Raw genomic sequence first — 72,089 nt, 5'->3', positions numbered from 1 at the left:
TAATTTTGTGGATTACATAAATTCAATATTAGATAAATTAAATGTAAATTGGAAGTCCAAGAGTCATCCGTGTAATGTGAAAAGTCATTTAGGAAGTCAAAAGGTCATATGGAAGTCAAGCAATCATGAGGGTAGTCCAAGAGTCACAAGGGAGGTGAATGACCACCCCATTTATTATATATACACCCTCATGGTACATGCAAAAGGAATTTTCACCTTGGCTCCTCCGACGACGCATTAGAGAGGAAGATAATTGTCTTGGAGGAGTGAGTGGCTGCTCTAATGCTCCATTATTGGGGCTAGTGGTACTCACTATCGTGATGTATCTTGGAACTTTTACTTAATTCATAAGCTCTTTGAGCCAACACGCTTTCATGCATATGTCGTTAATATTGTAAGACTATTCTTTGAATGTTTGCGATTGATGTTGTTTTCATTTGTACTAAGGAAATTTAACTATTTTGGTGAGTTTGGTAATTATATTATTGAAGGTGTTGTATTTTCTTTAACAATTGTTGCCTCCTTGTGAACTATTTCACTAGTTGATCAATAATTCATTTATATGTGTATTCTCGTTTTCCTTTTCTATATTAGTACTATTTGTTGGCATTATGATTCTGATATGGCTCTATGTTACAGATGTTGTACTTGATGGCAACACCCTCAAGTGGCAATGCTCTGATCAGGCTCTCAAAATGTTGAAAATTAAGAAGTACGCAGGAGAATAGTTCAGAAGATGCGTACACGCAGGTACACCGTGAAGGGACCGCACCCAGACACGCAGGTCACCCGTTTAGAAGGTGCGTACCCCCAGTTTCACTTACTTCAAGGCAGAGAAGCGCATTCACGTGGGGTTTCCTATGTTTGGCCCGTGGTATTTAGCCCGCCGCTCTTGATTCTATGGTTTTGGCCCGTGGTATTGTTATTATTATTGAGCCCAATGTTTTTGGGCCCCTTGTATTGGTTATCTATGGTATTGATCCATGATTTTAGGAGGAGCTTGCCTATATAAAGCAAAGGAGATCACTTGGCTAAGTATCTTTTGCAATTGAATATCTTAAGATCTGAAATATTGGGTTATTGTCTTAAAAGCTTGATCTATATGTAAGTGAAGTTGAAAGCGAATCTGTGAAGGGTGATCTCTTGAGCGCATGATCAGATCTGGGCATCTGAATAACTATGCCACACTGGTGGACTATCAATTCGGCCCTAATCAGAAGTACACAGGTGATTAACGGTATAGGTGCGTGGGTACGCAGAGCAGAAACAGGAGGGCTACGTGGGTACGCAGAGCAGAAGAAGGGGTACTGCGTGGGTACGCAGAGTAGAAGAAGGAGAACTGCGTGGGTACGCAGAGCAGAAGAAGGAGAACTGCGTGGGTACACAGCACGACAAAGGTTCAGGTGCGTACGCACAGCAAAAGTACGCGGCGCGATAGTATCTTTGGGTGCGTGGCTTTGGTAATAGTACGCGGCGCAATAGTGTCTCTGGGTGCGTACCTACAGTAACAGTACGCAGCGCGATTGAAGAAGCAGTGCGTGGGTACGCGGTGCAGCAGAAGGCTCTCTGCGGGTATACGTAGGGAAGCAGATGGTGAAGTGCGTAGCAACGCATGCCTCAGAAAGAAAAACTGCGTATCTGTCTTAAGATCTTCTGTTGACTGAATTTTTCTATTGATAAGGTGTTCTGGGTTAGTTCTGTTATTGTTGATCTGGTTACTGCAATTGACTGTGTAATTTACATGTACTTGATGATCATCTGATGCTTATGGATCCAGTTTGAAAATTTATGAAAAGTGGTCCTTGTAAGAAAAGAAGTAGGGGGTTGTAGCTGTTATAGACATTTTTGTGCCTTACACCATTGAGCATGAAATGTCCATAATCCAAGGGATCCAAAGTCCCTAAAAGAGTTGTTCCTGCCCCTAAAGGAACAAGGTCAACCAATGACAGCTTCTCCCAAAAGTTCTCCACCAAAAACCACTCAGAAACAGTCAATTCAGGATCAATTCAGAAGCTCTTCTAGCTGTCTGCGTTGCAATGCACCCCAGTACACTAGCTAGGTACGTTGCAACACACCTAAAAGCACTACCAGGGTGCGCTGAGCGAGAAATGCCAAATGGCAATGTCATTCCGCAAGGTGTACAGACACTGGAAGCTTCCAGAATCTTCCTCAATGACGCTTGCCTCAATGAATTCGACTAGTGATGAGTAAGAGGCTCTCAACCTCCAAGTGGAAGCAAGAACTGACAGAGAGAAGCCACAAGTCAAAACATAAGCTGACTCATCCTCTCTGCTTACATCTATATATGGATCTCTCACCCAGAGGTCCAGGAGGCTGGAATTTTGTACTTTGCAGAGAATTGCTGTTGGTTTGAGATTGAGATTAGTACATTGGGTGATTTATGCTTTGTTGGAGGAGAGGAAGGGATTCCTTTGCTGGGAGGTAGATGCTGGATCGAGACTCACTTGGTTGTATCTCCTCTTGGACTTTGTTATCATATCAATAAAGCTATTTGAGTTTCTCCTATATGCTTGTATCTCAATGATGTTTTGTTATATTTGCATATTTAGTTTATATCTGATCCTAAACTAGTTATGAATGTAAATCCATGTCTTTTGTGTAGTTTTCCTCTCTTGTGATCTTGCAGGGACTTGGTGAAGCTGGACCAGTGAAAGAGCGGGAAGCGGGAAGCGAACAAAAGAGAGAGAGATTGGATCGACAAACTAGCGGAAGACACCGATTAGTTACATCCTTCTTTCTCTATTTACATCTCATAAAGAAGAATACTCAGATAGTTTTCCTTGTTTGTTGCTAAGGCACTATCACACCTTAGAGTGGGATAGGGGCATTCTGAATTGGATACTTTTCCAAACAACAAATTGGCGACTCCGCTGGGGATCGAACCCAGAATCTCTGGGGATCGTATCTTGTTAGTTTATTTGTGTTTCTATTGTTGTTCTTCTCATAAACTCAGGAGTGCCGAATCGAACTGCATTTGCCATTTTCAAATGCAAAGTAGAGATCTGCTACTCTAGTCCATTCGCTGGGCCTGTTTATGATCTGAACAGCTGATCCACAAGTGCTCTAACAGCCCTTTGTGATAGATCTTAGTCCTCCTTTAAATCATCCTTCTAATTGTACCTAATTGTTAGTTTTTATCCGGCCAAAAACCGTAGATTAAACTGCAAACCGTGACCCAGAACCCAGAAACCATTCTCGTTTCTGCTTCAGCGCAGACTCTGTGAAGAGGTTCTGCATTTCAACGCAGGTCCCATGAAGGCTACCTACGCTGAGGTTCAGTTTCTCTGTGCTGGGGGTGCGCTGATCAGTCTTTGCCTTGTGCAGCTGTGGTTCCCTGCTTCCTTTTGCTCAGTTTTATCTCTGTTTTTTGTAGCCTGTTATCAGTCAGTGTACCTATCTGAAACCCCTTTTCTTTGCCTCAATTCCGCCTCAGTTGTATAAAGAAACTGTATTTGTTCTTTGTGTATTTGTTACATCATTTGCAGTTTCCCATTACAAAAGTAAACTAGTCATACTGTCGCCCTTAGATCTAGACCTGTCGTAAGTGTCGTTTTGGTCTTAGGAGTGAGTTTGTTTGCTGTTCACAGTTGATTACGCTTTTACTTTTGTCTTTTGGTTTGAATTTATGCATTTCTGGTGTCGAAACAAGTAAATCATAAAGTGTCGTAATCATCTTTTTGATTTCGAAAAGGAAACTTGTTTGTGTTTTTCACTTGAAATCGAATTCAAATTTGTACAACAGCTTTCTTTTTAGGCATCAATATTAAGAAAGTGAAAACAAATACATGCATATGTGCATTTGAATTTTGACAGTTTGTATGTTGATTTAGGAAAAGTGCATTTACAGTGTGCTCTATGCTCTTTGAGAAAAGATGGTGTCTTTCTTTTCCCCTTGTAGCTAAGATTTTCATTGTTGAAAAGATATAAAAGCTTGCTTATCATCTTTAGACTGCATTTAGGAATTGTATCATACATCTCGTGGTGATCCAAAAAGGCAAATTTCTAAGAAAGATCAACCTAAAATAAATTGAATGAACTTAACAACGCTTTATAACTTAACGCACAACATAGAGGTCTAGGATAGAGACGTGTTCCGGCGTCGTAAAACCTGGTCACTGGTCGCCTCACTGATGGTTGGGTGATTCCTCCTGAGAGACGATAAGTGCCAATACGGATTGTGCTCCCACGTAACGTCGAGTATATATTGGGAGACCCCTATAGGCATAAAACCTTTATCCATAGGAAGTTGTGTCGGCCGCCCTACTGATCGCAATGCACTGAACACAGCATTCGGGAAGATTGACCGCCTGTACCCTAAAAAGTATTCTGCGGTTTTGCGAAAAGTTTGGCACACCCTTTACCTAGAACTCCAGAGCAGTCCCTTTCGTTCCTTTTCAGACTCCTTAACGGAAAAGGTCCATCTGAGCACTTGTCACTTCAGGCTCATTAAAAATCGAAGGAGACTAGAGTCATCTTTTGCTTTTTCTCGACTCTTTAAAATTGAAAAAGCAAGTTGTGTCTAAAAGCGTCTAAAATTCATTTAATTCGGAAACACACTTTCCCCTTTTTGTATTTTGGTTGATCGAGTAATCCGCAATCGTGGAAGAAAGTCAATTGAAACCCCGTCATTCGCGGAGGCTTACGAGTCAATCGTCTTTGTCTCCGGAATCGAAAACAGTACGGACAAAACGAACTCGTTTAACCGGTTCGAAATCTCCTATCAAAGTTAGAACAAGTGTTCCAACAACATCTGAGATTCCGGTTACTCCAAACATTTCTAGAAACCCTGCCTCTACAGAAGAAGTTCAACAGCCACAGAGGGACAGTGATACTGATCCGAGTCTGAGAGCAAACACTTGTGTTACTGAACCAGTTCCATCTGTAACTGGTTTGGAGAGTCTTGCTCCTCAAACATCTGTCGCTGTCGATTCAACCCCTTCTTCGGCACCAGAAATATTTTACGAACCTGACGGTCTTCCCCTTCCACCTGGTTTGATTGCGATAGAGGAAATTGTAGAAGATCCGCAAGCAAGTACTCCAACACATTTTGGAGTTGGGGTCACTCTATTTCCTTCGACATCAGAAGTTAGTCTACCACCAGTGGAAGTTCCTGTAGAATTGCTAGGTAATCTTTTGGATAGACTCAAAATGTCTGAACAACCGTCAACATTTAGCACTGTGTCAACTGACACAGCGACAGCAGAACTCCCTGACGTCACTCCGACAATGTTTGCCGGCGTACCATCTGTCCCGACTAGCTCACAACCGCTAGAAGGAGTCCATCCAGGGACTATTTCGACAGTATGGTCCGTTCCTGTTTGTTCCTCTGGAATAATATCCGGCAACTCTTATGTTGAGACTCGACAAATTGATCCATTTGGAGGTCAATTTGGGCAATCCAGTCCCCAAGGGCAGACCATCCCCTTGAGTTCCGGGTTACCACCGTATGGGGGGCAGTATGCCCTTTCATTACCCCCTCCGGGAGGATACCCATACGGGAGTTCACAACAGTATTCAGGTTATACTGGAGTTACATCAAGTGGTTGGGTACCTATACTACCCCAACAACCAAGAGTTGTGTATTCTATGCAACAATGTGTACCTATGTCGAACATCCCGACAACACCAGCTATTGTAACAGTGTCACAAGTTCAAACGTTGCCTGTTGTATGTCAACCTCAGATTTCTCAGGTTGTAATGCAACAGCCCCTTGACCCTGTGACTCAACCACAATCGCCAACTGGTGGGGCAACACAGGTCCAAACGGGTACAATTACCCCACACCTTGGTCCAACGGTTAGTATAGCGCAACAGAACATGGCTTCACAACCATGGCTGGTGCAATACCAACAACCACAATTCCAACAAGTGTACCAAGGTTCTGAGCAACAGATCTTTGCGAACAGTGGGCAGCCGTACATTCAAAACGGTCAAAATCAACCACTTTACAGTGGTCATGTCCACCAACCGTATCAGTCGTACCAGCATCAATTACATTATGCTGGTATGCAAAGGCCAACTGCTCAGGCAATTCCATCGTACCCTGGGTATGCTTCACCTAACCTAAATCAACAGTTACCATTCGTGGCAACTTTAGAGTTACCCGATTTACACCGGTTAACAAACGATCCAATTTCTTACGCCCCTTGGTGGCCAGCGATTCCTCATAAACTTCCATCAGATATTCCTAAATTTAATGGAAATCCAGGTGAAGACCCGTCGAATCACGTGATGACATTTCATCTATGGTGTTCATCAAACACCCTAAACGATGATTCGATAAGACTTCGCCTTTTTCAGAGGACGTTAACGTGTCCAGCGGTAAAATGGTATATTGAATTGCCTAGAGCTTCGTTCGACAATTTCAGCACCTCAGCCACGACTTTCTTAACCCATTTTCAATTACCGATAAGGTATGAAACGGGAACGGAAATCTTAACCAACTTCAAACAGACAACAACCACTCACATATCTGATCATATACATGAGTGGCGACGTCGTCGTAGGATGGTAAAAACGTACGTTCCCGATCAGCTATTAGCTGAATGGTTTATCAAGTCGTTACTTCCTGCCATATCGAAAGATGTGGTGAAGGGGGGAGTCGTAACGGAAGAGCAAGTTATCGCTCGTGCGCAATATCTAGACTTGGTCTATACTCAGTCTGGCACGCTCTACGACAAAATACCTGACGCCCCTAGACCGAAATTCTCAATTCCTCCTCCTCCTAAATCAAACAATGACTCTCATGCCGGTGATGGCGTGATTGGCGCGACAAACGCGAAATCGACAAAGGCCAACTCCAAGAAGGCCCGTAAGATTTCAGATCAAAATGCAAAAGACGAAATTCTTGCTTCGGAAGTAAATGCCGTATCAGCAGATAAAGGCAAAGAAACCAAACAACCAGGAAGCAAGAAGAAACAAAGCAAAGGGAAGAAGAAGAAACAGAATGAGTCATCTCCTGAAAAAACTTCTTCAAACCCTCCTGGAAATAGGAAACTGAAATATCCATGTCAAATATGTGATGAGGATCATCGGATAGCAGAATGTCTGTACAGAGCTGAGCTTAAAAGATTATTTAAGAGTTCGAAAACCCCAGCTGTGTTAACTGATCCGTTTCCAAATCCAGGAACAAATCTGGTTGATAGTGGAAATGCTTCCCCGTCGCAGGTGCTAATGTTGTCGATTTCAAAACAGCAAAATGATGCTTTGATTTCGACAAGGAACAAAGATTACGGGAATCCGCAGCTGTCGAACGACAAAGGTAAAGATCAACCAAGTAGTTCGACAACAACTTCGACAGAAGTTGTACCACCCATCATTCCTGAATTAACAATAAAACCACCGAAGGGAGTAGTACACAAGTCGACATTTAATCCTCGCGCCAGAGCAGCGCAGCATTATAACATAGTGGAAGATTTGACCCAATCGCCATCCGCTATGTCGACTCTTGAAGTACTACAAAATTGTCCATCCCAAAGGCAGACTTTGTTATCGGCCATTGGTGGGGTTGACCCTAAGGATTCCAATCTTGTATCCTTCGATCACAAAGGATACGATCCTCAGTTACCAGCCCAACAAGCTTTCCTTATTCAAGTGAAAGCCCTCAACAAAACTGTTCATCGAACAATTATTGATGAGGGGGCATCTACATGTATTATGTCGATGAGTTGCTGGAAAACTTTAGGATCTCCAACCTTGTCGCGATCTTCGACAACATTAAAAGCATTCGACGGAAGGACATATACCCCATATGGTATCCTGAATAACTTGAAGGTTGAACTAGGGGGAAAAATGGTAGAAATAGATGTTGAAGTCATCGATGGGAATCTTGATTACAAAATCCTACTAGGAAGACCGTGGATATATGCCATGGCAGCTGTTGTGTCTACCTATTTTAGAAAAATTGCATTTCCCTTTCACGGGGGGATTACAATCGTCGACCAACAAAACTTCCTCCCCAATGGTTCACAAGTTACAGGAAGCGTTTCCATGATCCATGGAAGCCCCCATTCGCTTCAGAATATCGGAGTAGGTCTCCTAAAAGACCCTGCCTTAATGGGTACTTTTGCCCTACCGCCTCCGAGTAATCTGGCGGAAGTGGCCACAGTGGAATATGAAACCTTCTATATCTAATGGATTTGGACTCCGAGGACGGTTCTTATCTCGTGTCAACCTCGTTAAAAAATGAAACAAAGAGTCATGAGGATAGTTCTTTTACTGTGTCAACCTCATTAAAAAATGAAACAAATCCCCTTTTCAAATCTCAAAGGTAAACCTTCATTCCAACCACCGAGTTGAATGCAATGAAGCTTGGGGGGCATGCACCTCGATTTGCGTTATTATGTTGGGGGCATGCAAACTTATCATTGAGCAGTTTTAGCACATAGTTCATGCTCGTTAAAAAATAAACATAAGATCAAGCAAGTGTTTCGACCCGCGTTTAAGCTCGTTAAAAATTGAACTATCCTCTGGTAAATAGCCACCGTGAATGTAACGTTATCAGCCATTAAAGCCTTGGTCGTGTTTGCACCATCACCTCCACTTTTCCATTGGCCGATCATTCACCTCCATTTGATTGTTTACCTGTTTTGAGGAACAGCTGCGAAGAGTGATTTCACTAGCCATCCTTGTGACACTGCCGTGCTTGGAAAATTCCAACCCTTACCTGGAATCAGCTGCTACCCATCTTATCACTCGTTCCTCAAAAGACGAGTCTTCTTTAAGCTCTTTTCATCTGACTCGTAAAATATGAAAAGATTGCCGAGTTTTGGCCTTCCAGCTCGTTAAAGCGACCGGAAGTGCTATCCCTCCTCTAGATTTTAATCTTTTTGGACCTGAGGGATTATTGCACAAAAAGATCGAGCGCTTGTTTTGTTCGGCTCGTTAAAACTATCGAAAATTCATCCCTTCTGTATTGTTTTATACTTTTTCGGACTTAAGGGATTAGATGACGAAAAAGGAACTTTGGAGTTATCTTTACGTACCTTTTTAGACTCTCTAAAAATGAAAAGGAACGAGTTATCTTTGTCGTTAGACTCGTTAAAAAGATTAATAGCGACAAACTTCTCTTTAGACGAGAACGAGTTTCACTATCGCTAGGCTCGTTAAAACATAGCGATGGGTTTGCCCGAAGGGCAAATTATAGAACAAGCATATGTTATTCTCCTCAAGCTTGACAAAAATAAAGAGGTACTGGTGAGTAATGACTTCGGAAAAATTGGGAAGAAACTCAAAGAATTTTTATTGGTAGCAAGTCGCTCTTGAACATGACACTTCCACTCCGTGCCTGAGTCGGGTTGGGTTGTTTCATTCACTGGTCACATCACCATGGTCTCGCCATACCATCCATCTTTGGGGTAAATTCTACCAATCCATCACATAAGTGTCGCCGATATGTTCAAGAGAAGTCATCCGTGTCCCATCCACTACCACACATTATCCTTCATCCTTTCATGACCGCCACCCTGAACCATATATCATCAGATCGTTTTCACCTCCATCAAAATCGTTTGCTCCGTTCCATGTCACTGATGTGGGATACATTAAGGCCCTCCTTTGACGGATTGCTTCTTGTCGACATCAGCTCATTATCCAAGAAGTTGATCTAGGAACACCCCCTTCAGTACTTTGAAGCTTGCATGCCTCAATGGCAAGTTTCTCACTTCCGGCGACAGGTATACATCAATGACCTTCGACCGAAAGATTTTGCGTGGTGTTCGACGCCAAGTCCTTTATTCACACCACGTGAATTGTACTGCAGTACCTTGAGGGTCATTATCATTATCGGTGATTCCTCTCGCGCTTGTTAACAGTTTACATCATTGATTGGTAATCAAGCGATGTCTTTCCATGTTCGACTTCAGAACATTTCTCACATGGATCGACTTGTACTTAGAGTGAAGATCGGACGAGATTGAAGACCCCGGATCTAGTTTCATCCATCCGGGCTGCGATATATATTCAGGAAAAATAAAGACATTGACATGTACAACATTGCAGCAGATAATCATCCTACCAAAAGGATGATGATTTCATCAAAATCATCAGTCTACCATCAGACGATTTTCTATTCTATGTACAGAAAAATGAATTTATAAAGCTGAGCATGGGAATGCCCGCCTCAGCTAGATCATGAAAACAGTATGAAAAACAATGTGTTGTATTGTATCTTATTACAGGTCTCCTCCCAGCATTGGAAGAACTTCGGATCCTCCTAATAAAGCATTTCACCCGATAAACAGCCTCATACTTTAGGGGGCAACTGTTATAGACATTTTTGTGCCTTACAGCATTGAGCATGAAATGTCCATAATCCAAGGGATCCAAAGTCCCTAAAAGAGTTGTTCCTGCCCCTAAAGGAACAAGGTCAACCAATGACAGCTTCTCCCAGAAGTTCTCCACCAAAAACCACTCAGAAACAGTCAATTCAGGATCAATTCAGAAGCTCTTCTAGCTTCCTGCATTGCAATGCACCCCAGTACACTAGCTAGGTACGTTGCAACGCACCTAAAAGCACTACCAGGGTGCGCTGAGCGAGAAATGCCAAATGGCAATGTCATTCCGCAAGGTGTACAGACACTGGAAGCTTCCAGAATCTTCCTCAATGACACTTGCCTCAATGAATTCGACTAGTGATGAGTAAGAGGCTCTCAACCTCCAAGTGGAAGCAAGAACTGACAGAGAGAAGCCACAAGTCAAAACATAAGCTGACTCATCCTCTCTGCTTACATCTATATATGGATCTCTCACCCAGAGGTCCAGGAGGCTGGAATTTTGTACTTTGCAGAGAATTGTTGTTGGTTTGAGATTGAGATTAGTACATTGGGTGATTTATGCTTTGTTGGAGGAGAGGAAGGGATTCCTTTGCTGGGAGGTAGATGCTGGATCGGGACTCACTTGGTTGTGTCTCCTCTTGGACTTTGTTATCATATCAATAAAGTTATTTGAGTTTCTCCTATATGCTTGTATCTCAATGATGTTTTGTTATATTTGCATATTTAGTTTATATCTGATCCTAAACTAGTTATGAATGTAAATCCATGTCTTTTGTGTAGTTTTCCTCTCTTGTGATCTTGTAGGGACTTGGTGAAGCTAGACCAGTGAAAGAGCGGGAAGCGGGAAGCGAACAAAAGAGAGAGAGATTGGATCGACAAACTAGCGGAAGACACCGATTAGTTACATCCTTCTTTCTCTATTTACATCTCATAAAGAAGAATACTCAGATAGTTTTCCTTGTTTGTTGCTAAGGCACTATCACACCTTAGAGTGGGATAGGGGCATTCTGAATTGGATAATTTTCCCAACAACAGTAGCTGCCTTCCAGGAAAGACTGGAAACCGAGAGAGAGTTTTAGCTCTCTGCAGGTTGCAGCCTGTGTACTGGTAAAGGACTGCACCAGTACAAAATCATTGTAAAAGGAGTTTCTAATTTGAAAGAAGATAGAGACATATTGCAGCAGGTGGTTTTCACCCACATTGGGTTTCCACCTTACATCTGGTGTTCTTTGGTGTGACTATCTGTTTTTCTTGTTCATGCTCATTATTTTATGGTACTGATATGCAAAAATAATTCAAAGTATAAATAAGGAAGATTTGTTAAAAGAACTTGATAATACTGATTCACCCCCCCTCTCAGTATTATTTTCAACAATTGGTATCAGAGCAGGTCCTTCGGAGAAGCTTGATCGCTTGAAGGAAGATCATTCATCATGAGGAACTACGAGAGGGAAGCATCAATCAGGCCACCAATTTTTGATGGGACAAACTTCAATTATTGGAAGGTAAGAGTTACTGCCTATCTTCAATCTCTTGGTACAGAAGTTTGGGATATCATAGATACAGGCTACACTTTTCCTTCAGCTACTCCTACAGATGCAGCCGAAAAGAAGAAATATGAAACAAATGCTAAAGCAGTCAATACTTTGCTAGGATGCTTATCTCAAACAGAATTCGTAAAGGTTATGCAATATAAATCCGCAAAAGAAATATGGGACAAGATTGTCTTGAGTTACGAAGGAGATGAACAGGTAAAGCGTGCTAAACTTCAAACTCTCAGGATTCAGTATGAGAATCTCAGGATGTATAATGATGAAAGTGTGGCTAACTATTTTCTTCGGGTAGATGAGATTGTTAATTGCATGAAAAATTTGGGTGAAGAAATAAAAGAGGCTATTGTGGTTGAAAAAGTTCTTATATCATTGTCCCCCAAGTTTGAATCTAAAGTGTCTGCAATAGAAGAAAAGGAAAATCTACGAATTCTTACTATGTCTCAGCTTCACGGAATTCTAACTGCTTATGAAATGAGAAAGGGAGGTCCTTCAGACAGAAGAGAAGCTGCTTTCAAGGCTTCAGGCAAAGGAGATTATTATGAAGCAAGTCACGTGCCAGAAGAAGAAGAAGAAGAATCAAATTTTGTCAGAAATCTTCAAAGAGGTTCTGGAAGGTTCAGAGGTAAGTTACCTTTTAAATGCTTTGCTTGTGGAAGAGTAGGTCATTATGCTGCAAAATGTCCTTATAAGGATAAAGGAAAGGAACCTGCTAGATGGAACAAGAAACAGAGTGCAAATAAGAAAAGCTACTACACTCATGAAGATAGTGATGGTCTATCAAATAGTGATGAAGATGAACGAGGTAATGACTATAAATTGTTAATGGCATTTGAAGATGATGATTATATGGATGCTATAGATGTGGATAGCCTTTATGAAGAAATTACTAGACTCAAGAGATGTATAGAAGAAAAGAATATGATCATTGATACTCTACAATTTCAAATTGATGAAAAGGAAAAACATCTTGAAAAATTAGAAGGTGAAATTGTTGGTCTTAGAAAAGAGATTGAGAAAACAAAAGCTATTAATCTTAAGTTTGTCAAAGGATCTGAAACTTTGGATGAGATTATCAATGTACAGCGTTCTCCACTAAACAAGCCAGGTTTGGGCTATAATGAAGAAACTTCTCAAGCATCCACCTCAAAAAGTTATCTTGATGCAGCAAGAAGAAATGAGCAAAAGCACAATGGAGACCATCAGGTAAAGCAGGGACGAATTGCAAACAGAGGCTATCAGGGGCAATCCGTCTTAAGGGTGAACAAAAGCTACAACCAGCCACAGGTAAAATCTTCTCAATTTGGTTCAAGAATGGATGACAATAGAAATTACAATCATTTGGCCGGTAGATTTGATAACCGCAGAAGTTTCTTCAATGGACAATGCTTTTCTTGCCATAACTTTGGTCACAAAGCAGCTCAATGTGTTGCATATAAAACGATCATGACTAGAGAAGCTCAAAAACAAAGAAGTATGACCGGGATTACAAAAATGACCTATAACAACTTTTCGGTTCTTGAAAATGAAGTTGAATGTTCTATTTGCAATAACTTTGGTCATGAAGATTTTGAATGCAGGAGCAGGTTTCAGCAGACAAAGGAACAAGCCTCAAGCAACAAAACATGGAGAATAAAGGAACCACAACCAGAAAGATGTGGGATAGCATTTTATGTAGAGGGACAGGAAAATCTATGGTACATTGACAGTGGATGTTCGAAGCATATGACAGGTGATAAAGAAAAACTTGAATCATATTCTGCTCTAGGAAAAGGAAAGAAAGTTTCTTTTGGAAATGATACTCCTGCAACTATAAAAGGAAAAGGCACTGCTCAGTTAAAAGAAAAGGTCAAAGCTGGAAATGTTTTGTATGTTGATGGATTGAAACATAATCTTCTAAGTGTCAGCCAGATGTGTGATCAAAGAACCGAGGTGATATTCAGATCAAATGGATGTCTTGTTCGTGATCTTGATACAGGTAAAACAGTTATCAAAGGTAAAAGAACTCCAAATAATCTATACATATTTGAAGAAGGACAACAACAATGCTATCTGAGCAAGGATGATGAACACTGGTTATGGCATCAGAGGTTGGGGCATCTAAGCTTTTCACAAATAAGGAAAGCATGCAGATATCAGGCAGTTCGCGATCTTCCAGATATCAAAATTCCAGACAACACCATATGAAAATCATGTCAGTTTGGAAAGCAAACCAGAACTAACTTTCCAGAGAAGGAAGGATCAGCTAGCATGCCTCTTGAGCTAGTTCATATAGATACATGTGGTCCATTCAGGAAAAGGACACCTCGAGGAGAAGAATACTTGATATTATTCATTGACGACTTCTCCAGGTTTGGTTGGTTAGGACTTATGAAGCACAAAGATGAAGCATTCGAAAAATTCAAATCCTTCAAAGCCTTGGTTGAAAATGAATCAGGACACAAAATTAAGTGCCTCAGATCCGACAGAGGTGGGGAGTTTACCTCAAATGAATTTTCGATTTCTGTGAAGAACATGGGATAAGAAGAGAATTCTCTATAGCTAGAACTCCTCAGCAAAATGGAGTTGTGGAAAGAATGAACAGAACAGTCCAACAAATGGCTCGTGCTATGCTTGATGAATCGGGAACTCCCGCAACTTTCTGGGGTGAAGCTGCACATGCTGCGGTTGTTATTCTGAACAAAACAAATGTCCGGGTGAACAGCACTCAAACCCCTCATGAGCTCTGGTGTGGTGGGACTCCTTCGGTAAAGCACTTCAAAATCTTTGGGAGCAAATGTTATATTAAGAATACTGATGAGCAACTTGGCAAACTTGAACCTAGAGCAGATGAAGGCATTCTTCTTGGTTATTCTCCACATAGCAAAGCATACAAATGCTACGATAAAATACTTGGCAGAATTGTTGACAGCATTGATGTAGTGGTTGATGAGAAGGGATACATTCCTAGGCAAGTACATCATGAAGACATCGAAGAAGATGAAGGCTACCCTCAAAGACAGAATGATGAAGAAGAAGAACCTCAAGAAGAACTAGAGGAGCAGACAAGAATAGAGGAAAAGACTCCATCCAGATATGTTCAGAAGAATCATCCAGAATCTCAGATTATGGGGTAGAAAGAAGCAGGTGTACAAACAAGAAGAACAGTTGCAGAAGCTTCAAGCTATTTGGCATTACTCTCCTCTACTGAACCAGAAAATGTGAAAGAGGCATGCAAAGATGAATGTTGGGTGAAAGCAATGGATGAAGAACTTGAGCAGATCGAAAAGAACAACACTTGGGAGCTGGTCCCTAGACCAAAGGATAAGAATGTTATCGGAACAAAATGGGTCTTCAAAAATAAATTGAATGAAAATGGAGAAGTAATTAGAAATAAGGCCAGACTGGTTTGTGAAGGGTATGCGCAGCAAGAAGGAATAGACTTTGAAGAAACCTTTGCTCCTGTTGCAAGACTTGAGGCCATCCGAATGTTCCTTGCTCTCTCAAGCTTTCAAAACTTCAAAGTATTTCAAATGGACGTGAAATCAGCCTTTCTGAATGGAGACTTGGAAGAAGAAGTATACATTGAGCAGCGAGATGGGTTCATTCTTGGAAATGATCCAAATCTTGTATGCAGATTGAAAAAGGCTCTTTATGGTCTCAAACAAGCTCCAAGGGCTTGGTACTATCGTTTGGACAAATATCTTCATCAACAAGGTTTTTCAAAAGGATCAGCAGATAGCAATCTTTATATAAAAGTTGAAAATGACAAATTACTAATACTTTTTGTGTATGTAGATAACATTATCTTTGGCAGCAATGAAGAAGCTATGAGTCAAAGCTTTGCCTTGGTGGTGCAGAAAGAATTCAAAATGTCCTTGCTGGGAGAACTGACATATTTTCTTGGTTTGCAAATCCAACAAAAAGAAGGAGGGATCTTTTTGTCTCAAACCAAGTATCTCAAACAGATTTTGAAGAAATATGGCATGGAAGATGCAAAACCAGTATGTACACCCATGGTCACAGGATGTAGCCTCAGTGCAAATGATGAATCTGCAGCAGTGCATCAACCAACCTACAGATCTATGATTGGAAGCTTACTTTATCTGACAGGTACTCGACCGGACATCATCATGCAGTTGGAATAGTTGGAAGATTTCAGGCAAATCCGAAGGAGACTCATCTTCAGGTAGTGAAGAGAATTTTCAAATATCTTCAAGGGACTCAAAATTATGGCTTATGGTATCCTAGAGATACAGATCTCACACTTCATGCTTATACAGATGCAGATTGGGCTGGAAGTGTGGATGACAGGAAAAGCACAAGTGGTGGTGCGTTCTTTATGGGTTCCAGACTAGTATCCTGGTTCAGCAAGAAACAGAGTTCGATTGCCTTGTCTACAGCCGAAGCGGAATATGTTGCTGCTGCATCTTGTTGCACTCAACTCCTTTGGATGATGCAGACTTTGCAAGACTTTCAAATCACTTGTACACCACCTATCTCCATCCTATGTGATAACACAAGTGCAATCAGCATCTCAAAGAATCCTGTCATGCATTCAAAAACCAAGCACATACCAATCAAGTATCATTTTCTCCGGGAACAAGTGCTTGAACAGAAGGTCAAGTTGGAGCCTTCTAAGGAACAAGTTGCTGATATTCTCACCAAACCATTGCCCAGGGAGACTTTTGAATACCTCAGGCAAAAGCTGGGGGTTGTTGATGCATCATCTTATTGTTGAAACTCTTCTGATTGATGGTTGTACGCATGGTTCATCTGGGGTATATGCGTACATGTGCTGGGTTGCGGCACAGGTTCAGGGGGAGCATATAATGCATTGTTGGCATTATGAAGGATGTACAGAAGGAGATCATGGAAGCTGGTCTGAATATAGCTGCAATATGTCTCTATCTCTTTCATGGTCATTTATGGTGTCTGGTGGATTATGGTTCTTCTTTGCAGATCTGGTTCATATTCAGGGGGAGCATGTTCTTAGGGGGAGCATAACCCTTTGCCCTTGATGTCAAAGGGGGAGAATGAAGCTGAATATTTTGAGGTTGCCATCAAGTCCAAAGGGGGAGATTGTTGGCATTATGATTCTGATATGGCTCTATGTTACAGATGTTGTACTTGATGGCAACACCCTCAAGTGGCAATGCTCTGATCAGGCTCTCAAAATGTTGAAAATTAAGAAGTACGCAGGAGAATAGTTCAGAAGATGCATACACACAGGTACACCGTGAAGGGACCGTGCCTAGACATGCAGGTCACCCATTTAGAAGGTGCGTACCCCCAGTTTCACTTACTTCAAGGCAGAGAAGCGCATTCACGTGGGGTTTCCTATGTTTGGCCCGTGGTATTTAGCCCGCCGCTCTTGATTCTATGGTTTTGGCCCATGGTATTGTTATTATTATTGAGCCCCATGTTTTTGGGCCCCTTGTATTGGTTATCTATGGTATTGATCCATGATTTTAGGAGGAGCTTGCCTATATAAAGCAAAGGAGATCACTTGGCTAAGTATCTTTTGCAATTGAATATCTTAAGATCTGAAATATTGGGTTATTGTCTTAAAAGTTTGATCTATATGTAAGTGAAGTTGAAAGCGAATCTGTGAAGGGTGATCTCTCGAGCGCATGATCAGATTTGGGCATCTAACTAACTGTGCCACACTGGTGGACTGCCAATTCGGCCCTAATCAGAAGTACGCAGGTGATTAGCGGTACAGGTGCGTGGGTACGAAGAGAAGAAGAAGGAGAACTGCGTGGGTACGCAGCACGACAAAGGTTCAAGTGCGTACGCACAGCAAAAGTACGCGGCGCGATAGTATCTTTGGGTGCGTGGCTTTGGTAACAGTACGCAGCGCGATAGTGTCTCTGGGTGCGTACCTACAGTAACAGTACGCAGCGCATTTGAAGAAGCAGTGCGTGGGTACGCGGTGCAGCAGAAGGCTCTCTGCAGGTATACGCAGGGAAGCAGAAGGTGAAGTGCGTAGCGACGCAGGCCTCAGAAAGAAAAACTGCGTATCTGTCTTAAGATCTTCTGTTGACTGAATTTTTCTGTTGATAAGGTGTTCTGGGTTAGTTCTGTTATTGTTGATCTAGTTACTGTAGTTGACTGTGTAATTTACATGTACTTGATGATCATCTGATGCTTATGGATCCAGTTTGAAAATTTATGAAAAGTGGTCCTTGTAAGAAAAGAAGTAGGGGGTTGTAGCTCCCTTCCAGGAAAGACTGGAAAACGAGAGAGAGTTGTAGCTCTCTGTAGGTTGCAGCCTGTGTACTGGTAAAGGACTGCACGAGTACAAAATCATTGTAAAAGGAGTTTCTAATTTGAAAGAAGATAGAGACATATTGCAGCAGGTGGTTTTCACCCACATTGGGTTTCCACCTTACATCTGGTGTTCTTTGGTGTGACTATCTGTTTTTCTTGTTCATGCTCATTATTTTATGGTACTGATATGCAAAAATAATTCAAAGTATAAATAAGGAAGATTTGTTAAAAGAACTTGATAATACTGATTCACCCCCCCTCTCAGTATTATTTTCAACACTATTACTTGTCTTTAAAGGGCCCACTTTTCTTCTCCCTTTTTGTAGAAGGACCTTGATACTTTATGTAGTTGAACATTTCACAAGCCATACCCACTTACTAATATGAAAATACTTGTGTATTACTCTCTTGTGCTGAAATTTGTAGCCAAGGAAAATATACAAGGATACATGGCAACTAGAATGATACTTCGGATGGGGCTCCCTCTCCAAATGGTGTGAGGTCTAATTGGGACTTCTCGTCGTGGAGACCCCCTTGATTGACGTATTTCTAGCACCATCAACAAATGGTGCTAGAAGGAGGGCCAGATAACAAGCTGTGCTCGTTAAGCCTATTTGAAAACTCTTATTTGAAATGGGTCATCCTCAAATCGTACTCTCGGGGTGTTTTTATAACCTATCCCCTAGTAAAATTTCAATCCGTGATGAGCCTCTTCATTACTTGTCTCAATTCAAGTTTTCTAGTGAGGGTGATACATCCATTTCTGAAGCATGCATCTCTTTTACCTAAGTTTTGTGAATACTATGAATTTTTTTGTGATGATGTGGCTTGTATTCTCTTGTCCCTCACCCTTAAAGGTCAAGTTCGATGATGGTGTCACACCCTAACACCTGCTTCCATTCATTCTCTTATACACCTAATCGAGGAGCTTCATTTAGCATTTGACAAGTATGATTACTGTGATGTTTGCAAAATGATTTATTAACTAAGAATGAAGCCTAATGAATAAGTTGAGTATTTCGCTAATCAATTCCTTCACCTCTGTTATTAATTTCCTGAAGAAGGCATTGATTAGGATTTCTTTTAAAAAACAATTAAGCACTTAGTTCATATCTCTTTACATGGTGAACCGAAACCAGCTAATGTATCTACTTCCCCAACTCTTTTAAGTCATGAGAAGTCATGACACGCCCCTAATTTTGGAGGAACCTAGTATTCCTTTTTTTCCTTATCCTCCTCCCTTTTCAGTTTCGATGTGGGCGACCCCTTGCAATGATAATAAGTTGGGAAATATGTGAATCAAATTCTTAATCCATATTCTCTTCCTCCTTCCACTTTTCATGATTCAGATACCATTTGGAGGAAATATGAGAATGGTTCATGAAGCCTATGGTGAAGACTAATCTTTCCATTCCTATCATTCTCTATCACCTCTTTCCCATGATCCCTTACCCCATGATTTTCTTGATCAACCTATTCCAAATAAAAAAGGTGATTAGGTAAAGGGTAGCCACATTTCACAGGTAGAGGAGTAGGAAGGTGAGGAATACTTCAATCTTTCTTCTCTTTTTCAAAATCCTTCATGTGAAAATGGTGTTTCCTCATTATTGGTTGATAATGAATATGGTAATCTTGGTCCTCAATCAAATATAATCAATTATCCTAATCAATCTCAATCTTGGGAAACAATCATTATGATGATGATGAATCCATTGAAATATATGATGATGAATACCTAGGTCCACCATTTGATCTTTTATTATGTCAAGTAATTTTTTTTTCGAAAGATTTAGATTTAAAATTTGTTTCTGTGAAAGAATATTCAGTTATGAAAACTTCTTCCTCTTCACCTCCCTATCCCTTGTTCTCTGTTGTTTGTAATGCGCCAACTTGCGATGAAGATACTCCATGATCTTCAAGTTCTTCATCTGATGAGTTAACTTATCAATTGACATAAGGTAGTGAGCTTATCCATGAGGAGGAACAAAGCAATGAAATTATATATCATCCATTCCATTCCTTATCATCTCCTATTTTTCTTGGGGGAACACTTTGAATCAGTTGGCTCGTGACATTTCTCTGATTCATACATCTTCATATTTGTGATCAGAAGAATCTTACGACTTGAGTAATTGGTTTGTTGAAGTTGTAAAATATGATAAAGCCAGTGATGAAGATCAATCCCATCCCGATAATGGTGATCTTGTTCACTTAACTGATGGAAGTTGTATGTGTGCAATATGTGATCCAACTCAATTTAAAAAATGTTGTTATCTATATTTTCAAAGTTTCGTAACTTGTCAGGAAATCGAGGGACTTCAACTCTTATTGATGGTTACTGTAGGTTCTCACGATCCTCGTAAAATTCCTGAACCATGTTAGATCTAGATTTTCTCACATAATACTTTCATTCATATTGTTTCGCTAGATGAAAACTCATTCTTGATGGATTTCGGGATTTCTTGTTACAATTTTCCTTTTTCTCAAGATCGAGTTTATAATCATATTACTATGGTGGATTCATCCCCATGAAAATATCTTGTATTGAATACGGGTTTGGAGTGTATACCTTTTGTGAATGTGCAAAATTGCAAAGCTATTAGATTTGAATATTATCTTTAGTTGAAGAATTCATATTTGTTGAGTGTTATGATGGATAATCAGCTCCTAGTCTCTCTTGTGGATGTCTTGATGACACCAAAAATCCTCGAGTGTTAGCAAGTGCTTGAGTTATTTATTGAATCAAGTTCCTATTTTTCCTACATTACACCCTAACTAGTTTTGTATATTTTATATATTATCGTTCCTCTTCAATTCTTTCGATGATTATGATGCTTGTACAGTCTGTCATCAGTTATGGGAAGATGATTTAGCACATTCGACATGTGAGGAAGTTGGTTCTATTATTCAGAGCATTCGTGGAACTATTCAAATTTATTTATACTTGTTAATTACAAACTAGGAATCTGATGCTTTAATCAACCCATATGATCATGATTCTAGCTCTGATGATTGTCATTCAACTTACCATTTTCCCATTGGCACATCATATGACATTTGTTTTACATCCTTCGATATTTATGGTTTAACATATCACTATTCATGTTCTTGTAAAGTAGTTGAGGCACTTCAACCTTCGTTGATGATTATGTCAGCTCTTCACTGTCTTAGCATTTCTACTGAAAATGATCAGATCCATTTTTCCTCATAAGATTCTCATCTTGACCATGTGCTTCTAGTTCAAAATTCACCTCTTCAAGGATTGTGGGGTTTTCAATAGGATTGTTTTGAATTTCATGCTCCAATCTATGATTTCCTAGAAGCATCTTACTTAGAAAGCCCTTTTGTAAAATAACAAGTTTTAGTCTTTTCTCATGCTTGCTAAGAAATACAAGACATATGAATATGCATTCACAAGAAGTCTTCGAGGTTTGTTTGATTATGGATTTCTTCGAAAATGTAAGACTCTAAAATAGCTAGAGGTGGTTTTTGTGGCAAAAGTTTTTTTCGATAGGAAATACCTTCTATTTGTTGTGAAAATTATTCAAGCTCTTATCTTTTCCATTGCACATTGCTTTATATCAGTTTTAATTCATTTAATCTTTGTGATTGCAGGCCGGGAAAAACTATGGTGGCTTAAATGAAAGTTTCATTACACTTGACCCTGACATTGTAGAGGGTTAGGTTAGGAGAAAGTCTAGCTTCATTTTAGTTTCCCCCTCTTACACTCATCCTGCACTCATCTTCTGTAGTCTCTCTTGTGTTTTCTAACTTTTTCCTTGCATCCTCTTTTCAGTTAGCCCCCATTTGCTTTGTCTTTTTCATTTTAGTTTTTGGTTATGTCTTGTCTCTTTTTCATGTTTTGTTTAATAATACTTCAGATGAATGACATTCCTTTCGGCTTGAAAGACATTGTGGAAAAGTAGAAGAGCACTTTCTGACACTGTAACATTTGGCTAGCCATCAATCCTTCTTCCTCATCTTGGTTATCCTTTATTCGACGACATTATGACAGAAAGTATGATCCTTGTGTGAGGAAATCTTTGTGTGGAACCATGATATCCATTTTTATTCTAGAAACCTCATGCCTATGTTTAGTTCTTTGTGTTTCAGTGGCTTCCACGCTAGTCCAGTGAAGTAGAGAAGTACAAGGGGATAATCTAAATGAGAAAACCAATATCAGAGATCTTACATACACTTCTTTGAAGGAAAAATCCCTTCTGCTATCAATAGTTTGGGATCCCTATTCCACCCATGAAATTAATAAGTTCCAATGCATAGTCCTATATAAAATAACTAAATAAGGGTGAAAGAAGAGAAAGGCTTCCTCCAAAGGGATGTGAAGCAGGAAACTTTTTCGGGGTATTGTTCAAACTCTCTAGCAGCGGAGTGATGTTTGTGTACCTGAAGTTACTCCATTGAGGAACTATCCAAGCCTATTGGTAGTGGAGCAACACCAATGATGAAAAACTATAATATGAAAATCTAAAGCTCACACACTACATCACCCTTCTTCTGTCTTGAAACATTGTGATATTACTAGTCATATGTTTATGTTCAACAGAGAAGGAATGAAGGGGACTATGTTTACATACGAAGTAAGTGGGGAATCTAGAGTCATTGAAAGGATGAATCAATACTCCTTGAGAGCTAGACCCTGAACATAGAATTCCCCAAGTAGAGAAGTTGGAGTTCTACTAGTGTGTCGCCAAGTGTTGTCGCTACGAAAGACACCCTCCAAAGTTTTTCCTATACTTGACTTTTGGATCCTACTACAAATCTTGCAAATGGTCATTCCATAGTCACTTCTTGGTCATTTGATATTTTGTTAATTCTTTGAGCTCCCTTCTTTGATAGTAAGTGACGAAGTCAGTTTCTCACAAATGCTTAGTCTGTAATGAAATCATTATTGCATTCCTTCACGCAAGCTTGAATAGGCCTAGAACATTCATCAAGACATTTCGTGAGCAATGTTCGACCCATGTTAATAGTAAGGGCACACTGTCATTGAAGATCCCTCACTTTTGGCTGCCTTTGTACCTCTATTTCGGTGAGTTTTTCAAACTATCCATTTTGTGCACCTTCACTTTCATGAGTGTCATTTTCATGTTTTTTACTATTAGTGTTCTTTTATGTTATCTTCACTTTGGCATGTGTCACATTCACCGTTGTTCATATATCACAAGTTTCATTCACACTTTTTCTTTTCATATAGAAAGTGTTGTATTTTAGCATGTTAAGTTTCACACATTGTATAAATTCTAGCTCTCGTCTGTTTCAAGGAGTAATATTTGTGATAAGTATTTTTTCTCATCATGTAAACATGAATCCTAGTCATTTCCAAAGTTTCAAGCATTGTAGCACAAGCATTGTCACTATCGTCGCAAAGTGTATCTTTAGTGTCGCACTTGGAGTGCGTTGTTGCAATGTTGTCGCATTGAGGAAAGTATGTTGTTCATATGTTTTGGGTGTCCTGCGTTGTTTCATAAAGTAATATAAGTGTGTGACCATTGTCAAGTCTTTTTCTTGTTCAACTTCATCTCATTGTTCCCACACTTAGTCAAAACTGGGAAAGCTCCATGACCAAGCCACTCAGCCTCATCCATTCCTCCTAAACTGTGCACTGTGCAGTCTCAGTGCTCAACCAACAACCTTGTCTCTTGGCACTATGCAATGCACTATCTCTGCCTCACAAATTGCAAATTGTGCATTATTAGTGCTTAAGCCCAACGCATGAGCTCCAAAACTATGCAATTTTCCTATCTAGCCAGTCCTTTACTGTGCATTGTGCAGTCTCATACCTCAAGGCTCATCCTTGTGCTTGTGAACTACACGCGCACATGGCCTCCTCTCCTTCAAGAAATGCGTCGTTGGAAAACTCAGTGCTTGAATCTCTCATCGTGCCTCCTTGAGTCCCTCAACTATGCCTTTGACATGCCTAGCCGAGCTTGAACTATACATTGCACAGTATCAAGATCCAATACTAACCCTTGAGTGCCTGAGTTACGCGACTGTGCAATCCTAAGGCCTCTCTCTTAGTCTGTCACCTAGTTTCAACTCAGTAAATGAATCATTGTGAAGCATCTTCGACGAGGGGTTATGGGACTGTTGCCATCTTTCCATGAGTGGATTACAATCACATGTACTCTATCATGCTACGACATGATGATGATGTAGGATAAGGAGAAGAAGACCATGCTAGAAGACATATTTGTAGCTAAAAACACAAGTTGATCAATCAAGAGAAGACAAAGGGACATCGGTTTGAAACACCAACTAAAGATGAAGATAACATTGAAGACTCGTTATCCTAAATCCATGAGTAGGAGGGAGAAGAATATCACGTTCCATCTCTCAAGAAGACAGAAGGAAAGCACCAGCAAAGAGCATCTTGAAATGGCCATGTCAGCTTCAAGTCCATGTCATTACTGTCATGTCATGTCATGTCACGAGTCATCATATGCCACATAATTTTGTGGATTATGTAAATTAAATATTAGATAAATTTAATGTAAAGTGGAAGTCCAAGAGTCATCCATGTAATGTGAAAAGTCATTTACGAAGTCGAAAGGTCATAGGGATGTCAAACATTCATGAGGGTAGTCCAAGAGCCATGGGTGAGGTGAATGAGTAACCCATTTGCTATATATACACCCTCATGATACATGAAAATGGAATTTTCACCTTGGATCCTCCTACCAGAAATTAGAGAGGAATATTTTTTTTTTGGAGGAGTGAGTAACTGCTCTAATTCTCCACTATTGGGGCTAGTGGTGTTCACTCTCTTGATGTATATTAGAACTTTTACTTAATTCAGAAGCGCATTGAGCGAACACGCTTTCATGCATATGTCATGAATATTATAATACTATTCTTTGAATGTTTACGGTGTCTGTCATTTTCTTCTGTACTAAGTAAATTAAACTATTTTGGTGGCTTTGGTACTTATCTTGGGGAAAGTGTGTTGTATTTTTTTTAACAATCATTGCTTCCTTGTGAACTATTTCATTGGTTGTTCAACAACTCATCCATATGTATATGCTCATGTGTCTTTTCTAGATTAGTACTATTACTTATCTTTAAAGGGACCACTTTTCTCTTCCCTTTCAGTGGAAGGACCTTGATAATTTCCACGGTTGAAAATTTCACAAGGCACACTCACTTGATAATATGAAAATACCCGTGTATTACTCTCTTGTGTTGAACTTTGTAGCCAAGGAAAATCTAAAAGGATACATGACAGTTGGGTCGATACTCCATATGGGGATCCTAATCCAAATAGTGTGAGGTCTAATTGGGGCTTCACATCGAAGAGACCCCCTTCTTTGACATATTTCTAGCACTGTCAACATAACTGTGTTCTGGGAATTTCTAAATATTTTACATTGTTATTTTGATGACTGTGGTGTGTGAATAAACTTCAATTTAATTACATCTTTGTTTACTATATATTCTCTCTCTCTCTCTCTCTCTCTCTCTCTATATATATATATATATATATATATATATATATATATATGATCATTTTAACTTTTTAAGATCGATGTTTTAAAAGATAATTTTGATCTCCCATTGCTCATATTTGAAATATTAGAGAATTTTTTGGGATTTAGGTCATTTGAGTATGTGGTTTGCATACGAATAGGACTAATACCTAGACTGTAATGGTTTATGTGTTTATATATCTTTTATCACTTGTGTGTTGAACGATTTCGGGGTTTAAGTGCTGAATGATTTATTTATTTATATAGAAATTTTTATGGTCGTTCAATTTTACCTTGGTCGAGATAATATTTGGTAGTTATATGCATCTACATTTGCATTGGTTCTTTATGTGAAACATGAAAAAATGTTTTGACTATTCTATATTTGCTTAAAATATCATAGAATTACATCTAGTGTATTTTTATATTTTTTACAAAATATTGCATTAAGAGTTATTGATATTTAAATTATAATTGCATTTATAATTTAAATTTAGTTCTTTAGTTTACATTTCGAATATACATCATTGTACAATTACAATATATTTCATTCTTTACCATTACCAGTCACATGATTTTTTGGTCTCTTTCGTTTTGTACTATATTTCTTGTATAATTTGTATATCATTCGTTATATTCTAGTGTTATATATTAATTACTAACTATATTACTATATTATATTATATTAATTATCTAACCTATAGATTAGGCATATTGACCTAAAAAATAAGTTTTAGGTTCATGTATATATAACGTTAACACTATTTAGAATTCCTCCATTCTCTTTCCTTTTCCAGGGGACGAGATCAAATCGACAATATAGAATCTAAATCCATGAGCGCTGGCTATTCAAATGACTTAGGTTATGTGAAGAACTTTGGTTTGGGCCACATCCTCTTGTTGACATATTGTGCCAAAGGGTTTGTGGACAAATGGCGCTAGAGAGAGGGCTTGAGGTAAAATAAATGATTAAAACGTTAATCCATCAGCCTCTACTTTTTTTGGATTTCATCCTTGTTCTTGGGGTCATCTCAACATGCACTATAGGGTAGGTTAGAGGAAAAGATGGCCTACTTGGTGTCATGTTCTTTATTGTCACATCTAAATAATGGATCCTACCCACATCATTTTAAGGGAACATGCTTTCAACTTTCATGTACCTAATATTCCTAAATATATAATTTCTCTCATGTCATGACTTACCTTTGATGGTGAAGGGAGCACATATGCAAAACACCATTTTTCTAAAAGAATTTACAAGTGTTTAATTCATAATATCACTAATATTGATGTTGTATGTATATTATTTTCTCTCACTTTTCGAGGTAGTTTCAAGTATTGATTTGAATCTTTTCCATTGAATTCTATTCATTCCTAGTTTGAGTTTGCAAAATTTGAGATTTTATCATATTTTCACAATTGTGGTTATTATTAATTAGAGGAATACTTGCATTGTTTTAGGAAAGAAAATGGTGAATCACTAGATAGTTTTTCTATTAGGATCATACCTTTTTGTACTGGATTTCCCTTGGAATAAATGCCTAGTATCAATGAATGGCTTTGGTATCTTCTTTCTCTTTCCATTGAAAAAATAATTTAGTTTCTAACTAAATTGAATTAGACATTGGTACTCACCCAAAAATTGGTATGGATCTTCATGACGATCTTGGAGATTTAAAAATTGTAGAAAGACAACACCTTTTGTTGACTTATTTTATTTTGTTAGATCAAGAATAAGATGATATTTTAGAAGATGCAATTATGACTTTGTTGTAGCGGCTACAACAACCCTCCAAAATTTTGGCTCTCATTTAAATTTCGGAGCCTACCATGGATCCTCTGATCGATCGTTCCTTGGCCACTTATTGGTAAGCTGATAATCTCAAACCCCCTCCTTGATCTTAAGAGTTCACATTCTCATGTTTATGCAACATGTGTCATATTTTGGGCATCACGATTACCGTTTGTCATACAAAGGGAAGTTTGTTTTGCTTCAAGGGGAAATATTTGTGTGTATGGGTTGTTCTCATCACATAGACATATTGACACTCACTTCACTCACTCGTGTCACAAAGGTTGTTTCATCAAGAAGAGTATGTTTTATATGTTCTAGATGGTCTATGTTGTATCACTAAGTGTTCAAGTGCGTGATCATAGTCAAGCTCTATCACGGTTTACATCAGTTTCACTGATCTCAAACTCAACCAGTTTCTTGAGCAGCTTATCCTCATCATGCTTTCCAGAACTGCACACTTTTCTTCTGCAATCCTCAAGCTTTTTCCCTTGCCTGCTAGAACTATGCAATGCACAAAGACCCCTGCCACCCTTGGAATCTGAAACTCTGCAGTGGATTCCTCTAGTGTCCTTCCCTCAACTGGAACTCATTGTCTCTAGAAACTACACAGTGTTCTCCCTTAGCTACCCATTCTATCCTACAACCTGAAACTACGCAGAGGTGTCCTCCTAGGACACCATCCCACAATAGTGTCTTGCATATCAAAACTACCTAGTGCTGTCCTAGCTGTCCAGTCTACCTTAAATTCAGAAACTATGCAGAGGTGTCCTCCTAGGACCTCATCCCACAAATATCACTATCAGATGAAACTATGAAAATGTATCTCTCAAAAACAACAAGGAAATATGACATGCTAGACGACTCTCAAGGAGTTGAGGAGAAAGACTAAGGAACCAAGTTATGACAAGAGATCGGGACCACATGCAAACTTCGTCAGACGCATAACCATCTAGAGGATAAGTATGGTAAGAAAATCTCCTATTCCGAAATACATCTCTTAGTGTAGCTTGAAGTACCATTGATCAACGTAATATCATTCTGTCTTCAATAACATGCATGTTTACAAGCACTAAAAATCATTCCATGTGTTTCCTCTACATGTGTTTCTTCTTTTTCTCTTGTTGGACCAATTGTCGTCTTTTCACATGTTGATTGTTGTGTCGTGCTTGCGATATGGTTCTGGTGATTTTGAAGGCTTGTATTTGTATGCTTGGGTTGTCTTAGCTCTATGAACATCGGTTGTAATCACACACAAAGTCGTAAGCATAGTCGTGCAAGTGTCATCTCTGTCATTCGAATGTTGTTATCAAGTGTCGCAATTGTCGCTTTCAGCTGTAAGGCAGTCTTACTCAACACATGTTTTGTCTTGTTGGTATGTGTTCACTCATCGTCAAAACATGTTAAGTGTATGATCATAATGTCAATCAGTGCAAACTCACTTTCTTTTTATACTTAGCCATTTTCCTCAAAATATGCTCGAGCAAAAAACCTCCTTCAACCGGACACCGACTAAGCTGCGTTTTGCAGTCTAAGCCCCTAGTGACCCTGCTCTACTGCCGAAAATTTCACAGTGCTTGAGGCTATCCTCCGGGCCAACTGCACTGCACAATCGTGGAAGTGAGCAACCTATCTGCCTCCCAAAACTGCGCAGAATTTTCCTCAAAGCCTGATCCAAACTATGCTTCTTGCAAGATCAATTATTAAGCCTCCCTTTGGGATGTCGGAAACCTACATTGCACTGAGACCTAGGGCTGCACTACTCTCCAACACTGTGCAAACATGCCCAGCTAATTCCCTTGCAATCTGCCTCGCACTGCCTTCAGAAATTGTGTATAAATGATCAACAAGGCCTCTGTTGCCTTGCTTTGCACTATCTCCAGAAATTGCGCAATCTAGTCCAACAAGTTTTGTACTGGCTTGCTTTTGCATTGCCCCAGGAAATTCCGTAGAATTCCCAGTTGGTCTTCCTATGGCCTGTCTTGTCTTCCTCTTGAATATTGTGCAATAGTTCCCCTGCGATATGCCTTCTCTTCCTCCCAGGAAATGCGCAAAACTGACCAACAGTCCCTCTGCAGGAATGCTTTGTCTTCCCTTAAGAAATTGCATAAAAATTCCCAACAACCTTACTCTGTATTCCCTCTTTAAATTGTACAGAACTTCGCACCAGTCCTTCTGTAGCCTTGCTCTGTCCTCGCTTAGGAAACTATACAGAAACGGTCCCCCTCAGGATCGTATCTTGCAGTTGACGCTAGTGATTGTCTTTGCCCGCTCCCGATGACCACTGCACCATTTTTTCAATAGTGTAGACCAAGCTCCAGAATCTCTCATCTTGGCCTCAGTTGTGCTCTATCCAGTTTCAGTGTCCTGTCCCCCCTCTTGGTCACTTGGACCCAAACATGGAAAATAATGAATCATGCTAGATTGGGAGATTTTCAGATTTGATGTCATCTCGTCATGGGTGAATTGCAGGAACAGGTACATTGATGGAACATGGCGAGACGACGAACGAGTTTAAGAAGGAGAGCATGCTGGAAGACATTCTTGGAGATGGAAGGACGTACAAAGCACATCAAGCAGCTAGCGAAAGGAGTACATGCATGGAACCATCTTGCAAGACCAAGACCATTGCAGACCCCATAACACCAAGCTATGCGGAGGTGAAGACGAAGCACGTCTAAGAGCACACATATCACTCAACAGTGCAACAACTTAACATGAACACCATAGTCAAGAAGTACATCTCAGCAGTGTCATGTCGAGTTGTGTCATGAGTTTTCTTGGCCACATCACTACTATGGACCATACTTGTTGTAATCAAATGAAATGTAAAGTGAAATTCCAAGTGTCATTAGTGTAATATGAACAATCATTATGTAATGTAAAAGAGTTATATGTAATGAATTTGAAGAATCTTGAGGGTAGTCCAAGAGTCACATAAGGAAATGTCAAGGGTCACCCCACCCTTTGCTATATATAGAACCTCATAACCCATAGAATCGGATTTTGGGAGCCAAGATTTTGCTAGGCATGGCTTAGAGAGGGCTTGGAGAGTATTGTGATGAGCCTTGGCTTCTCCATAATGCAAAGCATGTACATCTCTTTGGAGGAGCAGACGGTGTTGACTGTAATGTTCCACTATTGTGGCTAGTGGTTGTCATGGTTCTATGTATGGATGGAACTTTCACTTTATATATAATATAACAGAGACGACACATTTTTATGCATATGTTGTTATTGTAGTTGGACTATTATGTTTTCTTTTGAAATCTATGTTATTTAACTTACGCATTCATGTATGAACTACTTTGTATATAATTGTATGAATCTTGTTGTTATTGTGTTGTCGATTTAACCTGTTACCCTAGATTATGGACTATTCCGCTTCCAACCCGTGATGTCATTTTGATCGTGTGCTCCTTTCAGGATATTTACTATTATAGGCTTCTAAGGGACACACCTCCTTTTCCCCTTTGTGTGTTAGAAGCTCCCCATGCATCTCTCTTGACTCACTGCAAGGTCACACACTTTCTTCCAATAAAGAGATCTTGCTTACTGCTGCACAATATTGTAGTGAAGATATAGATTTACTATCCACTGCTAGGACTCCTACTCCAAACAGTCTGAGGTCTAGTCGGAACTTATTACAGGGGAGATCCCCAGATATGTTTGCGGGTCCAACATTGTCAACATTTTTGGCACTAGAAGGAGGTCCAGATGACAAGTTGAGTCCTCAAAGTTTGTTTTGAATCTCTGCACATCTTTCATGGCTGTCTATCTTATGGAAATAATTTCGAAATATTGGAGGAGATTTGGAATGACTTGTCACGTAACACATATGATGGTGAAGGCGAAGAAGCCTTTCTTAGACACATAGTTTCCTTCAAAGGATTCTATGAAAGGAATGAAATCCATGAGGATTACATTGCCCCCTGGTTGTTCAGGTTCATGCTTCATGGGCACTCAATGATGTGGTGTGTCACACTGCTTGATGCCTCTATTCACTCTTTTGACCATTTGGTTAGAGAGTTGACACGTTATTTATATCAGTATGATCATAAAGCACTCAATAAGAAAATTATGGAATTATGGAAAGCACCTGACGAATCCCTTGTGCAATTTTGGGAATGCTTTCGTAATCTCGCATTTCAAATCCCAGAAGATGAAAATGATTGGAAATTTATTGATGAAATATTTCAGTATCTTCTTCACATATCTAAAAGTCAACATATCTTAGAATCATCTGAACCCCTCTCATCATACCTCGGTGTTAGAGCTTTCAAATCCAAGAATGACAAGGTCACTTCCACAAGTGAGTGTCTGTCCTCTTTTCATCAAGCAGCTCTAGCTCTGTAGTGCAAGGTGGAAGAAGGTGCGCACACATCTGTTGAAGTGCTACATCCTCCCACCCCACCTGCTCTAAATATCTACATAGATGTGGCTTGCAAGCCCATTGGTTGTCATGCTCTCTTGTCTTCTCAAACTCTGGCTTCTCCTTCCATTCATCCTCCAGATTGTACCGTGTTGTGTTCTCCCTTTCCGGACTCCACATTTTGTGTTAACAAGGATCAAGTTGTCGATAGAGTTGATGTTGTGCAATTAACTTGTGATGTCATTTATGATGACTATGTGTGGGAACCTAAAGAACCCATGGTGAAGGATGACTTCCTTCCATTCACGCCTCATATGCTCTATCCTCACACCCTTTGTGATTCTACCATTTTTTATTTTCCTTGTGAAAACTCATCGTTAGATGTTTCTACTTTTGATCATTCACATGACACACCAGATGTCAGTGTGTCATTACATTGCAGAGAGGATACATCTTTCTCTAAAAATCCATTCAATATTTGATCTATCATTTCCATAAATGTAGAGGGTGAACATTCTTGTTTCTCATCAACCTCTCTACATGATTCGTCAAATTATGAGGATGCTGATGAACATGTCAAAATTTATGATTGTGGTTGTCATGATCTCTTTACTCCAGTCAATTCATGATGTTGATTCATTCGTTGTTGATCTTTCTAAGCCACTGGTCTTTGATGATATACCCACTAATGAAGTGGAAACCCCTCAAGCTATTGAGACACTTCAGCCTGTGCTGATGGTTATGTCAGGTCCTCGCTATCTTGAGGTCAATTCCACTTCTGATAAAAAATATGTTGAAACACCCCAGGCTCCTCATCACTCTCTTGTTTGCATTGAATATCAATCTTGTTCACAGATTTCACTCCCTCCACCAACATCACACGATCCTATCGCCCATGCACTGGAGGACTCTTACACAACGAGCACTCTTGCAAAATGTAAGTTGTCTTCCTTTTTCATGTTTTCTCATTTGTCACGGTCAAAAGAGTGTACATGCTTATTGTTTGTGCACAGTGTGTTACAACACTATGGTACGTCTGTAGAATGTTTGTCTTGTGCATTTACTCTTTTCTTTTTTGTGGACGCTTTCAAACTCCGAGTGTGTTGGTCTTCACTGTCTTATATCTTTTGTTTGTTGTTTTACATGCTTATCTTTCTTGTCTACCATGCCTTTGCCAACATGGGCCAACCAATCCACGAGTGGCTGCATTGGAAATATCATTTCATGTGAGTAGGCTCGTGCACTATTTAGCGTAGGAGTAGGAGTAGTGTTTTCTTTCTTGCTTTGCTTTTCTTTCTTGGTTTCTTTGTTTCTCTTGCATGTTTTTCTTTGCATGCTTGTTTTTCTTTCTCTCTACTTCTACCCTATCCTTTCTTGTTTGTTTTCTTGTTTGCACCCATAGGTTAGCTTCACATGAAACTGTGTTTGGATCTTGAGATAAGTCGGGAAAATATAAGAGGACTTGTATAACTATCAACATTTGGTTATTTGTTTTCCTCTCTCTTTATGAATAGATTTTTATCTTTAGTCGATGATACCCTGATGGAAAATATGTTTTGTTCAGAGTGAGTCTTGGTGAAAACATACGCTAATCGGTTTTTGGGTTAACCCTTGTCAGCTTAGTGAATTACAGTAAGGCGAGGGGGAAAACCTTAACAAGTATGTTAGAGGTATATATAAGATACTTCTCTTAAGGGACAACCTCTTCTTCTCTCAATACGTCGGGATCCCTCTTCCGCCTTTGAAATAAATAAGTGCCTATGCACAGTTATTCAAAAAAAATAAAAAAAAATGAAAATGAAAAATAAAATAAAGGTGAAAGAAGAGAAAGGCTTCTTGCCCATAGATGTGATTCAAGTAACTCCACCAGGGTACTGACTAGGATCATTGGCACCGGAGTGATTCTTGTTTTCTTGCATGACTTCGTCATGGTACTATCCAGGCCTACTAGTAGCAGAGAAACACCAAAGATGAAACTAAAACTCCAACAGTCATATTACTTGTGCATCAATATACCCCTCATCCCCAATAAAAAAACTCAGTTGACTTGGCTTGGTACATGTGCTAACCGATCAAGAGAATGGTAGGGCTGCATATTTCACTCAAGCTAGTGAGGAAGCCATGACGATCAAATAATTGAACAATAGTTTTAGAAGATTTAGACTCACTTTCACGAGACAAGGTTCATACAAAGAGCTGGAGTTCTACCAATGTGTCACAAATGTTGTAGCGACTACAACCACCCTCCAAAATTTTGGTTCGCATGCAAATTTTAGAGCCTACCATGGATCCTGTGATCGATCATTCCTTGGTCATTTATTGGTAAGTTGATAATCTCAAGCCCCCTCCTTGATCTTAAGAGTTGTTCATGTTCTCATCTTTATGCAATATGTGTCATCTTTTGGGCATCAAGATTATTGTTTGTCATACAAAGGGATGTTTTTTATGTTTCAAGGGGAAATATTTGGGCGTATGGGTTGTTCTCATCACATAGGCATGTTTCACACTCACTTCACGTACTCTTGTCACGAAGGTTGTTGCATCAAGAAGAGTATGTTTTATATGGTTTGGATGGTCTATGTTGTATCAATAAGTGTTAAAGTGTGTGATAATAGTCAAGCATCATCACTGTCTACATCAGTTTCACTGATATCACACATAGATAGTTTCCCAAGTGAGCTAGCCTCATCCAGCTTTCCATAGCTACACACTTTACTTTTGCAACCCTTAAGATTTTTCCCTTGCCTACTGGGACTGTGCAATGAATAGAGATCCCAGCCTCTCTTGGCATCTGAAACTGTGCAGTGGATTCCTCTAGTGTCCTTCCCTCAGTCGGAACCCATTGTCTCTAGAGACCGCGCAATATTGTCACTCAGCTGCCCATTCTGTCTTGCAACCTAAAACTGCCCAGAAGTGTGCTCCTAGGACTCCATCCTGCAGCAGTGTCTTGCATCTCAAAACTATGCAGTGTTGTCCTAGCTATCCAGTCTGCCTTCCATTCATAAATCGCGCAAATGTGTCCTCCTAGGACCTCATCTGGGCAGCTGTCACTCCCTGATGGAACTGCGAATATGTATTTCTCAGTGACTACAAAGAAAGATGACATGCTACATGACTCTTAAGGAGTTGAGGATAAACGCCCAAGGAAACAAATTATGACAAGATATCGGGACCGCATGCAAACTCTGTCAGACGCATAATCATATTGAGGGTAAGTATGGTAAGAAAAGATTGTCTTTTTAAATACATCTCTTAGTGTAGCTTAAAGTACTATTGATCAGTGCCATATCATTTTGTCTTCAATAACATGCATGGTTGCAAGAACTAAAAGTCATTCCATGTGTTTCCTCTAAATGTCTTTCTTCCTTTTGTCTTGGTGGACCAACTGTCGTCTTTTGGAATGTTGATTGTTGTGCCATGCTTGTGATCTAGTTCTGGTGACTTCAAAGGTTTGTCTTTGTGTGTTTGGGTTGTCTTAGCTCTATGAACATTGGTCATACTAACACAAAAAGTTGTAAGCATAGCTGCGCAAGTGTCGTCACAGTAATCTAAAGGTCTATCTCAAGTGTTGTTCTTATTGCTTTTAGCTTTAAGGCAGTCTCATTGAGCACATGTTTTGTCTTGTTGGTTTTTGTTGTCTTGTCGTCGAAACATGCTAAGTACATGATCAAAATGTCAGTCGGCAGAAACTCACATGCTTTCGACACAGCCATTTTCATGAAAATTTTCTCAATCAGACAACTTCCTTTAGTCAGACCCCAACTAAGCTACACTACGTTGTCTCAGCCCTTAGTGACCCTTCTATACTACCCATAATTGTACAGTGCTTTAGGCTATCCTTCCGAATCAATTGAACTACTCATCATTGAAGTGAGCATCATGTTAGCCTCCTAGAACTGTGTAGAATTTTCGTCCAAGCCTCATACAAATTGCGCTTCTCGCAACATCAGTTATCAAGTCTCCCTCTGGATTGTCGGAAACCTGCACTGCATTAAGATTCGGGGCTGTACTACTCTCCAAATTTGTGCATACATTCCCAGTTGATTCCCTTGTTTCTTGCCCCACACTACCTTCAGAAAATGTGCAGAAATGATCAACAAGGCCTCTGCTGCCTTGCTCTGCACTGTCTCCAGAAATTGCGCAATCCTATCTCGTAGGTCCTCTGTTGGCTTAATCTACACTGCCTTGGGAAACTGCGCATAATTCCCAATTGTTCTCCCTATGGCCTATCTTGTATTTCTCTTGAAAATGTGCAACATCCCCTACACTCTGCCTTGTCTTCCACCTAGGAACTGACTAACAGTCCCTTTGTAGCCCTGTTTTGTCTTCCCTTTAGAAATTGCATAGAAATTCCCAACAACCTTTCTCTGTCTTCCCTATGGAAACTTCGCAAAACTTCCCGCCAAGCCCTCTGCAGCCCCTCTCTATCCTCCCTCAGGAAACTGTGCAAAAACTGTCCCCCCTCAGGATCCCATTCTGCAGTTGACACTGGTGAATGTCTCTACCCGATTCTACCTCCCAGTGATCACTGTGTAGTTTTTCTCGATAGTGCAGACTGAGATCCAGAATCCCTCATCCCAGCCTCAACTATTTTCTATGTAGTTTTAGTGTCCCATCCCCCCTCGTGGTCGCCTAGACCCAAAGACGAAAAACAATGCATCATGCTAGACTAGGAGATTTTCGAATTTGATGTCATCCCATCATGAGTGAATTGCAGGAATAGGTACATTGATGAAACATGGAAAGATGAAGAACGAGATGAAAAAGGAGTGCATGCTATAATATTTTCTTCCAACTGGACTGACAAGAGTCACAAAGGGTAATGTCAAGGGTCACCCCACCCTTTGCTATATATAGAACCTCATAACTCAAAGAATGGGCTTTTGGGAGCCAAGCTTTTGCTAGGAATTCCTTAGAGAGGGATTGCAGAGTATTGTGATGAGCCTTGGCTTCTCCACAGTGCAGAGTGAGTACATATCTTTAGAGGAGCAGGTAGTGTTGACTGTAATGTTCCACTATTGGGGATAGTGGTTGTCATGGTTGTATGTATGGATGGAACTTTCATTTTATATATAATATAACAGAGCCAACACGTTTTCATGCATATGTTGTTATTGTAGTTAGACTATTCAGGTTTCTTTAGAAATCTATGTTATTTAGCTTATGCATTCATGTATGAACTACTCTATATATTATTGTATGAACCTTGTTGGAATTGTGTTGTCGATTTAACCTATCACCTTGGCTTGTCGACTATTCCGCTTCCAACCCATGATATCATTTTTCTCGTGTGTTCCTTTTAGGCTGCGTACTATTACAGGCTTCTAAGGGACACACTTCCTTTTCTCCTTTGCATGTTATAACCTCCCCATGCATCTCCCTTGACTCACCACAAGGTCACACACTTTATTTCACAAAGATATCTTGCTTACCTCTGCGCGCTATCGCAGTGAAGGCATAACTTTACTACCCACTACTAAGACTCCTACTTGAAACTCTCTGAGGCCTAGTGAGGACTTATTATCGGGGAGATCGCCTGACATGTTGGGGGGTCCAACACCATCAACATACTCCTGATAATAATTCTTCATCCATGCCTTCTTCTAATGAGAAATAAAATTTAATCGAATATAGTCTTCATTCTCTCCATGGTGCTACAACTATTTCAGAAATCAAAGAATATGAACTTGAACCTTGTAATAATGTTATTGATAAATCTTCTCTTAGTTTACTTAGACAACTTCAAGGTTAGCAATTAGCTATTTCCATCAATATTGGTAAAAATATTTATTCCCCATCATTAAATGGATCATATTGTGATTCTTTCTCACATTCATTATTATATAATGAACTTGATCTTGTCTTGAATTATATTTTATGTTCATATTTTTCATGGGAGCATACAATTGAGGATGGTTAGTTTATACAAGGAGAGGAAACAAACCCACAAGTGAAATCTTACATGTCAATTGGCTCAAGAAATGAATTTCATTTTCTTAATTATTCGACATATCATTCATTGTACTCTGATATATTTGATAGTTAGAGGCATCTGTCTCAATCTCAAATAGCATAGTCGGAGGCATCTGTCTTAATCTCACATGGTTGTTGCAGGCCTGGTAATGTGAGCACTGGTACAGAACATAGGTGATTCTTCAACTCGGAGAATGATTTTTGTTGAGTTTCTGACCAAAAAAACTTGTCTTTCGTTTCGCCCTTGGTGAATTGACTTAAAGGCCAAGTGATATGAGAGAACCCCAACACGAACCTAGGGTAGAAATTGGAAAGACCAAAAAAGATGAGGAGCTCTATTAGAGTGGTTGGGGCTGGCCAATCCCGAATGACTTGTATCTTAGATGGGTCCACATGTACACCTTACCCCATATATTGAACCCGGGTCAAGCCAAAGGTGCATTTCTGCAAGTTAGCATACAACTTGTGTTGGCACAGGTTTTGAAGGACCTGTCAAATATGGTGGAGGTACTCTTCCCAACTCTGGCTGAAGATCAAGATGTCATCTAAATACACCACCACGAATGCATTGGTGAAGGGTCGCAAGACATCGTCCATCAGTCTCATGAAGTTTGTAGGGGCATTCGTTAATTCGAACTAAATGACCAACTATTCGATAAGGCCTTCCTTGAATTTGAAGGCAGTATTCCACACATCAAAGAATTCTATAGGCACCTGGTGATAACCTAACTTCAATTCAATCTTGATGAAATATTTGGCCCCCTTGCGCTAGTCTAGAAGGTCATCATTCTGTGGGATTGGCTACCTATTCCAGACAATGATCTTTCATCAGCACTTGACAATCAATACAGAGCCTCCAGTTCCCATCCTTCTTCTGTACCAATACAATTGGGCTTCCACAAGGTGATGAGTTTGGCCTAATGCGCCCTTTCTGCAATAGTTCCCGAATTTGCCTCTTGATCTCATCGTTCTCCAGAATAGAGCGTTGATAGATCAATGCATTGGGCAACGACGCGCTCAAGGCCAGATTGATGGATTGCTTGACCTGACAATGTAGAGGTACCCCTATGGGTGAGGCGAAAATATTCCTGCACTCCTCTATGAACTTGTCCATCTATTGTCGCTGTATAGAGGAGCCCTACCTGGAAGCTGTGGCCATAACCTTCTTCTTGCCCTGGGGGCGAATCATAAGGAAAACAAATTTCCCGGTTTGGGAAATGATCTTACTGCATTGCTTTACAGTGATCAAAGAGATGGCGATAGGCAGGGTTACGCCCCGTATCCTGTCCAACTTATTAGCCAAAGTAATAATAACAGAGTGAGGTATAGACTCATATACAACATGTCGCTTCCACAAGTATGGTTGTCCTCAAAATACATCACAAAATTTAAGAGGAGAAATGTCACACAGTACCTCATTCGTGAAGGGCTTGATGTTGTAGGGAAGGCGACATTGTTGGCTGACACGAAGATCTTGTTCTTGGTGAAGCCACCCGATGGTGTACATTGTGGATGTGCTATAGTATTTAGGCCCAACATCTTCTTGACCTCTACTGAAATGAGGTTCTTTTGGCTCCTGCTATCAAAAATGAACTGCAGCGGAGAACCCTCCAGCCACATTTGTGAGTGGAAGAGGTGTTCCACCTCCTCTGGATCTTCAGGCTCAATCTTTTAGATATTGGTGGCGGCCACGGTGGAACTGGGCTCCGCATCAATGATCTGCTTCCATTTGTCAGTTCCCTTATTAGGTTTTGATTTAGAGTGGGAACCTGCATCTAATTCGGAATCCTTTAGCTCGGCCACCAATCACTGCTTGGCGCGACACTCACTTTTATTTTGAGTGGAGGTCTTATGGAACTCACACCATTTTCTCGTTTCCTTCTTCATCTTTAGGGTGTTGTTCTTTGATTGTGGCTTTGGCAGGCTATCCTAGGTAGCGTCGCCTTGGTTTGGTCTTTTGTTATGTGGTTTGGGGTTGCCTTTTCCTTGCTTTGCATCCACAGATCCAAAGTCTCACTTCTTTTGTTTAAACTTCTGCTCAATCTTAACAATGTACCGATAGGTCATGTCGAGCTAGGAAATGTCTAGGAGCTCCATCTCATCTTGGATGTACTTGTGTAGACAATCGTGGTACTTGAGCACCAAATGCTACTCAGTATCCTTGATACTTAGCTTCGTACAAAGGGCATGGAAAGTATTTGTGAACTTTGGCACATCTTGGTCCCTTCCCTGCTGTAGCGTGGTCCAATTTACGTATTTGTCTTCATAGCTCTTAACAGGGCAATACTGTTCCTTGATGGCATCTCGAAAATAATTCCATGTGGGTGTGGCTGAAAACAATGAGGGTTCACTCTCGTCCTTTTGTCCACAGTAGGTTTCCCACCCGTCCTTAACATTTGAGGTGGCTTTAAGAAGTGCAAAAGTAATATTTTCCCAATTGTAAAAGTCATGAACTGAAAAATATCCTTCCAATAGATTTAACCATTTATCTATGACATTTGCATCTATCAAGCCTTCAAATATGGGAATATCGAAGTTAGCTTGTACCTTAAAAGGAGTGGCACCTCCATAGTGGCTTATGGATGAAGATGCATCGCCTGTGGGTAGGCGTAGAAGGATCTAGGAAAAGTTATCCATCATCATGTCCCTCTGTCGCTCAAGGGCTTCCTCGAGCAACATTTTAAAAGGATCTCCTACCCCCTTGTCTTTCTTTTCTTCTACCATGGGAGGTCATCGACTTTTGTTAGGATGATCTTGCAATGGTTCAAGCAGATCAAGCCCTAACTCCTTATACCCTGACCTCGTTGGGGACATGCAAAGAAAAACATAGAAAGAGCACACTACTCTGATACCACTGATCCGAACTTAAACATGAATGCAACAACTTAGAGATATAATCATAAACATAGAGATGCAGCAGAAAAACACTTCATTTCATTAATAGAGAAATATTGAACTATGATTACAAAAAGAATGGAAATAAGATCTCTTGGGCGATGATAGCTTATCTATGAGAAGAGAGATGGTGGCTACATGCCTCTTAACTGTGTTACAGTGAGGCTCAAGGGCCTATTTATTATTGGAAAACATGAGAAAACCCTAAACAACCAAAACCCTAACCCCACGAGATGTAACACCAAGAGTTTGTGGGCCTCATTGGGGTTATTTGGGCAACCAAATTCTCAGGGTCGTCACTTGGTCATATTATCTTTATGTGGCATGTACGATACCTTGTTGGAAAGGTATCTCTGAGTACTACAAGTTTCACCACAGGCCCTTGCCTACGGCTACGGGCTTGTCTTGGACCCCAAAAAACGCAGTCTATGGGGAAAAAATTTCTTTGGAAGTTGAGGAACCGAAAAGCTGGTATAAATAGTAACTAACGAAATGAACAAGGAAACAGATGAAACTATCTAGGGAGTCTAGGTGGAATAAGCGGGTGGCAACCAATATCCACCTGGATCAGAAAGTCTCAATTTGATTTTGGTCTGGTCAAAATGAGAAAATTTGAATTTCCACATCAATAGACAACTTGGCGGAAGTTAAATGAGGTGACATAGCTCTTATCACTCAATTATCTTAGTAAATTCGAGCTAGAGGGATTGGAGTTCAGTTAAGCATGTGTGATTACTAATTTGTAGCAATCAAGGTTAGTCATTTCTGGTTGTATTAGTTAAATTCTTTTTAATTGTTGATAGAAGTAGAGGAAGGTCAATTGCGTAGTGGGATAGAATTATAACTCAATGATCATCCAGTTAATTGATCAATCATCCAAAAATCGTTAGTGCATGCAGAGAATTCAAGTTCCCCAGTTGTGCTGGAGATTCCAAGGCAATGTATAAGAAATTGTAAACTAGTTTGAGTGTATAGGTGTTGCGTGCAGGTAGATGATCAAACCTTGGGAATTGTGCAATCAATTAGAGTAAAATTCCTAAATAATAGGGGTTTAATTCCTTAGGAATTGTGCAAGGAAATAGGGACTCAATCAGAGGAAGAAATTGACTAAGTCTCGATAAGAGCTTCTCATTGAGTTGAGATAAAGGTTATTCACTTGCAGGTTGAGCTCAGAGCGAGCAAGAAATTGTAATACATTTTCTATTCATATGATTAATGCAATAAGGCTTAATGGGTTTTTACCAGTTGGTTTCCCCTAGATAAATATATGTACTTGTGTATGTGATTGATGCATGTTTACAAATGATGTTCTAAATTGTGAATTAATTTCTGCAAATTAGTAGAGTAGAATTGTGTCTCTTGATTTAGATTAAATTTCTTGAGCAGTTTCAATTCTATCACCATATTTATACACATTTCAAACTTCAAATTCCTAATTTAACTACACCTCGAGCATGTGTGATAGGAGCTTGGGTCTCAACATGTTTATAATATCCTAGTGATAGTGAGGCTACTCTTCTCTTCATAGTGAGCCTACTACATTATAGACATGTGGCTCATTAGAGAATTAGTACTCATCATTGATTGTATGGGATTGGTTAATGCATGACATGGCATACTCGTTAGTCATTAACCATTAGTCCTAATATCTCCAATTTTTAAATCCATGTTCTTTTTGACAAGAATCTTCCTCATGATTATTTACTCTTAATACTTATGTTAAGATGGTGGCAAGCTTATGGTGAGCCTAAACAAAGACTTCTAATTTATTAATTAAGTGATTACACTCAAACCTCCACCATTCTTAAGAACTAAAGTTGTGCATCCACTATCTTATACATTCCTTAAAGTGATATATAAACTTCTACCTAGTTATTGGATGAAATTTATAATGCCTAAGGATAAAAAAATTCTATTATATTTTTACTGGTTTCAACCTCTCTTTGTATCAACATTTTACGTAACCTTCTTAGTGAGATCTATCTTCAGTGTGGAGTAGTTGATTTTAATGTATTAGTTGAGTTTAATGTATTTGGATAATCATCAATGATGATGTGACATTGTTGTGTCATTTTCTTGTGGTTGTAATAGGAAGCCCTCTCTCCATATTCAACTTTTGAACATATTCATCTTCCTATTATATTCATTTTAGGTGAAAATTTAATACCACTAGAAAATTTACTATGTGGATTTATATTTATTAGCCGGTGGGAAAAAAAAAAGACATGATTTAATATGTTTGTAAATACTATTTTGAATAATAAAACAAGAAATTATTTTTGGTATATTGACCCTCTCAGTAATATGCTAAAGGCTAAGATGAGAGATTAACCCTTAATTGTTAAAAAAATGGTTCAAGTCAGTTATGCCTAGAGGGGTAGAAACAAAAAGGAATAAAAAGCGTCTTTCTACCATTATTACTCTTTATGTTTTGTAGAGAGAAGGGGAGAAAAAGAGGAAAATTGATAGAGACAAACCATTAATAAATTGGCAAGACTGGAGAATAATGCGATGTGGTGGATCATGTAACAAGGAACTATGGGAGATAAAGATAGTTACCTTTGAAAGATATTACCAGTGGGAGAGAAATATTGGTTTAACGCAGAAAATTAGCATGAAATTGCTAAGGGTTTAGAAGGATAATCAAGATAAAGGTTTATGCATAGTTTTCCCGACAACTAAGGATGGAGCTCTTGGGGAACTGATAAAGTTTGTTCATGGTTGGGAGGATCATGGAAGATTTTAATTTATTCATTAAACAATTTAGATAACTATATGAATAATTAATTTGTGAATAACATAAATGTAGGATTGGAGAATTGAACAATATAGTATAGAACTATTAAATGTAGATATCATGGTTGTTTAATATGAGTGTTAATGTTCAGGAAATGGTGTTGTTATTTGGCTAACTCTCTTTTTGTAGGTACAATAATGCGTACAAGTGTTAAGGAAATGTATTTTTGACACTGATAGTGGTGAGGGCACTAGGGCTTCACTCAATGAACCTCTCGCATAACACGTGTGTTCATGGCATATTAAACAATACCCTTAATTTGACTGCATCTTGGAAAATACCTCTAAAAATCACATTATTTAACCCTCTACCAATACAAACCCAATACACCTTCACAATTGAGAAAACCCCTACATTCACTAGATATTGTAAATATCCATTTTTTCATTAACATTTTTTATACCCCTTTACATTTTTCATTAACTTGAGCTCCATTTTTATACTTGTCAATATAAAAACCCTTTACCCCCTATATATTCCCCAATATATTATGTCATTTTTTCCTCAATAAATATCCCCCAATATGAAGGCACTTGGTATGGTATTGCTTCCCCAATGATCGTGCCAGAGGCTAATAAGAAATCATGTTATGATTCAAAAAATGAACAAGTATAAATAGACTTATACTGAATGTGGGATATTTGTTATCAAAACAAGCTTGTCCGAAAAATCGATAAACTAAAAATAAAATATCATATACATAAATAGAAGAATATATACAAGTATACATATAGTAAATACATTTTTGTAGGGTTAAGATTTGGGTTGGTGTATAGGTTAGATGTGCATTCATACAGAGAACAAGTGTTGTTAGTCCAGAACATGTGTGAGCTAAGGCTCAAAGGATGAAAAGATATCCCCAATACAAGGGTATGTTGGACCTCTAGCGTACATATATATATAAAAGGATATCCTAACTGCTCAAAGAACAAATATTACATGCTAAAGCATGAAAGTCTAAATATATTCCAGAGTTATCAATGTGACAAAGTATTGCTAACCATTAAAATAGAGAAAACATATAAATTCATTTTCGATAGCAAACTTCTGAAAAGAAAAGTATAACTACACGCTCGAATTGTAACCATAACCATATATAAAGAAACATGCATACTTGTAACAATACCCTCAAGTTTATTCAAAAGCATAATAGAATCCAATAAACTATATATATATTCATTCATGCAATAGCATAATAGAATCCAATATATATATATATATATATATATATATATATATATATATATATTCATGCAGTAGTGTAAATACCAGAAAAACAATAAATGTAATTTTCAAAATGATACAATGTCGACGGAAAGAATCGGTCATATATTGTTATTATGTTAAATAACGGAAATAAACCCTAGGAAGGAATCCCTCTTCAAAAAATTTCAATTCAGTTCTTGAGTATATAAAGCATCGTTTTGAGTAACTAGGACTTTGTCCCCAATTAAATTACAATATTAGACCATATTAGTTTTACACAAAGTAGGGGAGCCTAGGGTCGAATTTTTGTAACCCTACCTTATTTTTATCAAAATAAAAAGAAGCATGTAGGCCATCATCCCTGCAACTTGGAGTGAAGGGAGAGATCAACAAAAAAGCCTTAGTCCATCTATCCAGTAATTGCATGCTTAAATCCAAGCCTCTTTAGAAGCATACCTGTAAAGGAACCAGAGTAGAGTTAGTTCCTACACAAAACTCTCGGAGAAATTTAGAACCAAAAGGTCAGTGAAATTTAGAACCAAAAGGAGAATCGGGCCACAAGGGTTATAAACAAGTTGAATACCTGAAAGAGAGCGAGTAAAGTCACCATTTCTCCTGCCAAGGAAACAATGTCTCACCTTAAATTAAATACCCTCACAAAGGAGGTGAGAACTGAAACCAAAAAATCATGAGGACTACACAAAAGAGTTAAATGGATTAGGATTTGGTAAAAAATTACCCTAAAGAGGAACTCGATGTTCGTCTCTAGAATAGACTCGAAACACTTTATATATAACCTGAAAATAAAATGGTATTGCAGCTACGAAACCATACCAAGAAGAGTTGCAATACCTGCAAAGCAAGCCAACATGGATTAGTAATTACTATGGAAATGACATCATAATGAAATTTAGTCTCAAGTGACACACAAGCAGAGAATTGCACAAAGTCCTGGAAAACTTACCAGAGACGAGTCTCCACACCATCCTATGGAAATTTGCAAACCCTCTCGAGTTTCAAAGGCTAGGCTAAGCAGAGTCATCGAGAAATTCAACAAAAAAAAAACCTTCGAGAATCGATGGAAAAACGTTTTCATACGGTAGGGTTTGAATGGAGTTGTAGAGCTCCTCCTCATCTCGAAATCATCAACACAATGGAACTACGACAACGAGGTTGGGTAGGGTTGTTACCCTAACTTATTTCTAAGCAATCCTCATCGTCCATCCAATGTGACTCAATCTACACCATCCAAACGCAGAACTAGCTAGGGTTCCATTAGAGCGGTGGGGAATCTGGGGGGACCCAAGCCACAAGTCAAAGATCGCGTAACGATGGTCTATGTTGTAGCCGCCATCTGAGATGGCGTGGTATAATTATATTTATAAAAAAATCACAAAATATGTTGAGTGTCAACCAGAGATGAATGTGAACAGATAATAAGCAACCGATAAACTATATATTATCATATATAAGTGTATGTGGGAAATATATGTAAGGCCAAAATTCAGGAGAGTAGAATTTATAGCTATGGTAATTGTATAAGCCGGAAGGTCGAGAGACTACGGCATAACTTTATAGTAAAGACCTAAAAGTAAAGTTGTAGTGGTATATATAATATGCATATGAAGATTGTTATATGTGAAAGTTAATACATAGTGATATATATAATTAATTATATAAACAAATTATATGTATATATTTTTACAGATCTATATCTATATAGGAAATCAATTGCATTTCCTTTGTATAGAGGGTAAGAGCAAAAATAACATAATAACGTAATGGAATGAGAATTACTGAGAGGCTAAGTTCAAGCAACAGAAAGTTAAGCTCTAATGTTCAAAATTTCTATTATAGTCCCAACTTGAGTAACCATGTCAAGAACTTGGTAATTGTGTACCAAAATTGTAAAAGTTTTTCCCAACTGTATAGAAGGGTCAAGGATAATGATCACTTCGCACAATAATATAAGTGAACAGGTAAGTCAATTAAAAATCCCAATGAAGATGAATTTGATGTGGGGAGATGTGTTTATCTTATTGCAAAAAAATTACTGCGTACAATTACAGGTTATTTAGGTAATTATTCTGAGTTATAAGAGGGAGATGTAAAAAAAAAAAACGCATGCGTTTTGTTGATTGATGTAAGACAGTTGGAAATCTAAACTTAATCAAAAAAATAAATATCAGAATTACCATTCATCATGAGTCGTTTACTCATAAAATATCACATGGGCATATCTGTTTAGTTCCCAGATCACTCCATTGCCTCTTGAGCATTCATCATGACTCGTTTACTCGTAAAATATCACATGGGCATATCTGTTTAGTTCCCAGATCACTCCATTGCCTCTTGAGCATATCCTATGAAGATAGTTTCTAATCCTTTTGCTCCATCTTTATTCTATATATTTATCATGCCCTATTATATGGGCATGCGGGAAACTGAACCATTTAAGTTTTGGACTATTGACATTTTTTTCCACAAAGAAAAAAGCATGATATTATATTATCTGTTCAAAAAATATATAAGAAATGTTCATTCATATCATAACATCAATCATGGTATTTTGGAGAGCATATCATGCATCCCCACTCAAAAGTATCAGTTGTAAAAAACTATACAATATGCTCAGGCCATGTGCCCAAAACAGTCCATCAAAAATAAAAGTTATAAAAGTCATGCAAAGATAAATATATCACGACAGGGTCCAAAATGGAACCGATAACCATACTATCTGTCCAAGCAATTGAGTGCCAGTATATCTATCATCTATATTGGTTGGACAGTTGTTGAAAATAAGCAAAATACATTATACAAAATTTTACAAAAAAAGTAGTCAGGAGTAGAGAAAAAGTTACCTTGCTAATAGAAATCCCTCAACTTCAAAAACATTTTGTTCCCATGTTGTCTCTATGTGCATATTGCCGATCTTACCATGCAGTCTATTTTTTGATAGTCTATCAGCTTCCTTGTTCTGTTCTCTGCCCATATGATGTATTGTGGAGTCGGTGAGTTGTTGCCATAGTAGATCAATTCTCCCCAGCCAGCCATGTAACATGGGGTTGTTTATGGATGCTTTGCCCATGACCTGATCTATGATGATCTTGGAATCTCCATATAGATGAATGTGAGGAATACCAAGGAAATTATGGAACCAAAGGAGGCCCCATAGTGCCATGGCTTCCGCCCTGGTGTTGATGCCGCTACCTCCATCCCAGTAAACCCTGTAGGACAAATTAGTTGAAATTGGACAAATCAATTGAAATTGCAATCCAAAAACCACAGCTACAGGTATTTCTTTGTGCTGCCCCATCAAAGAAACCCATTGGATATTCGAACTGCATGTTGATTTGCTTGTGTTGTTGATATTGGAGCATGTGGATTGTGTGGAGTGAATGGAAAGATTTGCTATGATTCTTTCAAAAACCATGTAGAATTCTTCTGTGGAATTTTGGAAAACATACCTATTTCTCCAATTCCAAATCGCCCATAAAAGGAAAAGTGGGATGACTCTCCATGTATTTTTCTGAGTACTCCAGTGTTTTAGAGAATCCACAACGCAGTCTTGTTGTATATAAGGAAAACCTATGTGGGTTGAAAGTTTTTTCCATACCTGTACAATATACGGACATTGGAGAAAAATATGGTTATTGTTCTTGACATCCCTTTTGCAAATGGAGCACATTCGAGGTCCATGCCATTGCCTCTTCTGCAAATTCTCACATATAATATTTTTGTTGTGGTAGACTAGCCATGTAAAGATGATAATTTTATATGGGATTTTGGTTTTCCAGAAGGCATATAAGACTTGATGCTCTCCCTGACTAGCATCCAAGTTGCACATTGATAAGTATGTGTCAGCAACAATTATATTATCCGATGCCATCTTCCCGGTCCATATGATCTTGTCTTGTGTTCCCGTACGGCAAATACTAAGTTGCTTCATGTCAGTAATAATCTAGTTCCACTTCATTCCCTTTTGTCCAAAGAGTGCTATCTCTTCTGCGCTTTTCCATATGGGGAATGGTCCTTGCGAATGTTCAATGACTTCGCACTAGAAGTATATGCCACGTCCATTTAAGAAATGAATAAGCCTCTCAGAAATGTTACATTCAATGCCAACACCCAGAATTGGATCTATACCGATAAGGATTCTGTTGCTAGATTGCATCTTCCATGCAAGATGTTGAATAAATATTTTTGCAATTTTAAGAAAACTAAGCCAGATAGCCGATCCATGTCTGATTCCAATGGTGCCTTTGCGGTACCAAAACAAGAAATCTTGGTCCTTAAGGTATTTGTGTCGAATGACCCTACTCCAAGTGCCAGACCCAAATATACCCCTCCAAAGGGATTTGATCAGAAGAGAGCCCCCAAAACGAGGTAGGTCCATGACTCCCCATCCTCCTGTTCCCTTTGGGTATGTGATGTTGGATAATTTGACCAAGTGGTATTTTTTTGGCCATGGCTCCCCCAGATGAAATTAGCCGTTATGCTATTTAAACAGTTTATAATAGTGGCGGGGATATAAAAAAGATGTGCCCAATAAACCCCCAATTGAGTAAGGACCACTTGGGTGAGTATGACCTGACCCCGGATATAGGCACCTAAATTCCCACCGGGATATCCTTTTGAAAAAATGATCTACAAGCCATTGCCAATCACGGATTCTATAACTACAGGGTTTGATAGGGTATATTCCAGGGTATTTCATACCATTTTGAATCTGCACTGCCTCGATGCCGAAAAACTTTTTGATATATGCACTAGAATCCATGTCACATTGTCCGTGATCCATTGCAACTACCGCCATTATCCCATGTGGGAGCCATTTTCGCAGGGCAGATATCCACAAAGTTGTGCATCATAATGGCATCTTGAACCATCCCATCCAGGGGATCGATCCTCTTGGTGCGTCCCCACACTTCTTCCAGTCCGATAATGCAGTTGAGGTCACAATATTGTTCATATCAAGCTTCAGTTGAGGTCCCAATATTGTTCATATCAAGCTCTTCCATTAGCAGCCACAGCAAATAATATATTTTGTAAACATGTTGGAACACCTTCTGTCCCATTTTTCTGTCAACTCTACCTTAGAAAACCATGCATCCAGTTGCTTCCAGCAATGTTCCGTTTTTCCTATAAGCAACACCACCATTTGTTTAACGGAATATATAGTGCTGAACTCTCTCAATATATCTTTTTGCTTAGAAAATGATTTGAGAGTCACATCAATGAAATCTTTATTCAACCGGAATCCTTTAACGTGCCACCCAGATTGTTTTGTTGGCCGTCATCATTCATTGTACACAAAACATTAAATTCACGTTAAAAAATTTAATAGATAAATTATTGCAATAATTAATGAATATTATAAACACTTCATCTTTGCAGTAGATTTTAAACTTACGAATCACAAATATTAATATCCATTAAATCTAACAACTTCATATCTCCTAGGTCCAATATGCTAGAAGGTTTCCTGAGTGCAAATTGCTCGAGATTCACACTCCAAATTCATCAAAATCACTTTTGAGATTGATGCCATTAAATACATATTTTTTTTCTTTTAATTTCTAACCTACCCGAGCACTCACGTAGATATGTTGCGACAACCTCATGCCCTCTATTTTTTTTTCTCTCCATTTCTATTATGGTTTTAATTATCGAGTGCTCAAAACTCTCATACCAGATCTTTCATCAGATTACATTGTACAACATATACGGCAACTACTGAATTTAATTCCAAACAATACAAATCTCCTCTTCCATAAGCCTGTTTAAAAACGTTATCTACTTATTTATTTACATTGGAATTTCGTCAATCAAATTTAACCCTCAATACCAGGAATGCCATATTTGCAACCGAACTAAACGTCTTACCAAATTAGGCATACAGATAACTCCTCCACTTCAACTCTTCCCCATCTGCAGTATTGATTTGCAACTTCCCAATATAATTTTATATAATGGTATCGTTGGGTAAACTTTATCTCCAAATTAGATAATGTTTTTCATTTGAAGGAGATATAGAGAAAGTAAGTCTTACTGGCACAATTGAGTTTTTAGTAAGGGACTTCTGATCAAATTTTACTGGGTGGTTGTGGTTCTGCTTGTGTTAGGGGAGGAGATATGCTCAAAAAATCTAGTCAGTTTAGGGTTGGTGTGGCCTAGGCAGTTTAGGACTGGTGTGGCCTAAGAAAAATGGGATGGGTGACTTTGACTCATTAGGTAACACAGGTCAAGACTAAAAAAATCATAGACAGTGAAAAACAAAACAAAAAATCTATTATATTTATTGGAAATTTTGGGAGATTTTAAAATTTTACGGATCATGCCAAACATAATACTACTTAATGTCAACATTAGGTATATGGTTTTGATGTTTTCAAACTGGTTCCGTTTGCTTCTTTGATAAACGCATATGTTTTCATTCCCCTCTGTAGGAAGCTATTTTCTTCGTCGATCTTGCTCTATTATCAATTCACATTCATATTTTATTAACATATAAACGACTATATGTAATTCTACAACTATGTTTTCTTTGTTATAAACTTATACAGTATTTTATCAAAGTAGAAAATGGTATTTAAAGCAGAAAATGGTAAAGTGAGACGATATGATCACTCTGAAGGTGTATTAGCTTTTAAATTATCTTCATTCATTCAATTTTTTTTTACTTAGGGTAATTTTTTTTTAATTAATAAAATCAAATTTATCATAAATATTTTAATTTTAATAAATTTTAATTAATAAAACCAATTTTATCGAAAAAAAGACTTTTTTAAAACTTCCATGTATCATGAGAGCAATTTATTACTTTTACCACTTTTCATGATGTTACCCAAACTTGTACTCAACATACCGTGTATCATCTCACTAGAAAAAAATTGTGATAAAGAGGGAGAAAAATGGAAAATGAACGTTACCAAAGAGGAGCAAAAAGAAATTGTTTTAAAAAGATTTGCGCACACATAAAATTCCCAACCTGGACTATAAATGGACAAATGACCTGCACATTCCCAACCTGGTCTATAAATGCACAAATGACCTGCACAGCTATTTTTTAATTTTTATGAATTAGCCTTTTTATACTAAAATTAGTAAATAACCATTGTTTCGTTGCCTGCTTTATTCCAAAAAGGAACAATTAAGCTATAGATAATGTGCGAGTATCAACGTTAGGGAGACCACAAAAATCAGAAGAAAATAGCATACTAAAAAAGATGGAAACATTAAGTTCGAAGTGGTTAAGATACCTGTTATGGCGCTTCTCCAAAAAAACGTTGCAGGAAATGCTTCCTCGCTATTGGAAAATATCCAGCAATAGGAGGCAGGCAAGATGGTCACTATTAATAAGTGATAAATTTTCTATAAAGTAATTTTACCAACAAATTTAATCAATATAAAGACTTAATAATCCGGAATTAAAACAAATATAAGATACTTTATATATAATCATGTCTAACATTTCTTTTAAACTTAATATCTACATATTAATCACTTCTCATCGTAAATTTTAATTTTATAATTAAAAATGAAATCGCAAATATATTTTGGTCTCTTCTAAATCAGTATAACCATACAGAATTTAAATTTTAAAAATATAATTTGTGATTTGATTTATAAAATGTTCTCCGCAACTTCTTGTTTTGTATTCTCTCAGCCGAAAGCCACTTACCCAGCTACGTTAGTGTATTTGTCAAATGAAAGAAGAGAATTTATTTAAATATATAAATAAAATTATCATGAATATTATGAATATAATTATCTTAACTATCTTAAATATAACTAGATTCTCAAGCTATTATCAATTATGTTTTGAGATTTTCACATATTTAGCTGAGATTTTCACATATTTCTCATCTACATTACAGGGTTGGTCGCAGATTATTAAATGTCTTCGGGATTTTCTACCGGGGTTATTTATCAACACCTACGACACATAACAAGTTCGTTGATGTTTTATCTAATTTTGGACTCCTCTACACATTGGAAGGCTTTTATATTTCACTGGGCCAGATGGAGACTTATTGGATGCTGGTAACATGTGATTTTTTTTTACACTGATTTTAGTGTTTTTCTTTTGCTTTTTGTTTTTTTATCATTATGATGATTTTTACATCTAAGATTTTGGGAACGTTTTTCTTTTGTTTTTTGTTTTTTTATCATTATGATGATTTTTACATCTAAGATTTTGGGAACATGTTTTCTTTTTGACACTGATTTCAGTGTCTTTCTTTTGTTTTTTTGTTTTTTCATCACTATGATGATTTTTACATTTAAGATTTTTGGGAACATGTTTTTCTCTTGCTGCTTGATCACTTTCATGAACTGTTATTGATAATAAACTTTATCTATATCTTTATTTTAAATTATGTTTTTATCTATATTTTTATTTTAGATTATGTTTTACTCTAATATTTACTCATAAAATTTTTGGGAACATGTTTTTCTCTTGCTGCTTGATCACTTTCATGAACTTTCATGAACTGTTATTGATAATAAACTTTATCTATATCTTTATTTTAAATTATGTTTTTATCTATATTTTTATTTTAGATTATGTTTTACTCTCATATTTACTCATAAAAGAAACGATGTCAAGTTTCAAATCAGTACAAGAACGGTTGTTGAACAAACCCTTCCTTTCCGAGTTCGATCGTTTCTCCGTTAACTCGGCCATCCTCTTCCTCTGCATGGAGGCCAAGCATCGGACTTCAAGGACTTGCTCTTCTCTTCTTTGTAAGTCACGTGGAGGATGTGAGAAAGCCACAAAGTACTTTGATTGTATGGTTCAGGCGAATCGCTTTACTATTTGAACATGTGTTGAATAATATAAAGGAAGGTTAAACATCACGGCTTCTCCCCAAGGTGGTGTCTTCGTGTGGCCTATTTTTCCTTCAAGTCCACTCGGTCCCTCGTTCCACTATGATTTCATCTTTGGCCAGCTATAGCGGGCCCCTTGGTTGTACAACAAACCACTGTTTTGTTGCTTATCATAGCAGTTTTGACTCTAGTTTATGAAGGCATGGTTATAGGTTCAAAGTGGGTCGTTGAATTAGTGACTTCTTATGATGACTTCTTTACCGTACTCTTTTGATCATTTTGGCAATCACATGTTTAATTCTCGCTCTTACCTAATGCCACTCCAATGTTCTATTAGGGTCGTAGTTGTGTTGATGATGACATTGCACGGTCTATATAATAGGTAAGTGATAGGAAATATGGATATAATTTGTAACCCAAATTATATCCAGAATTAAGGTTATAAGTAAATAATTATTGAAATTGTGTGTAGTATTGGTCTTAGAGTGATATAACATATTAAGATGGAAATAATGTTATGTTTTGAGTCCAGTTTAGATTTATCTAATTTTGTTTCTATCATGGAGTAAAAGGGATCAAATCCATTGATTTGCAAACCTTTTAGACTGTAGAATTTGAGGGAAGGTTTCCATCTTGAGAGATTTGATTCTTCTCAGTGCATGATAGATCCAGAGTTAGATGGATCTAGGCTAGTTCTAGTTGAGGGCAACAATGTCACATTTTTATATTATCATTATTATGGATATGTTTGAGATAAACTTCATACTTTGAAATTTACATTATGTTTTGTTTGTTGATATGACCATATGATTCTCTTCTTTAATTTTCTCTTTGCAACTTTTCTTGAATGGTTTGTGTGTTTATGTGTTGCATTTGGATGGTAATGTTTTTGAATGTTAGAATTGTTATGCTATATTTCTATGTGTATGCAATTGTTTGTTAGTAATTAGTTGGTGATGAAGAAGGTGGACAATCTTGTTGATATTTTGCATGAGGGTTGATATTGCACATCTATTTCGTTTAATTTTAGGAATGACAACTTTTGAAAACTAATTAATTCTTAATAATGTCCCTCAAAGTATTATTAAATATATCTTGAAGAGTAGTTTTAATAATTTAGTGTGTCAAGGTTACTCTTGAAATAATTTGTTTCTTTTCTAATGTTAGAAATAGATTATTTTCCTTAAGAATATTTTTATAAAAAAACTTATCTACAGTTTGTTTTGCAACATCAATAAATAATGTATTTTTTTATTTTTTTTAATGAGTGGCCAAATTTACAAAATATTTACATTATTTATTATTTTTTTCCATCTTTTCATATTGATTATATGAAAAGGGCAGTTGAAATCATAAACCATTCAAATATTTAACTTGAGCTATTGTATTAAACATCATACATTGTCTCTCTTACTCTCCAATATTAATAGGTTGAATTACTATTACACAAAAGCCAATGCATATTGTCATTCATTTTTGTGTGCTTACACTGAAATCAATGCGTCTAATGCAAGTAGTCAAATAGGATTAGAAAACAACATCTACATCGAAAAAAATGCATCTAGAGTAATCAATCAAATATGATTAAAAATCAACATCTACACTGAAATCAATGCATCTAGTGCAAGCAATCAAATATAATTAGAAATGAACATTTAGACTCAAATCAATGAATCTAGTGCAAGAAATCAAATATAATTAGAAACCAACATCTACACTGAAATCAATGCATCTAGTGCAAACAATCAAATATAATTAGAAATTACCATCTACAATGAAATCAATGCATCTGGTTCAAGCAAACAAATAGGTATAAAAATCACCATTTGCACTGAAATTAATGCATATAGTGTAAGCAAACAAATAGGATTATAAATCAACATCTACATTGAAATCAATGCATCTAATGTAAGCAATCAAATAGGATTAGAAGTCACAATCTACATTGAAATCAATGCATGTAGTGCAAGCAAACAATTTGGATTAAAAGTCACCATCTATACTAAAATCAATGCATCTAGTAAAATAAATATTCTTCCATCTACCCCCTCCATCTATATCCATATTACCCCCCATCTCTCCTCCTTTGTCTCTCTATCATACCCCCTAGACACACATGCTCTAGATGTCTCCATATCTAAGTATTTCTACCTTCAACCCTCCCTCTCTCTATCTCTCTCTCATTCCCTCTCTTCACCTTCCATCTATATCTCTATCTCCATCTATCTCTTGTTCTTCTCTCTATATCACCCCCAAAACATACACACTCTTTCTCCATATTTGTCTATCTCTCCCTCCGCCTTCCTCTTTCTTTCTCTCTCTCACGTCCCCTCTCTTTCTTCCTTCCTCTGTCTTCTTTTCTCTTCCACCTCTCCCTCTCTCCCTTTCTCTCTCTGATGTTTAGCTCTATCACTATCTCCCTCCCTCTCTTCTCACCGCCCCTACCCCCCAATTCTCTCCCCCTCCCTCTTCCACCCTACTATTCTCTTCTTCTTTGTCTCTCTATCTCACCCCCAAATATGTGCACTCTCTTTCCATCTCTCCCTTATCACTCCCTCTCTCTTTCTACTTTTCTCTCTTCATGTCTTTCTTCTTTCCTCCCCCTCTCCACCTCCAACTCCATCTCTTTGTCTCTCCTTCCCTCATCCTCTTTGTTCCTCGTTCTCTCCTCCTTCGTCCCTCTCCCTTTCCCTTCCCCCATCATTCTCTCTCTCGGGTTTCCCTCCAACCCTATTAATATCTCCCTCCCTCTCTCATTTTCTCTCTCCCCTCTCTCCCCCCTCCATCTTTGTGTCTCCCTCTCTCTCTCTTGCCCTTCTCTCCCTCTCTCACTCTACTCCTTTTCTCTCTCTTCATTTTCCCTCTACCCTCTTTTGAGTTTATCTCCATTTCTCCCTTGTAACTCCCTCTATCTCTCCACCTCTTATCTCTCTATGTATTTGTTCTTCCCTCCCATATATATGTAGAGATAATATATATCATGATATATTAATATATATTCTAATATAAAAAATTTAATATTATATTAATCCAAAAGGTATTAAATTTAATAATATTAATATTATGATATATTAATATTTCTATAGATATAATATTAGTATTAACCTTTCAATATTAATATTAGATTTAATGGTGTTTTTTACATGAATGATAACAAAATTTATAATAAAACTGAATCAAATTAATATTTTCAAATATTACAATTTTGACTTGGAAATATGTATGTTTTTAAAGACTTTAATATATCTATAAGATGGTTTTTTTTCAAAAATTTCTTTTACACATATTTAATTAAAAAATTCATTAAAAAGATTTAGAGCAAAATTTTCTATATAAATTTTTTATGATAATCAAATCTGATTTTAGGTAAATTTTTTCTTTAATTAATTTATTAATTTATAAAATGGCATAACGAAAATCGATTAAAATTGAGAATTTATGTATAAAGAAAATGTCGTCTTGAGAATTCACCTATGCATAGATTCTGTAGGAATTTACAGGGTAAGTTCCTCAGACAGAACACCAAAAGGACACCGCTCACAACCAGATCGCAGATCAATACACCAGTATTTTGACGTGGTTAAAACCCTCAAAGAGGGAAACAGTCCACGGCCTGAGCCAACGCGGCCACTTCAGGCAATTTATTAATAAAAGAATGAAAATTTACATATGTTTCTCTCATGCACGGATTACCCTACAAATGACCCTCCATGCACTTTAAATAGAATTCATGGACCAATCGGGTGTCAAGCCACGGATCAAGTGTCGGTAATACCGAGGAGAGAATGAACCGTCGGATCACTACATATCGTGACCGTCGGATTGTAAGTTACAAAATGTACAACGGTAAAGAAACACACTTTACCTAACTCTACACTAGACCAAGTTGTACTTAACTATTTCCTATGTGTCGGAATATCCTAACATCCCCCCTTAAGAACAACTTGGGATAGGATTGAAGGATTTACAAATATGACACAATAGGAGAAGGAAGGAGGCACTAGAGCCTATCCCCCCTTAGTGACAACTTCCTGAACTCCAACCATAAATCGAAGTTTAGTGAACTTCGCCTCTGTGAGAGCCTTTGTGAAGATGTCTGCAACTTGATCATCTGTTGAACAATATTGCACTTCAAGAACATGGTCGTGAATGAGCTTTCTGATGAAGTGCATGTGCAGTTCAATGTGTTTGCTGCGCTGATGTTGGACTGGATCTTTGCATAGCTGAATGGCACTTTGATTATCACACCAAAGTGTAGTCGGATGCTGCTGCTGAAAGCCAAACTCTGACAGGATCTGACGAAGCCACAAGGCTTCCTTACTAGCTTCTACGGTACCACGATACTCTGCTTCTGCTGATGAAAGAGAAATGGCAGCTTGTTTCTTACAAGCCCATGTAATAGGTCCTGAACCAAGAGTGAACACATAACCGGCAGTAGACTTCCGATCATCAGGGTCACCAGCCCAATCGGAATCAGTGAAACCAACCAATAGAGGAGATGCTTCGGCACTGTAATGAATCCCAAACTGAACTGTACCTCGAACATAACGAAGTATTCTTTTAGCTACTTTCCAATGACTTTCACGGGGGTTTTGCATGAACCGAGCAACAAGGCCAACAGCAAAGGAAAGGTCAGGACGAGTATGGGTTAGATACAAGAGTTTTCCTACAAGTTGACGGTATAAGGTAGCATCAACTTCAGGAGAAGTACAAGTGACTGAAAGTTTGACTCCAGATTGAAAGGGAGAAGGGGCTGGCTTACAGTCTTCCATGTGAAAATGACGTAGAATATCACAAGCATACTTGGACTGGGAAAGGGAAATACCCTCCTTGGATTGCAAGACTTGAAGACCGAGAAAATAGTGTAAGTGTCCTAAGTCTGTCATTTCAAATTTCCTTTTAAGGCTAGACTTCACATGGTTTATAAGGTTGGGATCACTACCAGTAAGGATAAGATCATCAACATAAAGAACAAGGATGATAAGAGAGTTGCCCACTTTCTTGGTGTAGACAGTATTGTCAGAATGACACCTAGAAAAGCCAGATTCTAAAAGAAAGCTATCCATTTTGGCATACCAAGCCCGAGGAGCTTGCTTGAGACCATAAAGGGATTTCTTAAGTCGACATACAAGGCTGGAGTCTGTTTGTATGAATCCAATGAGTTGTTCCATATAGATTTCTTCATGCACGTCCCCATGTAAGAAGGCAGATTTAACATCCATCTGATGGACTTCCCATTTGAAAGAGGCAGCAAGGGAAAGAACAAGGCGGATAGAGTTCATTTTGGCAACAGGGGAGAAGGTTTCGGTGTAGTTAATGCCTTCAACCTGTGAAAAACCTTTAGCAACAAGACGAGCTTTATGTTTATCAACTTTCCCATCTGGTCCATACTTGGTTCTGTAAACCCATTTGCATCTGACAAGTTTTCGTCCCTTTGGTAGAGGAACAAGATCCCATGTATCATTTGCCAATAATGAATGATATTCTTCATTCATAGCTGCTTCCCAATCTGGATGGCCTGAAGCCTCTGCAAAGGTGTCAGGATCATAATTTACTGGAGCTTGAGCCAGTAAAGAAGAGGCTCTCTCGAACTGAGAACGTGTACGTCGCTGATCTGTAGGATCACCGGCAATATCACCTGCTGCATCTCGAGTAGCACGAACCCATTTTGGAAGCTCAGGAGCTGAAGGAGGATCCTGAGATGGTGGGGGAGGATTGTCATCCTCACTTTCATCATCTGAAGAAGAAATGTTTTCAAAAGTAGAAGAGATAGGGAGAGGTGGCACATCCGCCGGACTAGGCTCGCAGGCCGATATATTTTCATCAAATTTTACATCTCTTCTAATGATAACATTTTTGGACTTAAATGGAATAAGTCTATAGCCTTTGACATTTTCAGAATATCCAACAAAAGTACATTTTTCACTCTTAGGTTCTAAAGCTTTATGCTTTTCATCTGGAATATGGGCCCACGCTTCACTTCCAAAAACACAAAAGTGACTTACATCTGGTTTGATTGAGCTCCATGCTTCTTCTAGAGTGATATTCTTTAAAGCCTTAGTAGGAGTGCGATTTATTATTTAATTTGCACAGTTAATTGCTTCTGCCCAAAAACTAAGACCAAGTCCTTTAGATTGTAGCATACAATTAGCCATTTCCTTTAAGGTGCGATTCTTCCTTTCAGCTACACCATTTTGTGTGGAGTATATGGAACAGTATGTTGCATTTGAATTCCATTCTCAGTGCAATAGTTGATGAATGTGTTTTTAACATATTCTCCGCCATTATCAGATCGTAACTTAAGAATTTGATGTCCAGATTGTTTTTCAACAAAGGCCTTGAAGGCCAAAAAGGTGTTAAATACTTCACTCTTGAGTTTTAAGAAGTATACCCAAGTGCGTCTGGAGAAATCATCAATGAAAGTTAAGAAATACTTGCAGCCAGAGAATGACACAACTGGAAGTGAACCACATAAATCACTATGCACACGCTGTAAAGGGGCTGAGGCGTGCCAAGAGGCACGTTTTTCAAAACTGTCCCGATGATGTTTTCCGAGTACACATCCGGAACAAACACCATCTCTGCAAGATACCATAGGAAGACCTGTCACCATATTTTCTTTACATAGATGCTGAAGGGAGCGATAGTTTAAGTGACCAAATCGCTCATGCCAAAGTTTGCTCACTTCATCGTTACGAGCAACAAATACTGAGGGAAGATTTGATGACCCAAAGTTGTGAAACTTATACAACCTTGTGGAATCATCAGCAATGCCAGTAGCCAAAATCTGTTTAGGATCTCTTAAGTCCTTGATTACAACATCATAAGGTGAAAATTCAACGATTTTACCTTCACCTGAATGAGTTATCTGATATACAGATAGAAGGTTGCAGGATAAGGTTGGAACACATAATACATCATTAAACTGACCATTGTCTAGATGAACAGTTCCAGTCCCTACAACATTAAGAGATCTATCATCACCAACATATATATTTTTGGTGTTACAATCATTTAAAGAAGAAAACATGGCTTTGTTTTTGGCCATGTGATAAGAAGCTCCAGAATCAATGAGCCACTCATGAGAATGAGAAGAAGAAGATACATTTAATGCATAGCCAGACCGAGATGCTTGACAACCACATGCAGAAAGTGCCATTCCTGAAGATGAAGTTGAAGTTGAAGATTGCCCCAAATGGATGTTATGCTTCTTCATTGCTGCTTCCAAGGCTTCCATCTTCTTAAAGCATTTTGATTCTAAGTGGCCATTTCGATTACAAAAATTGCAATGTATATCAGTCTTTTTCCCTTTGTTTTTATTTGTCTTATCATTTTGTTGAAATGATTTTTCATTTTGGGGCTGAAATTGCTTAGAACCCTTGTTTGGTTTAGGACCATTCTTTTTAGGATATGACTTCTAGGGATTCTTTGAATTTGGTTGCTGCTGGGCGGCTAATGCTTTCTTGGAAGAGTTTCCAAGATTAAGAAGACCAAGGTGTAAGAGTTTTTCTTGTTCTCTTATTAAAGAATCACAAAAAGAGTCAAAGGAAGGGGACTTGTAGTCTGTTCCTTGAGAAATGAAGGCTTCTCTTGTAGAATGGAAGGTGGAAACAAACACAGAGTAGGCTGGTCCCAACTTTGTAAGAATGGAATAGATAAGATTATTATCTTCTTTCTTAACTTTAACACCTTCCAAAAGATATCTAAGGGTCTTGAAATTGGACAAGAAATCTTCAATGCAAGAAAAATTATTAGGGTCCAATGTAAGCAACTCATTTTCAAGTTGATGGGTTCTAATTTCATTTTTAATGCCAAAAACTTTATTGATTTGTTTCATTGCTTCATCAGGAGAATCAATTTCTGCAATATGGAATCTAAGATCTGGAGAAATAGACATCCCTATCAGTCCACGTGCTTGATCTTGCCTATTTTCCCATTTAGCAGCCTTATCTTCATCATTCGGTTTCTTTTCTTGGCCTGAGGCTATTCTGAAGAGACCTTTACTTCTAAGTAAATCCTCAATGTAAGCCAACCATTGGAAGTAGTTGGTGCTGTCAAGGGTAACTTGGTATTGACTTTCCATTTCAATGGAAAATGAAGCTAAAGATGCTGAAAATAAGTGTTCCAATGGATACATCTCGAAAAATTAGGCTGGTTTAAAAAAAACGGCTCTAAAAACGGCTTCCGGATGAAGAAGTTATGGCTTTTTGAAAAAAAGTTGTTGAAGTTGCCGACGAAGTGCGGGAATGTGCGGAAATGAAAAAGTCCGCCCCCACAAAATGGAGACTTGAACCCAAGACCTCTACTCTCTTAAAATAGCTTTGAACCAATTGATCTATACAAAAAATTTGAGAGAGAGAGAGAGAGAGAGGGGGGGGGTGCTTTGGGTTGCGTGCTTGCCTTGAGAAAGCTCTTTTTCCCTACAAAACACAAAACACAAAACCCAACACGGACATGCAAAGAAAACGAACCTTATGGCTCGAAGTTAGCTTTAGCCGAAAAACTAAATATTTTCAAAAATGAACGGCTCAAAGTTAGCTTTGGCCGGAAACTAAATATTTTTCTCAATGTTTCTGATTTTCCGAGATCACCCTAAGGCGCAGGGAAAAGAGCATACGCATGAAAAAAATCCTTCCTTTCTGTTTCTGATTTGCCCAGATCGCACAGAGTTGCAGGGAAAAGAGCATACGCAGAAATGAAAGGTATAGATCTGGTAATAAAAAAGGTAAATAAACCGAAACTGAAATAAACAGAGAGAAAATAACAGTAAACTGCAAATAAACACTGTATACCTCCAGATCTTAAAAATGACACAGCTAGGGCTACCGGAAACCTTTTCGTGTGAAACGAAAGGGGTTCCTCACTGGAACAGATGCTCCCAACACAACAGAGCAGTCCTCTCGGCCCGAAAGCATTCAGAAACATCAGATCTAGGAAACTGTAGTCGGATGCAGTTCTACCTGCTTCAGATTTGGATCACCAACGGACGCGGCCCTCAAATAGCTCTGATACCATGTAGGAATTTACAGGGTAAGTTCCTCAGACAGAACACCAAAAGGACACTGCTCACAACCAGATCGCAGATCAATACACCAGTATTTTGACGTGGTTAAAACCCTCAAAGAGGGAAACAGTCCACGGCCTGAGCCAACACGGCCACTTCAGGCAATTTATTAATAAAAGAATGAAAATTTGCATATGTTTCTCTCATGCACGGATTACCCTACAAATGACCCTCCATGCACTTTAAATAGAATTCATGGACCAATCAGGTGTCAAGCCACGGATCAAGTGTCAGTAATACCGAGGAGAGAATGAACCGTCGGATTGTAAGTTACAAAATGTACAACGGTAAAGAAACACACTTTACCTAACTCTATACCTAACTCTACACTAGACCAAGTTGTACTTAACTATTTCCTATGTGTCGGAATATCCTAACAGATTCAACATTTATTTACGGTGTAAACTAATGGATCACAAATGTTACAACCTTTTTATTTATAATGGATCACAAATGTTTCAACCTTTTTAACATTTGTTGGAAGCATGACTCTGACCTAACACTGACTAGAGTAATATAATACTAATTTTTTTATATTATATATTAATCCATAAATCCTGAGTGCGAACAGGAAGTTCATATTTTTCCATATCCACGTCCAACTATTGGTATCGGATATTTAACGCGGCAATGTCCATATACATGGTTTCTCTTTAAGGCACAGATCAACAGACCAATCTTATGTAAAGTGATGCAATTCAACACCGAAGTATTCAATGTAACAATTTGTTATTTGATAATTTAGGTAGCGTGATGGAATTCTATGTTTAGAAGTATTCAACGTATTCAACTATTCCATCATCTTATAAGTCATTGTGATTTAGACTATTTTTGGATTTAGAACATATAATCCATTTTTGAGATTGTTACCCTCATCTTTAAGAGCCCTAAAGTACGGAAATATTATTTCAAATTGGCTTACAAATATAAAAAATGAAATGTATTTACATTAAGATATTCATTAGTGAAGTAGATATTAAAAAATTAAATATATTTATATCAAAATATTAATTAGTGAATTAGATATTGTATGTGAACACTATGGCTTAGAGAAGGCATCATTCTAAGATAATCATTTGAGGCTCACCTTTCACTTGGCAGCTCAACTTCTAGGTTTATTGATTTCATCGTAATATTTTTACACTAAGTTGTTGGGAAAATGAGTCACTTTTTTCTTATTAGGGAATTTTTGTGAATGTGTTATTTGTCACATAACTTCTCATAGACGAGACACCATCACTGTAGCCATTATATATTCCTATGTGCTTTCTGCATTTTGATTATTATATTTAAATTGTTTTATATACTCTTGTAATTGTTCATAATAAACATTATTAGTTTTTATAGATATTTATTATAAAAATTTATATATTATTATTATTTATATTAGAAGCATATTATTCATATATATATATATATATATATATATATATATATATATATATATAAAATCAAAAAATGAATGCAAAATATATTATAAGAAATCCAATAAGATAAAACTTAATAAGATGGTGAGAATTATTCCTTACACTTTTCTTTTTAGTTATCGAATGGAAATAAAAATTAATATGGAGTTCTAATTGACACTATGGCTTGAATTAATTATATATGTCCTCTACTTATATTATCCTTATGATGTACCAATTCTTTGCTCCACTGAATAATGGAAGAACAAATCAATACCAAAAAGCGGTAAAACCTTATCCTTCCATAGTGACTTATTATCTAACATGTCCCTATAGATTTTGAGGGTTAGGGGTAAGTGATTGTATTCTCTAACTCTTGATTAATGGGAGGGCTTAAACTAAAGTGTTCTCTAATAGTTCACAAATGAATAATTTAATATGTGTGAGTAGTGGGAATCGATATTGTTTTGTATGTGTTATATTCTATACACAACTAGGCCTACACATGATTTGTATACAATAGGTAGAACAATATGGTCACATGGGGGGTGGTGGGCCCCATATTTGATTTCGTCATAAGGACCATGGAGCCCTTAAAAGAGAATTATTTTCAAAAATATTTCACAACCATGTTTTGTAGTTAGGCACTTGGACTTTACTTTAGCAATTTGTTTGTGCATGGTGGTTCATCCCCATTGTTTTCTAATTTCAATTAAAGAACTATAGTTGTATTCTAATCCATGGTTAATGGATTGGGGGTTCATGAATCTCATAGGATATATATATTCTATTGTAAATGTAACACACCCTCCCACACCCTTCGGTTATTCTTAAGAAGTGGAAGATATTACATTAAAAATAACCCAATATTCTAGGTTTATTATGAAGATGAGGTCACAAAAATCCTATTTCTCTAACCTCCTTGAAACTCAAAACCAATGCTACCATTAAGATCTACTCGTCAATAACGTTTTGGAAACATATGTTTTACCTTAATTTGATTCCTATATCGAAAGTTATTCAGTTTTAAGGATTCACCATTTAAAGAGTGCCACATGGAACCCACATGGCCAATGGTTAAATACCTCATAACTTAACAACATGGCATAACCAATTGGACTAAATCAATGACTTATATTTGTTAGCCCCCCATGTTTCAACAGTTAATGGGAAGGGGTCTGCATTTTGTCGCTTATATGACTAAACCCATCACACTTTCCCTTTCTCTAGTTTGTGCCATAGCAATCTTAGATAGGTGGCCCGTGTTAATTGTAGCGCCCCCTACCTTCTTAGAAGTTAACAAGGGGATGGTCTACAATATTTCAACTATCTTCCAACAACTAGTGAATAATTTTTTGTCACACTCTTTGTTAACCATGTCAACATCCCAAAAGTACAACACTTAATGTTGGCGCTAGATAGAAGGTGTGACATATTATTTTTTTCTATGGATGCCAGATTTGATGTTGTGTCTTCTGCCCCTTCAACGTGTCATAACCCATGGTGCCACCTGCAAATCAAATCATCCAACACCATGTCATTTATCTTCCCAATATCTTGTTGACATCATTACGACATCATGGTGATGTCACCCTACCACAGGGCATCCCCTGACAGTGCCATGTGTCATCCAAAAATAGACTTTTTTGCCATATAGTAGGGCAGATTCTACCTTCCACGTAGGCACCACATCAACATATGCCCTTATTACCATCCACATGTTGTCGATGTAGCCTTGCAAGGTCTATGTGGCACATCCCACCTAAACCTGTGCCAAGAGGGTCTCAAAGAGCCATGCCCTTCATGCAAAACCAATATTTTACATTATATGAAATTTATGGTTTTGACATGATTCCTTGACAGGCCTCCACATCAAGAGCAAGGGCTTAATCCAAATGGGCATGGCATGGTGGAAATAATCTCATCAAGTGATGAGGAGAAATTCATCTCATGGCTTCTGTCTATCACATGCATTCCATTACATACCACTTTCCAAGAGAGGCACAACACAACATGAATCTTTGGAACAAGTGATGGGGAAATGTTTTTTTTCCATTTCTCATGAACAAACTCATCCCTGATGCAGTTAACACACACTTCTCATGTAAGGAGGCACAATGTGACATGAAAAATCACATCAAACAATGGGGATATCCCCATCACGTGTCAAAGTCTACAATTCCCATTTCCAAAGCGCATATATATATACTCAGAGGTTTAATTAGCTAAAATGCAAGTTTGTCCAAGCTATGCATAGAATTAGGGACTCCAGGGATTTCCTAAGGCACCATATATATTATTTGGACATATAACACTAAACCCATGATTCATTTTAAAAAACCAACAAAAAAAATGTCATGAACTAAAATTTCTTGAAATATGCAGCTACAATTTTGAATAGAGAACCTACCTAACTCACATGATAACACCCTATTTAAAATCACTATTCCACACTATCTAGTATGTATGAGGGTGGAAAACCATAACCCCGAGACTCCAAATTTGAACAAACCCTAAACATATTACAACCACTATAAATATATAGAACTAGCCATAGTAAGGAGTCGAACCAACTAAAATCCATTGTTATACACTCTAAGTGGATACAAGATGGGAGGAGAGTATTCCCAAAGTCCTTTCGAAACTTGATTCGGGGATGCTCCATAATGGCACCTTCATTAGGATATAAAATATTTCAAAATTCAAATTTCCAATTCAACTCGACCCGAGGCATGTGCGAGAAGAGCTTGGGCCACAACATGTTTATAATTTCCTCTTGATAAAGAGACAATTGCATGATAGACATGTAGGTCATTAGAGAGTTAGTACTCATCATTACTCTTAATGCATCTATGAGGATGATGGCTAGCTTATAGTGATCAAAAAATTAAAAACTTATATTCATCAACTAAATGATAACACTTGAACCTCCCGCCATTGTTGAAAACAATTTATACATTCACTCCCTTATACAAGCTTTAATTCACTACATAAACATCTCCTTAGATAAACTTTACTTAATTATTCCTCAAAGTAATACACAAGTATGTACTTTGTTATTGGACGAAATTCCTAATCCCTAAAGATAAAACAATTAATTCTATTTTTCCTGGTTGCCACATTTCAGTTGCATCAACACTTTACGAAACCTATCTTTCCAAATGAGTTCTATCTTTAGTTAGGAGTGGCCGAGTTTAATGTACTCGGCTGATCATCAAAGATGTTGCGACGTTGTTGTAGCCTTTTTCTTCTTGTTCTAATGAAAAGCCGTGTCTCCATAATCGACTTTTGAACGTATTCATCTTCACATTAGATTCATTCGAGTGTTAATATAAATGCTTTTTATTGATTGTTGTTAGATGATTTAGGAAATATAAACTTATGTACATCAATAAAATAGGTGTCATAAATACATTTCATCATGACTTGTTAACTCATAAAATATCCCATCCGTGCTCATGCGCACATCTGTTTAGTTCCCGGATCACTTGATTGCTTCTTGAGAATATCCCATGAAGAGGGTTTTCATTCCTTTTTGCTCCATCTTTATTCCATATATTTGTCATTTCCTATTGTATGTGGATATGTGAAACTGAACCCTTTTAAGTTTTCAACAATTCCTTTTGTCTAACCCAATGTTCATATCAAGCTTTTCCACTCGCTTCCACAGCAATTATTCTAATTTGCAAGCATGTTGTAACCATTTTTTTCCAATTTTCTGTCAACTCTACCTTCGACAAGCGTGCATCTGGTTGCTTCCAGTAATGTTCCATACTTCCCATAAGCAACACCACTATTCGTTTAAAGGAATATAGAGTGCTTAATTGTCACAATATACCTTGATGCTTACATAATGTTTTGAGAGTTCCATCGATAAAATCTTCGAGATTATTCAACCTGAATCCTTTAATGTGCCACCAAGATTATTTTGTTGGCCATTATCGTTCATTGTAGAGAAAGCATTAAATTCACAGTAAGAAAATGAATAAACAAAGAAAATGAATAATTAACCAATATTATAAAACCCAGCTGTTTTTAGTGGGATTTTTTTGATGTTTTCCCCAGGGATTTTTCCAGTTTAATTTCTCTAAAATCTGGCAGGAATTTATTGAAATAACAAGCTTGATGGGTATCCCCTGCACAATCAAAGTGCTCTAAAGGTTTTTTATGGTGCTGAATCCATATATACAGTCAAAAAGTTCAGTTTAAATAACACAATTCAAGATTTCACCTCAATTTTTTCTTTCAGATTTCGGCACCAAAAAAATCTAAAAAATCACATTAAAAACAAGTCCTTATAAAACAAATCATGTTAACCGTAAATTTTAAACTTACAAATCACAAATATTAATATTTATTAAATTTAACAACTTCATATGCCTTAGTGTGTGGAAGAGGTTTCCTATTGCATGAGATTAACACAACAAATTAACATATTTGTGGTATTCACATGGAGATGTGATTCCACAACCTCATATTATATATTTTATTTCTTTCCATTTCTATTATGGTTTTAATATTCGCGTTCACAAAACTATGATACCAAATATTTTATCGAATTTTAACTTAAAATATATAAGTAAAATTATTTACAAATCGATTCCAAACCTAACAAATATAAGTTTGATAAACTTAAAAACATTATTAACATTGGAATTTTCTCAATCAAATATAACCCTCCATCCCAAGAATGCCTTCTTTGCAACACAACTAAATATCTTGCCAAACTAAGCTTTAGGGAAAACTCCTCCATCTTAATTCTTTCTCCATTTCCACTACTCATTTGCAGCCTTCCAATAAAATTTTATTAGATGGTAACTTCTGCTAACTTCATTTTCCAATTAGATAATGGTTTTGTTTGTAAAGGTGAATGATGAGGTTATCTAGGAACTTTTTAAAATATTTTAGAATAGGGTATAAAGATGATTAATAAGCTCATCTAGGAACTTTTGAAAATATTGTAGAATTTGATATAAAAAAATGAAGTTAAATATTTTAGAATTTAATATAAGAAAATGAAGTTATGTTTTTAATATTTATTTTTAAGTTGTTTTTATTATTTTTATTATAAAGCTATGTAAAATTAAATTTACCAATGAATTATTATTCTCATGTTTTTTTTTTTTTTGTCTTTCAGTTAAAACATTATACATATTTATATAAATATTTAAAACATAATTTTCATATGTAAAATTAAATTTATCAATAAATTATTATTATCATGTTTTTTTTTTTTTTTTTTGTCTTTTATTCCAAAATATATAGTGAAACAATTTTCATTTAAAACATTATACATATTTATATAAACATTTAAAATATGATTTTCAGCGTGAGATCATTGAATAATTTACTTTTCAAATATTTATATAATTTCTTTCTACTTTACGTTTGGGTTACCCTTTATTTTATTTCTTTAAAAACAGTTTTCTTCTATTTTTTTTTTTTTATTTCTTTGAATATTGTACATGTTTTCATTTTATTTTATAAGAAGGTATCTTGTTTCTCTATTATCAATTTTTTTTTATTTTTCATATTTTTTTTGTAAGTTTGGTAGGACTACATCTTCATCATATCCAATATATATCAAAAAGTACTTTAACAGAGCACTCCATCACCATTTATCTAAAACTTCATGAATTTAATTTTTCATATTTTATTAACATATAAACAACTATATATATAATTTTACATTTTCTTTTTATTTTATGAAAATAAAAAATAATAATTAAAACATGAAATGGTTAAGTGAAACGATATGATCTATGATCACACTTACAGAGGTGTATTAGTTTTTAACATCTCCTTTTCACGTTTCTTTCAATCAGATAATTTTATTACTTTTTTAATTATTAAAAATAGTTTTATTAAAATCGATCTTTTTAAAACTTCCCTATATCATCACATCAATTGATTACTTTTACCACTTTTTCAAACTTTTCTCAACCTAACGATCAAATGAAAGTAAAGATAATGGATATTTAGCTTAAAAGCAGCACCGTGGATATATTTATGTTTTATCTCATGAAAATTTGACTAAATTGAGAGGGGTGAATCAGTTTATCATATTTATGGACGTTAATATTTTTTTTCATTTAAATCTCATTAATCGAAACATTACATGAACAACTTAACAAATAATGATCAACATATTGAATATGTGAACAACAAGTAATAAGCAAACCAAACCATCACATGAATAGATAATAACAACACACATTGACACCAGATATATGTGGAAACCCATAAAGGGAGAAAACCATGATTTCATTATTGTTGTGATGCAATGGTAAGCTCTTACTCCTTATTACATCTAATTTTCTATAGGCCCCAACCTAGAAGAGGATGCTACCTCAATTTTCTTCAAGCTGCAACATGCAAGGAAGCTCCAACTCCCAAATGATTTATGTAGAGTACAACCCATAGGAGGCTCCTACCTCAACTAACTTCAATTGGATATTTATCAAGCTTCAACTTGAAAGGAGACTACCATCCCTTTATGAAAACACGAAATAACAATGTACTGGTTTACCTAGTCATAAATTTTGCGTATCTCCATATTCATTTTTGTATCTTCTTCCCTTCAAATATGTTTCACATCAACTTCATAAGTGCCAAGTAACTAATGCGTAATAGTTCAATCAACTCTCACACATTCATCCATTATCTAACTTCTTTCTACCTTCCAAATTCACATCTTTTATAAATATAGTTTGTCGGTTGTTTGTATTCCACATATGAATATGAAGTGAATAGGCTTGACTCTTTGCTTCCACTTCATTTGTTTCGAAACTCTTCATATCTTGAATATTTAGAAAAAAAATGAATAATCCATCCATTATTAATTTCAACCACATGTAATGATTAAATGCATCAAACTAATGTCAACATCAAATAGCAATATTTGTCCTTAATGCATCACAACAATATTTGCAACATATTTGCCTTGGAGTCTTGCCTTTGCATCACAACAATTAATCTTAATTAAAAAATTCACATCACACATTCTTTATTAAACAGTCCCTGCAACATTATCCAAGTATCAAGCCATTAACTTTCCATCAACACAAACATCAAGTCATTAACATGCCAACATTAATGTTCTACCAAACCATCAAGGCATTTGGTGCTCCTTTGTCCCTTTCTCCTACACACTTTTTTGTTGTTTTTTATATGCTTCTCTTTTGCTACTCCTTTGCCATCAATGAAAAGAATGCTAACAATCTCCCCCTTTGGCATTGATAGCAACACATTCATCCTCCCTCTTTTTTTCTGAAAGATATTTCTCATTGCTGCCCATGGAAAGGGGTTACAGATGTCTTGTAGCCCTCCAATCCACGTTTATTGATTTTTTGTTATTAAGGTATTGAAAAATATGGTCTTCAATAGATTGTAAAAGAGTCCTCAATGTAATTTTCATCATTACATTAATCTCTATTACTTGTAATGTCTTGTTCTACAAAAAAAAGGTTGATAGTATGATTGAATGAATACCACTCCAGATGGCTTATTTGGGCTGCTCCAGATTGAATGAATGTTGCTCCATAAACATTGCTCCAAATACTCTTCAGAATTTTTTAACATTGCAAAATATTGTTGTGAGAACACTCTACTAAATATTGCAAGAATATTATTGAGAGAACACTTTGTAAGGAAAGCATGGCCTGCATGAGAAACACATTATATTGAGAGTTGCAATGAACATATGTATGATAAAAGTATTCCCATCAAAATGGTAAAAAAGTGCATTGAGTGAAACCTCATTGAATGAGTTGTGCCCTTGAAAAAAATTGACCAACGTCATTTAGCCATAAATTATAAGAAATAACCTTTGTGCCATGTGTTCCAATCTCATGAATCATTATAATCTGTTATATTAAGGATAATAGTCTATCACCCTGTAACAACTTTATGATCGACCTCCACAATACTATTTCTTGTTGATAACCTCCTTCATGTCATTCCATTACATGAACATCCAAGATTCACTCTTCCAAATATATATATAAGCTACGCCACCATATAATATCTCAATGATTGTTTTCATTTGTTGTAGATGATTATTGCTACAAATTTCTTGAGGCTTGAGTGCTGGTAGTGTTACAGGGTTGAAATGTTATAATGTGCACTCGAGGATATATTCATGGATGTGCGTATGTTGTGTATATAATCTT

The sequence above is a fragment of the Pinus tabuliformis genome, chromosome 4_1 (genome assembly GCF_031772625.1).
Source record: "Pinus tabuliformis cultivar Carrire ecotype Pingquan chromosome 4_1, CPIR1, whole genome shotgun sequence".
Taxonomy (NCBI): domain Eukaryota; kingdom Viridiplantae; phylum Streptophyta; class Pinopsida; order Pinales; family Pinaceae; genus Pinus; species Pinus tabuliformis.
This window is presented reverse-complemented; position numbering follows the sequence as displayed.